This window comes from Dermacentor silvarum, chromosome 4, assembly GCF_013339745.2.
Source record: "Dermacentor silvarum isolate Dsil-2018 chromosome 4, BIME_Dsil_1.4, whole genome shotgun sequence".
Taxonomy (NCBI): Eukaryota; Metazoa; Arthropoda; class Arachnida; order Ixodida; family Ixodidae; genus Dermacentor; species Dermacentor silvarum.
This window is the reverse complement of record NC_051157.2, coordinates 217,172,964-217,239,541: the sequence shown is the minus strand read 5'-3', so window position 1 is coordinate 217,239,541 and position 66,578 is coordinate 217,172,964. Positions and strand designations below refer to the sequence as shown.

Genomic DNA, 66,578 nt, shown 5'->3' with positions numbered 1-66,578 from the left:
GAGGACTTTTATCAAACATAACGTGAAAGAAAAAAGAATCTGCAGCACTTCGCCTACATTTGAACTGTGGTCCTACAGATTCCCAGTCACAAGCGTTACCTCTCAGCCACTTCGCTTTCTTTCTTTATTGCCTCTCTGACGCTATACCATAGAGAATAACACAGAACTTAGACAGCGTGGTGACGCCTCTAGCTTCTATGATAGGATGACCTAACGCACTCCAGCTTGTCTAATAAGGAGCACCAATGTGTACTTAGCGGTGCCAGAAGTAAAATCTGAAAGGCAGGATAGGAGAGAGGAGTTGTGTCTCCCAACTTTACGACCGCAGCACACCACCTTCACGATAAATGTCGCGCTCTTATTGGTGGTAGGCTGCTCAGCACCTGAAAATGTTTACTCCAACCGATGCTGCATGAAACAGTGCAAGGCTTACTGCGCATATTATTGCGCCGATGCCAATTCCACACAAGAATGAACATTCGCATGAAGAACTGTGACTGGCTGAAGGGCTATAATTCACTGACAGTTTGGCAGATGATCTACTAAACGAAACCGAGCTGAAATAATTTTAAGAAAGCCAGCGGTAAAAAGCGACAGCCAGGAGACGAAATAAAAGAAATAGTTGCAGTGGCTTAGCTCGGCTATGCCAGGATATACGTAGCGTTAGCAAAGGTTCAGCTGAAGGTCCGAGTCGCACTGGCGCTTTCGCTGAGTTTCACAGTATATTCAGTCGATCGGCGAGCCTTGACATCATCGACGGCGTTTTGTTGTTGCTGCAGGGGTGGTCGGGCACGTCACTCAGCCTCCTGGCGACGCCGCTTTGCTAGACGTTCGTCCCTTTGCTCCAGTGTCTCCGCAGCACGTTTGGCCTTCTTCTGTTCGTTCCTCCTACGCTCAACCGCTAATTGCCAGGCAACTACTTCGGGATCCGATGAGTCAAGCTTCTCCGTTCTTCTGCGCTGTTGAGCAGCATTTGCGCTCTCCTTCTCCACGGCTATACCACACTGGCAAACGCCAGTCAGAAGCGCAGCGGCTCCAGCGCAGTGTCAGACGGCGACTGCACAGCGAGCGCGCGCCGGCGCCAGTGCGTCTACCACGGCTACGACGTCACTACTCTGGAATGCGCAGACCGGCGGCGGTGAGTCGCGCGCGGCGGCGGCGGAGTGCGCGAGAGGTGCCGGTTCCGGTGGCTCCGGTGCGCAAGCCGTGTGACATCACTGATCCTTGCGCATGCGCAGCACGGCTCTTGATGTGCCGCGCGAAACGGGCTTGGCTAGGCCAGTGTAGCTAACGCTACAAAAACAGACTGGAATTGTTTTACGTTATAGCGCCGGCGCACACACATGCGGACACACTTCGCATATATCTTAAAGCGCGCGCTTACCTCCGAGGTCGAGGCAGCGTTCTGCGCCGTGCCGACGGGCTTCTTCATGGACAACACGACTTGCGTCAGCCTTTCGAAAAGCACCTGCTCCCCAGTGATTGCCGCAGACCGCACTGAGCTCGACTCTTGAAGCGAGCCCTGCACCGAGCTACACCGAATGGCGCTAGCCGGAGGGGCGGCCAGGTCCAGGGGCCGGTCTACGTCCTCCTTGAACATGGTGGACAGCACGCGGTCCAGCAGGCACAGCAGCGTGGTCGACACCACGGCGCCCTGAGAAAAGCGACGCGCACACGAAACAGCACGAGCACAGGACCGCGAACAGCTTGCCGCGGCGCAGTCCGTAGCGCTCGGAGACGTTGAGCGCCAGCGACAGAGCCAAGTCGCTCCAGCAATCGACGACCACCACCAGAGAGAGCAGCAAGACCAGGGTCAGGGCGTCGACCTGCATGAGGCGGCGGCGGCGGCGGCGGCGGCAGAATTAAGACACTCGTAGTCTGTACTCGAGGCAGATCGAGAGCCCACGCTGACGGTGATGATGATGATGATTATTGTGGTTTATTGGCGCAAGGGCCAGATGTGGCCAAAGAGCGCCAAGACGATGGTAATGACTTGTTAGTGGTACATGAATAGTGAATTACATGAACATTAGATGTGGCATGGCTGTAAAGGGGCCTAAAAACAGTCGCTGTAAAGTGCGTAAAATCTATACGTAATAAGATTACGGCAATGACTAATTATGTGTACTATGGGCATTGATACGACTTGCAAGATATTAAAGATGCGAGGATTGGCCAGAAGCACAAGTGCCTAAACAGAGCCCTTGAAACACAAGGGCCTGGAGGCATGTGCTATAAAAAACTATCGCAGCAACATCCTCTGGAGAGAGGATGCGCTACGAACTTATTGGGCTAATAACATGTAGCACAACATCTTTCAAGAATGCAAGGACTGCTTTGGTGTTAAAGAGCGGTTCTTTACCGAGAAACATAGCGGGATGGAGAGGGACACAATAGCGATATGCTAGCGGGAAATGTTTTTCTTTCTCTTTCGGCTTCCCGACACTCCAGGAGGACGTGGAGGACGGTGAGCCTCTCGCCACTCTACCACAGGTTGGAGGATCATTTCCATTCAATAGGAAATTGTGAGTACCATATGTGTGTCCTATTCTGAGACGACAGAATAGGACATCAGTTCTTCGTGTTTTAGTTGTACAGGGACAGAACCCTAACTGTGGCTTAATCAAGTGGAGCTTATCATTTGCTTCGGTGTCCCACAAGCGTTGCCAGTGGCTTCGCAGTTTGTTTCGTATATAGAAAGGCTTCAGATCTGTAGCAGGGACAGCAGCGGGAAGACCAATACCTCGCGATGCTGTTGATTTGGCAATTTCGTCGGCAAGCACATTACCCTCGATTCCTCTATGGCCGGGAACCCAGCATATTATTACATGTCTATGAGATAGGTAAATGTTACACAAGAGTGAGTATAGCTCAATAAAAACAGGATTATTATGCTTTTGTAAAGATGTTAGCGCTTTTACAAGGCTTAACGAGTCTGTGAATATTATTGCTTTTTCTAGTTTTAATTTCTTTATATGTTTCACCGCAGACAGTACTGTGTAGGCTTCTGCTGTGAAGATACTTGTTAGAGGGTTCAATACGTCAGATTTAGAAAAAGTGGGGCCAACAGCCGCGTAAGATACACCAGCATGGGACTTGGATGCGTCGGTGTAGAATTCCGAACACGAGTACTTCGATTGAAGTTCGCGGAAATGCATTGCAATTTCGAGCTCGGGAGCGTGCGTTGTGACCTCTACAAAGGATAGATCACATTCTATCACCTGCCACTCCCAGGGCGGTGACAGCTTAGCTGGAGGCATTAGGCGATGTTCTAGAAGTGGGACATCCATCTCTTCGCTAAGTTCTCTTACACGCAGCGAGAAAGGCCGCCTCATAGAAGGTCGATTATAGAAAAGCGTGGCACACATGAAATAATTAAGGGTTGTAGAACAAGGATGTTCACGATCGGAGTGTACTTTGAGAAAATAGGTGAAGCTGATGTATGTTCTCTGGAGATGGAGTGACCACTCATCTGATTCTACGTATATACTTTCGACGGGGCTTGTTCTGAATGCGCCAGTGGCCAGGCGGATACCTAGATGATGGACAGGATCTAGCATTTTTAGCGTGCTCGGGGCGGCGGAGTGATATACTACGGCACCATAGTCCAAACGTGACCGAATGAGGCTCTTGTGAAGATTCAGTAAACACTTCCTGTCGCTGCCCCACGATGTGTGAGATAAATATTTTCAGTAAGTTCATTGGTTTAGGCATTTCGCCTTGAGATGTTTTATGTGGTTAATGAAAGTAAGCTACGAGTCAAGTATGATGCCTAAGAATTTGTGTTCTTTGTTTATAGGTATTTGTTGTCGATACATTTTGATAGTGGGATCTGCAACGAGACCTTTCTTCCTGGTGAAAAAAAAACACAAGAACTTTTGTAGGGGTTCACTTTGAACCCGTTTTCGTCTGCCCACTTGCACACTTTGTTCAGCCCCTAGTGTACCTGTCCCTCGCACACTGCGAGGTTACAGGACTTGAAGCCTATCTGTACATCGTCCACGTAGATGGAATAAAAAATAGCTGGTGGTAACGAAGCACGAAGCGTGTTCATTTTAACGATTAAGAGTGTGCAACTGAGCACGCCTCCTTGGGGTACACCAGTTTCCTGCACAAAAGGTCGTGATAGAACATTGCCAACTCTAACACGGAATGTGCGATTCAGCAGATAACTCTCAATCACATTTAACATATTACCCCGTATACCAAAGTGGGAGAGGTCTCTCAGTATGCCAAACCACCATGTGGTGTCATAGGCCTTTTCCATGTCTAAGAATACAGACAGAAAGAACGGTTTGTGAACAAAAGCTTCGCGTATCTGCGCCTCAATACGTATCAAATGGTCAGTGGTGGATCGACCCTCGCGAAAACCGCACTGGAATGGGTCAAGCAGTTTGTTTGATTCTAGGAAATGTAACAGGCGACGGTTTATAATTTTTTCGAAGACTTTGCAGAGACAGCTTGTTAGCGCTATGGGCCGATACTCGATACAGAGGATGGATCCTTCCCCTGCTTCAGGATAGGGATCACTATGGCCTCTTTCCAGGCAGAGGGGATCTCGCCGGAGGTCCATATAGAGTTATAGAGACAGACAAGGGTTTTCTTCGTTTCAGAGGGCAGGTTCTTCAACATTTCATATAATATGCGGTCAGAGCCTGGGGCAGATTGGTTGCAACAGGCGAGTGATGCATGAAGCTCTGCTAAAGAGAAAGGTAAGTTATATGGCTCGTTCCCGGTGCTCTTTCGGTCTAGTTTTTGTTTTTCTATTGCTGCTTTGTATTTTGTGAATTCTGGGGAATAATGCGATGAACTGGACGCATGTTCAAAATGTGCACCCAGGTGGTTCGCTTGGTCTTCCAAGCTGTCGCCATGTGTGTTTACCAAAGGGAGTGAATATGTTTGTCGTCCTCTCACCTTGTTATCCCTGTTCCAGACTTTGGCCTCATCTGTATACGAGTGTATACCTGATAAAAACTTCTGCCAACTCTCTCTCCTGGCCTGTCGGCGCGTTCTCCTGCCTTGTGACTTTATCTCCCTAAAATTGATAAGATTCTCCGCAGTAGGAGAATCGCGTAGCAACCCCCAAGCTTTGTTCTATTTCCTACGAACGTTCCTACATTCGTCGTTCCACCATGGGACACGGCGTTTGCATGCCGCACCACTTATTTCGGATATGCATTTAGAAGCGGCATCAATTATGAAGGAAGTAAAATATTCCACAGCAACATCAATTCCTAACGAAGACATGTTGGCCCAGGAGATACTACTAGTAAGAGTTCGAAATTTCTCCCAATCGGCTGTATCAATCTTCCATCGAGGGGCTTGAGGTGAAGGCTCAGTTTTGGTTGTTCGCAGTAGTATTGGTAAGTGATCGCTCCCGTAAGGATTTTTGGTAACTTCCCATTTAAGTTCAGATAATAGAAACGGGGAAGCTATGCTAAGATCAATAGAAGAAAAGGTTCTGCTTGCGAGACAGTAAAATGTAGGTTCCTTCTTGTTCAGGAGACACGCGCCAGAGGATAAAAGAAATTGTTCAACAAGACGACCTCGCGCATCGATACGAGAGTCGCCCCACAGACTGCTGTGCGCATTGAAGTCGCCAAGAACAAGATAGGGTTCTGGCAATTCATCTATAAAGGACTGAAATTCATGTTTATGTAAGTGGTAATGTGGGGGTATGTAAAGTGAGCAGATGGTGATGAGTTTGTTTAGAAGAACAAGTCAAACTGCCACTGCTTCAAGGGGCGTTAGTAGCTGCAAACGTTGACATGCTATGCTTTTGTGGATTACAATGGCAACACCGCCTGATGATGCGAGATCATCATCGCGATCTTTACGAAACGTAACACACTGTCGGAGAAAGTTTGTATGTTTCGATTTGAAGTGCGTTTCCTGTACACGCAGCCCTTTTGGATTGTGTTGGTAAAGAAGTTCTTGGACATCGTCGAGGTTCCTAAGAAGGCCTCTGACGTTGCATTGTATGATTTGTGTATCCATAATGAAAGTAAATTGGTGCTGTGTGTACTAAAAAAGGAAATGTTGCTTTAGATTACAGAGCCCTTTCCAGGCCCCGTAACTCGGGATTTGTCCTTTCTGAAGCGGTCGAGGGAGCCTCGCCGCTCCTTAGGCGCTTGGTGCGCCGTCGGGATGGGTGTAGTGTCCATTGCCTCTTGTGAGGCGCCGGACACGCGCTCTTGCGAGCGAGAAGTTTCGCGAGAAAGTCTCGCCGCGAAGGACGAGACATTTGCGCCCACCAGCCCGGAGGTCGATGGGGCTGCCTTTGGGCCTGAGCTGCGCCGGCTGTTGCCAGCGCTAGCAGGGGCCGGTGAGGGTGAGGCAGCCTTGACTGCACCCACCGTGGGAGCTGCTGGCGGGCCTGCGGGTTCACTACGCGTAGCGCAGGCTGCCACCAAGGACTGTTGCGGTGCCGGCAACCCTGAGGTAACCGGGCCTGTTTGCTGGTTGTGTGAAGTGGACTTAGCTCCTTCCACCCTGGGGGCAGGAGCCACAAGCGACAGCTCGCTGCGCGCGGGCTGGGCAGGTGGCAGTAGCCGCTGCGACGCTGCCCCTTGACGCGCCGCATCAGCATAAGTGGTTGTGTGGAATGGTGAGCACCGTTTGCGTGCTTCCCTGAATGATATGTTTTCACGGACTTTCAGTGTTAGAATTTCTTTTTATTGAGATAGCAATTATATGGACACTTCTACCAGATTTCTGCCGTCGCCGTCGTCATCGCCATCGCCGTGAGGTTCCATATTTATTTCAAGGGCGATAAAATCGTTGCCGCGCGCCGTATGCGCGAGCGAAAGCGCGCGGGGGACGCGCGCTATCACGGAGGGCGAGCCCCCCCCCCCCTCCCTTCCCCCACCCGCGCGCTATCACGGAGAGCGAACGCTCGGCGGAAAGCAAACGTGACGGTCGCGCGAAAGACCGTGGGGGTATGGGAGGGAGGGAGGGAGGGAGGGAGGGAGGCGGGGCGGCACTGTGCTCCGGCACCAAAGGCGTATCTTGCCACTCAATCTCCCACGCGAAAGCAACAAAGCGGGAAGAAGGGGGGAGGGGGGGGGGGACAGCTTCTCCTCTGCCAACAACTTCTCCTTTGCGCTTTGCCCGGGGATGCCGGTCGTCCGCACAGTTTCTTATCTCCACACGGCTCTGACCTTTGTATGCGCTGTGCATTCGCCGCTCAGTTTCCGTTGAAGCGATAGACCGCGCGAACCTGCGCTTGCTGCCAGCGTTTTGACAGTCGTAGGCTGCGGTCATTCAGTGTGATCTATTCATGTTTGCTTGTGCGCGCTGACACCACGATTGTTAATTCAGTTAGTAAGCCATTGTGCTCAAGTTTACGCAGCCGGTAAAACTACTATCCCTACTCCGAATAGCTCTCTACTAATTTGCTATCGCAATCGATGCTTCGCCTTTCGGGCGAAACTGCGACATTTTTTTTTATTTTTTCCAGCTTGGACAAGACCGCGAGTACGCTGGATGGTCACCATCGCAATTAACGCAGTGAGGTGTGGCCTCGCAATTGTATGAGGCATGGCCTTGTACTCCACACTTGGCACAGGTGAGTCGACCACGGCAGCTCTGCGAGCCATGGCCGAATCTGTGGCATTGGTAGCATCGCCTAGGATTTGGTATGTATGGTCTTACTGCTATCTCTGTGTAGCCTGTTTCAACGCTTTGTGGCAAGACGCTTAATTCAAAGGTAAGTATCAGGTGTTTCGTGGGAATTTCTTAGTTGTCCCGTCTCATAATGATGCGCTGCACATTCGTGACGTTTTGCTCCTTCCATCCTTCCAACAACTCGGTTTCAGATAGGTCGATGAGGTCTGTTTCAGATACTACCCCCCGTACTGTGTTCATGGACCGATGCGGTGAAACGGTAATTGGGACATCGCCAAAAGTAACAAGCTTGCCGAGTCTGTTGTGTTGCTCCTTATCACGCAGCTCAAGCAGAAGGTCCCCGCTTGGCATTTTGGTGACTTTGTAGCCAGGGCCTAGCGTGTTGGTCAAGGTTTTTGCAACTACAAATGGGGACTTGGTTCTCGCTAGTCTTTCAGTTCTTTCACTATGTACTACTTGATATCGTGGGAAAATATCTTTAGGCCGGGTGAACAAATTCAAAATCTCATCGGTGCGTCCTCTCTTCTGAGGGAGACGATCAAGAAGCCGAGGAAAAGCGGGCGTTCCCATAACAATTTGGTGTGCTTCGGCAGCAATGGCAGCCACCCACCACGGAGTCCAACGAGGGGACGCTGCAGCACTTCACATGTAAGGCTGCAGGCGCCAGCCGTACATTGCCGCTATAAGCTTATATATAAACCCAAGAGAGGGCACCTACACAAGGTTAACCCAAGCCGCCTATGAAAAGTGAGGAAGTAACAGAAGAGAAGAGGTGACAGGACAGTGAGGACAGAAAAATAGAGAAGAAAAAGATCGGAGAGGGGGATAGGAAAAGGCGACCAGCCGGCTTCCCCTGGGTGGGTCAGCCCAGGGGTGCCGTCTACGTGAAGCAGAGGCCAAAGAGGTGTGTTGTCTCCGCCGAGGGGTCATAAAGGTCCAAGCACTCAGCATTGACTCAACCCCCAGGATCCCCTTTTCCCCGGACACGGCTAAGCCGCGCACGGTACACGCGGGAGGGTCCAACCCTCATGTGCTCGGGTACGTGGTGTCGCAGCACACCAAACGCCTGCTTACGCAGACACCCCTGCGGGGGCTGACGGTGACAGATGAGTACAAACTGTAGTCCTGAATGTAACCAGAGAGAAAAGCGAGAGAGCGAGACAGATCAAAAGGAGCTGATCGCTGTTCTCTCTCGTTTCATAGCAAATCATTTGTGGGATCACCTTCAGAGGTTTTCTTCGCAGAGTCCAGCCGGGCAGCCTCAATCGCACGTTATAAAAGTGTATTGCGCGCCCGTTGCTGCTATTTGAACCGGGTTCTGCCAGCGCAGCACCCCGATATTCTGCCCACGAGGACAAGGTTGTATGCACACCGAGAGGGACTAACTAATTAATTAATAATTAATTAATTATTGTTCATTGCCTCAAGAGACAAATATGGTCAAAGAACACCATGCAAAATATCGAATAGAGAACCTATAACTAACTACCTTACTGTCAAAAAGTGGCGAAGAAACATTACCGGGTGGAGGCGGGGAATGTGTTGTCTGTGCCCTTCAGGAAAATATTGTCCTTGCGTTTGCACTTCCCGACACTCCAAAAAGATGTGAAAAACCGTCAGTGCCTCACCACAATTATCGCAGCCAGGAGGGTCCTCCCCACTCAACAGGTGTGTGCTATAAGTGGGGGCTATGCCAGGATGACAAAAAGAAACAACATCCGTTGGTCGTAGTTTTTTATATATAGGCTGCCAATTTTTTTAACGTGGAGTTTTTAAAGTATTTCGCTGTCCCACGTACCTTGCCAATAGCTCCGTAGTCTCTTCCATAGGAAAGACTTCAAATCTGTGGCGGGGACAGCTACGGAAGAGCTGCCAGCTTTCGTTGTTATAGTGTATACTGTTGACAAGAACATTACCATTGATGCCTCCTTTGCCCAGGCACCCAGCATATTATGACTTGTTTTGATGCATGAACTCAGCAGAGCAGCTAATAAAGGTTGCCAATTACACGATTACAGGGGTTTCAGTCCATCGATGCGTTCCACCGCCGACAGTACTGCATAGCCCTCTGCCGTAAAGATACTTGTTTGAGGATAAAGTACGCCGCGGATTCCCAGAAGGACGGACCAACTGCCGCATAAGACAAGCCAGCATGTGCCTTTGATGCGTCGGTGTAAAATTCAAAGCAAGAGTGCATTAACTTGAGCTCTAAACAGTGAATTCGAATGTGTGCAGCTGGAGCGTGTTTTGTGACCTCGATAAACGACGTGTCACATTCTACCAGCTGCCACCGCCACGGTGGTAGCACGTTCGCTGGAGTCGTTAGGTGGTGTTCAAGGAGCGAGACACCGATTTTCTCGTCAAGTTTACTCGCACGTGGTGAGGTCTCCCGTGTTGTTTGGAAACAGAACTAAAAACGATTTAGAACTTATCTGCACGTCATATACAAATGGGGTGATTAGTTTTAAGCATTCCATAAAAATAGCCTGCGGCAGATAGCATAATTCATGTCCTTAATTGAGCTGGATTATTCGAAGAGGCGGACATTACTAGCGCGAGAAATTGAAAGAAGTATTCAACTAATTCACAAAAATTTACTAATTAACTTGACTTCACTAATTCACTAATTTCTTCACTTCACAAATTCACTAAAATTCACTAATTAACTTGAAGATTACAGCCGCAATTTCTCGCCAACACAGGCTCAACAATCTTTGAACATCGAGCCATTACTTTCACGGTATCTCATCTAAGCCTTAAAACTTTTATATGCAATTATTAACTCCACTTGTGGTCTTTCTGATTGTAACTACAACACATTTACAAACGCAAGTTGTACCCGTAGCTCCCACGCCTTGAACATATCACCTATCTTTGCCCGTACTAGCACATTCAAATACAGTTTTTTTCCACGTACAATTGAGCTATGGAATTCTCTCCCCGGCGACATTCGTTCACTATCACTAAAGAATTTTATAGCTACCACCACTAAGCACATCGCTAACATGTAAAGCGCTTTCCTTTTTCATTTTTTTTGTGTATGTGTATGTTTGTTGTTGTGTAGCAATGTATAATGTTCCCACTACTGCTATAGCCCCATATAGGGCTGCAGTATATGTAAATAAAATTAATTGCTTTACAGTCATATTGCAATTTACGAATTGTAGCCGGTGAGTTTGCAAGATGTATCCACTTGCCATGAATCTCCATGATGACACGAATTGTAGCCGGTGAGTTTGCAAGATGTATCCATTTGCCATGAATCTCCATGATGACACCAGTTTCGAGATACTATTTCCCAAAGTGCGGGACGATATACATAGGCGTTCCAGTTACTTTTGTGCTTCAATGCACAAAAAAGCGCTTTCTTTAAAAAAAGCGAGTGTAACAACAGTGCATTTTTACGGCGAGTTTGATGGCGAATATTTACAAACCGGAGTCATTCTGGAAATACAATTCAAGTGGATACGTCTTGGAAACTGTCACGAATTTCAGCGCTCCAGAAACGGACAGAGACAGAAAGCTAATATGTAGAAGAACATTTATCTCAAACGGAAAAGATGGCATTGAATAAAAACAAACAGCAAACTATCCTAACACACTATAAACACTATACACACACGACACACTCCAAAAATTAGCTATACAGATAAATAAACAATCGCTCACTACACATTAGTCCTCCGCTTGACTAACCCACGCGAAGTCACAAAGGAATGTTCTGACCGTCGCCAGTCGTGTCAGACTCCGGCTCAGCGTGGCAAAAGACGTTGGCCTGCATGCTTGCGACGCAGCGTGGGCGTGGACCTCCGTCGAGAGCGATGAGGTTGCTTTCTTGCACCGAGACCCGCGTGGCACAGGTCGCGGTCTGGGCCAGTCAGCTGTTGTGCTGCTGACGTGGCGTTGGCGATTGATTTCGTGGCAAAGGCAACGTGGGGCTGGACCGGGGCCGCGGAACACAGCCACGGCGACTCTGTCGGGGCTGAGGAGCTGGAGTTGTCGCTGGCCAACTCGCGAACGTTCCCTGTCCGGTTCATGGTCCCTGAAGCTGCTGCCTCCCGTCTCCAGAGCACAGATGGAGATGCAACTGCTTGTCGACCACGTCAGCAATGCCAGCTCATCATCGCCTGTGTCTTCTTTTTCTTCATTTATTGTTTTTTTTTTCTGTCGCGTTACACGTGCTTCTCGCCTGTGGGTCCCTTCTCTGTTTTTTCGGCCAGCGTCTTCGTCTTTTTTCACGTTATCGTAAGTCTTGCCGGTGACTCATAATAGAAACTCACCGGCCAATCCGTAAATTGCAATATGTACCGTAAAGTAATGAAAAGTTAAGCGATTTTTAACATTATTCTGATATGTCATTCGATTACTCGTGCACGTAATGTTAGCCCCTCTGAATAATCCAGCTCAATAGGACTAGAATTACGTTATATCCAACAGATGATATTCAAAAATTCCGGTAAACTTAAAAACGTATATCGTGTAGAACATTGTGCTTAGAATAGCTATGCGTAGAGAGCTCATTTTCCCAAAGATAAGTGTACAGCTAAGGACACCGCGTTGCGGAACACCCATTTCCTGGGTAAAAGAACAACGTGGTCTGTTGTCGACCTACCTTGTCGGAATCCACATTGGCAAGGATCTCGTATTCCGTTGCTTTCCAGGAGACACATGAGAGGCCGGTTTATCATCTTTTTAAAAGCTTGCAGATGCAGCTAGTTAAAGCTTAATTAAGGACCTGTAACTGCCGAGTAAGGATGGGTCCTTGCCTTGTTTAAGTATGGGAATTACTCTAGCTTCTTTCCAAAGAGATTGAGTGTGCCCAGCAGCCCACATGACAATGAAAAAAGATAAAAGTGGTTTTTTTTTTTGTGCTTCAGGGTGCAGGTGCCTAATCATTACATACATGATACGGTCACCACCTGGTGTCGAGCTGCTGCAACAATTTAGAGGTGCCTGAAGTTCAGCTAGATTAAATGGTTGATTGCATGTCTCATATCGCGCACATTTGCACTCGAGTCGCTCTCGCTATGAATGTCCTTTGTTCCTCAGGAAATGTTCCCTGCAGTGTGATGTAAGGGAGATTTGTTTAAGGTATTCACCCACAAAATCTGTTTGATCTTCAAGCTATCACCTTGTGTATTTACCAAGGACAGATGGTGTGACTGCCCGGCCTCTAAGATCCCCCCTTTCCCCGGAAAGGGCTAAGCCGTCCCCCCCCCCCCCCCCCCATAAAAAAGGCACACAAACAGATACATCAGCACTGTATATATGGCAAATTACCCGCATGTTATAATCCCTGGAAGCGAGTAGAAAACGCTCCCCGTTCTCCGACACATGATTTCCAGGCAGCCATTGTATACTTAGCACCGAAAACATTGGAATGTTACTGTGTCTCAATTGTATGTGACATCATCATCGTAGTCGTCATCATCATCATCAGCCTATTTTTATGTCCACTGCAAAACGAACGCCTACGCCTCTCCCAGCGATCTCCAAATACCCCTGTCTTACGCTAGCTGATTCCAACTTGCGCTTGCAAATTTCCCCATTTCATCCCGCCACCTAACTTTCTGCTGTCCTAAACTGTGCTTCCCTTCCCTTAGCAACCATTCTGCAACTCCAATGGTCCAACGGTTATTTGCCTTACGCCTTACATGACCTGTTCAGGGGCCCTATAACATAAAGCTATTCTAAACTTTTTGTGTTCCATTTCTGCAATCGGCCATCCACGATTGTCGAAATTTTTTTTTCGGGCCACCTCCAGTTCACTCGTCAGCCATTCGAAGTCCGGAAAACCACGAAAGCTCCTCATCTGGTATCACGTGTACAGACTGAATATTCATGATTAGACCGAACAAATGAAAAATAATTTGTTTCATTTCTAAGCCTTTTTCGCCATCAGCCCTCCACAATAGATCAAAAGTGTTTGGGCAGCACCCACTTCACTTGTCCTTCGCTTTCTTTCCCATATAAAACCTTTCAGCAGAGAATTTCAGTTGGCAGTAAGCGCTCCTCGTTTTCCAGTGTCCCTCGTCTTGTTTCGCGCTATACACCACACAGTTTCACCTGTCTGTCACGCTACGTACCAATACCGCGAAAACTCACCTTGTCAAGTGACGTGTACGCATTACCGATGCCTTAGTAGGCCCAACAAAATTGATTTTTTTTTTTCGTAATAGCCGAAGACTGCTCCGTTCCGAAATGAATAGAACATGGCTGGCCGCTGATCGCTATGGCACTGGCTACTCGGTAATACAACGTTGTCGATACCTTTCAGCACTTACGCGACATCGCTCTGCCAAATTTTGTTCGATGAGGATTTGTTTTAGCTGAATTTTGTCGGGCTCTTGGGCCCTCCTGTGCAGCACGCGCGGTGGAAGCCTTTGAAACGCGCGCCACAGCAGCGCGCCGCATGGAATATGCGCACCGACATAGAATAAAGCATCGATCTAGTTGGCGTAAGAACTCGCGCGGGGGCTGCCGGGAAGGCGGCTGCCCGATAAGAAGGCAGCGGCGACTGCACTCGCGGCCTTTCTCGAGGGAGGGGGGTTGTTGGTGAGGCGCTGGTTGGGGGCGACTAGGCTAGGTTCTTGCCGAGCGTTCTGCGGAGCGAAGGAAAACGCTTTGCGTAGTGTCTGTGAAAACGAAGGCTTTGCATTCCACATTTGCGAATACCCGTGTTTGCCTGGCTGGTTCGGCGCTTGCTTTTGGCCTTGCGTGTTCTGTTATCGGTCGCCAGATTGCGGCGATTGATTCTCTGCTAACGCTGTTATTTGGTCGCCGCTTCGCTCAGGGGGCCCGCGAGCCGCGACCAGCAACGCGAAGGACCAGTGGCGGAAGGAACAGAACCAACTTTACGACGTAACGAAGCAATCAAACAATCACCGCAGTCTCGCGGCCGACAGTAGAAAGCTCAAGGCGAAGCACCTAGCAACGGAAGAGCGAGGCCAACAGGTGTACGGGCAAAGGAGCTATGTTTATGATGCTATGCTTGTATAATACGAATTAGGAAATAGTATGTCCTGCATGCCTTTAAAACCTTTAATGAGACCTGTTAAAAACATTTTGTACAAGACCTGCCGTGTTTTGCTATGTTCAACATGAGAACCTTCATCAACATAGCCCAGCTGCATGTTTGATGAAGTATAATAAAATTATAATAAGGGAGAACATCGCATTAAGGCAGTGGATAGATTGTTCATTTGCGTTCTAACAGACCATTTGTGGTCGATATCGCAGTTTGCTCTAGGAACAAAAGGGAAAAAAGCGTAAGTATGAAATGCGCGTGGCAGCAACACCTGAGGCATGCTCCTCTGACGTTGCAGGCTATGTGAGAAATTGTGGCGGGGCTATGGTTAGACAAAGTTATTTCTCTGCATTCAATTATATGTAATTCATCACGCCACCGTGTCGAAATGGTTACGAACTCGTGTAAAATAGCCTAGCAATTAATTCTTATGACAGTACTGAAGGATCATCTCGTTTGCTTCGCCTTCTTTTAAAACACGCTTGATGCGAATAAATTTCGAAACTTGCAGATACATCTACGAGCGCTTTTACTGACTAAACGTAAAGCGATATTTCTTAAAATGACGTCCACCTATAACTTAGAGGTCATAATTTAGTATAAGAAAAATGTCCCACGTTCTTAGCGTGATGTTTTACTGCTTACTATGAGTCTATTGTTTACTTCGTCTGGCTGTTGCCGGGACTCCACGTTATAACTGCCCGAGCTTCTTATAAGCACGGTCAGCTTAACGTTATTGAAGCTGGCGCACACTATGCCGTGACGCGTAATTGTCAAATCTTACGCATTAATAGCAAGACAATTCGGCTCGCGGTGGTCTTCCGCGGTTTCATCGCTTCTCATAGAAGGCACAAGCTGCAACTACGCTATCAAATAAATTAGTGGAAGTTAACATACGTAGCGCACGTTCAAAATATGTTACGTGGGAAATGGAGACTCACGGACAGATACTGGTGGGCGATCCGCTCCGGTTCCATGAGTCCCATCAGCGGCACGGTGATCATGTGCACGAGAGCCGCAACTGGCTTCGGGAGCGAGTTGAAGGCCCACAGCAGCAGCGGAAGCAGCAGGCAGTACAGGCAGCCACCGTACTGCACATTGTGGGACGTTGTCAATACGTGACGCATGGAAAATACAGAAAGCAAGGTGAGTGAAGATGTCTGTGCGCTTCGGAAAGCACGAGCGTTGCAGTGAGCACCTTTGTGCACGCTATGCATTTGCTTTTTTTGCATGTCGTTGCGCGATTGATTCTGCAAGAGCACGGACCTTGAAGGTATCCTCTAGCAAAGAGAAATAAGAAAAGCGCTCTAGAGCGCGGCTTACGCATGTGTAGTGCATGACGGCTAATGATATACTTGTTTACAACACCAAAGATGCTTACAACATTGCTTGCGTATGAAGCGCCGACAATTATAGCCTGATTGCCAGAAAACACTGTGGCAGATAAATGCAAGCACTCTAGCTTTGTGTTTTTTAAGTAATCGCTGTGGACTGTGGTGCAAATAGTAGTCCGGCTGACTTGACAATCTCAGGCCTTGAACTGGTCATTGGACTTGGTAAGTTGGTGCAACGCCTCCTATATAAAGTCTTTATAGGAGGCGTTGGTTGGTGCTATATTCAAAACCAACCTATGATTCAAGTAAGGCTTTATTATAAACTATGTTAGGCTGTAATTTCAATACAAGGTGTGAGGTTAATGAAAGAGGAAAAAGTTGGAACGCTTATAAAGTTAACGAAGACATTCAAGTTTTTTTTTTTTTTTTTAAGGTGGGGGGGGGGGGGGGGGGCGATGCGATCGTCGTGTCCCACGTCAAATTGAGAGGAATCAGCGTCAAGAGAAAAGCTAGAATAACAAACAAAAGAATATCGCTCCATGATTCCATACTCGAAGCAACCACTTACGGAGTCGCGCAACTGATTGACGTGGAATGACTGGTAATCTGACTGGTAAGTTTCCGTGAAACTTTATGCAGATGACTGTATTTTGTATGAAAAGATATCTTCTGTTGATGATCAGGTGCGTCTAAATAATGACCTGGCAAAGGTCGTTGCTTGGTGCGAACAATGGCAAATCTCTATTAATTTTGAAAAAACTGTTTTTATGAGAGTCACACATAAGAAAAAACCTCTTCAATTTGCATATAGTGTTGACGACATATCTCTATTAGAGGTAACAGAGTACAAATATTTGGGGCTATGGATAACCAATGAGCTTTCCTGGACGAAGCACATAGATACTGTTATTGCAAATTCTTTGCGTAAACTGTTTTTCTTGAGGCGTTCACTAAAATCATCTACGTCTAGTGTTCGTTTATTGGCGTACAATTCCTACATTCGTCCGTTGTTGGAATATGCCGTAATTATTTGGGACCCATTCACTTTAACCAATATTAAAAACTGGAACGTGTACAGCATAAGGTAGTTAGGTTTGTTTTTAATTCATATGGCCGTGCGTCTGTTAGTGAGCTCGTAAGACGCAGTGGATTACCCCCGGTGACTGTGCGCAACCGTATCTGCCGATTAAAGTTCCTCTTTCAACTTGTAAACGGCCATTATAACATTAACACTTCCAAGTTTTTCACTTACTCATCAGGCTACAACACAAGACGAAGGCACGCTTTATCAATAACTCCCTTGAACGCACGGAATAACGTTTTCAAATATTCTTTTTTTCCTAGGACAATAACAGACTGGAATAATCTTAATTCTGATATTGTTACGCAGAATTCCTTATCAATGTTTGAAAAATGCTTGCAAATATTATGAATTTATGTGAGTTATTTGCTTGTATATTCACTTGTATGTTTTTTTTGTGTTCTTCACCAGTGTTTGAAAAATGCCTGCATATTTGATGAATTTTGTATGTGTTTACATGCTTCCATATTTCTATGTACACCCACCCTGCTATGATCTGACTTCAGATCGCAGTATCTATAAATAAATAAATATAAATAAAAAAATCTGTTGGTTCGTGAGAAAAGCATGCGGTACAAACCGCATGCTTCTATTACGAACCTGCAGATCGCAAATCAGAACGAGTGTAAGCATAGAGTCATCTTGCTCGATTAGTTTCGTCTCTACAAGCGTTAAGGTATATATTGCAGTGAACTAGACATGTCTCGCAGGCCATCCTCTTCAAACCGAGCGTGGTGAGGCATAAGCGCATGCTGCCTACAAAGCCTTTTACACTCGTATACAGCTGTTAGCAATCCGTTAAAAAATAATATTCGAGAAGATTCGCGAGTACACGAGTTCTGTGCCCTTTTAAAAACAGGCTATGCCCTGAACATGATGTCTATGGCGTATTTCCGGCTCTGCAATCGCTTCCGGTGCATGCAATTAGCCAAAGCATGGCGTTCGAGATCTGCTTTTGATGCGCCGAGAGAGCACTCCATGAGGCGTGGATTTGGACACCAAAGCCTAGCAATTTCGGGCACAGCTGAAGCGTAACAGCTCAACTAGCTCTCTCCAGGGAGCGATTCTCTCCTCCGCACTCTAACAATAGCAATAACTCATTATATACTATGAAACAATTGCTTTACAGGTGAAACTTGGAATAGGTCGTGTACGCCATATAGCTTCTCATGGTCACAGTAAGTTTTGTGGGCGCACCTCTTAGTGGCGACCTGATGAAACGTACTTGCGACGTACTGTAGGCTTCAAGTAGTAGGCTATATACGAAGGCAATACGTCCGGCATCGGCGTGTCCATATTATGCTGAGAGCTGATAACCACACTAAACCAAATGCCGGAATGCTAGCGATATTAGGTGTGTCTTCAATCGGTGAAGACACACACGGGGCACATTTCCGCGCGGGTCATTGCTACACTTTTACATAGGCCGCGCCAGAATTGACGTCCAAATTACTTTTCTTCGGTTGCCGGTATATATCGAGGGCTGCCTGTGTAAGGGGTCTTTTGGTTGCGAACTAGGTAGTCTTTGGGAACCACGTGCATGGCACAGCTCTCCGTATCGTACCTTGGTTCCAAAAAACAGCAGAGGCAGCAAGTAGAGCGGCATCAGGATCCCCAGGTGCGACAGGCTGCGACATTCTTGGCGTTCTTCGGCAGTGTTGCTGCAGGATCGCAACGTATATCCCGACGACTGCTGGCGTGGCGACTCGGCAGGACCCGGTGCGCCTGCGCCTGCGATCGTATAATGGGAACACATTGCGTACTCGTAAGTGCGCCTTAATAGAGCTTTCGAAGAGACGAGGCACAAAGGCTTCACGCAAACCCTCTTACCTTCCTGCCTGCTTATAGGGCCCCTTGTCTCCACGTCCGACATTGGCTATAGGGACGAAGCGGCGTTGTAAGGCGGACAGGCTGACCAACCACGGCGAGCAATAAGCAATAGACCGGGTGTCACGGGAAGAATGAAGCGGGGACGCGGGTGCTTAGCGTGGAGCGCGCGCTTAGCTTCGTCTTCCTTCGAACGCGATGCACTGGCGTATACGCGCCAAACGATGCGCCATCATCGTCAAGACAGTGACGCACGGAGTAATGCGGTTCCTTTGACACTGCGTAGGCAAGTTTGGTCAAACTGATTGCGCGGTAGCAGTGGAGACTCCTCATTGGGTCATTAGCATTCGGGTGAGTATATCTGAAAGGCACCAAATTAATGCACCAAATGAAGCCCAGAGGAGAAATAGATAGGGGTGTACGAATATTCGAAACTTTCGAATGAGGAATTGAATAGTGTCTTGCGAGCCTCAAATAGCAAGGTGCTGCCGTTTGTGCTATCGTAGAAGTTTTCCCTTCTAATTGCTTTCTTGCCGTTCTTGCAGATATCCTGGTCTCTTTTGTTTCCATTCTATGCGTAAAATTTTCTATCTCTGTCTCGCGGACCGATGGATAATTACGCATTGTTACTTCGTGTTTGTTGTATTGTACGGTATGCTTCGCCATTACTGACTATGTATAGGCCACTGTGATCCCGTTTGGACGGAAGTAAAGCGCCGGTTCTCACGTAGTGCGCATTGTCATCGGCTAGGGACGAACGGAGAAAAGCGTTTCCTCTTCCGTCGTACCTAGGCGCAGTCCCCGAGTTTTTCTCTCGCAATTTGGACATATGCACAAGCGTCGGACAAAGGCGGCACAGCTCTGGCGTGCCTGCGCCCTTGACAAAACGAAAATATACGTGGCGAAATGCGGCGGGCGCGTGCCAAAATTGGTGCAAAACAAAATGTATCTGATCGAGTTGGCTTGGCTCGAGCATTGGCTTCTTCATGGCATTCGCCTGCGCCACACTTCGCTACCTCAACGCTAAAATCCGCAAAGGTAACCGAGAGAGATTCTTGAAAGGTTGGGTAAAGTGCAGCGCAGTAACCACTCACTGCAGAGCGGAGGAGCTACCTACGCTCGTGTGCTCTTTTGCATAAAGTTTATTATCTCTCTCTAAACAACGTGATGAATAGAAAGACAGACCCGTTTATGCAGAATGTTCCGAACTTTAGCCTGTAAAGAGTGCACCACCTCATATATTGTGTCACTGCGGTGAAGCTGTAACTCACGACATAATAATTCAGGAGACGCGTCTCCGGCGTGCTGCTTCTGCTTTTCGTGCCTTCGAGAGAGAGAGAGAGAAAGAGAGAGAGAGAGTCTACTTACACCTCTTACAGCAAGGCGCCACCGCGCACGGGCAGTAAACAAGTCCGTCCAGGTCAGGCATGTGCAGCCCGGAGGAGGGACCGCATACTAAATGTGGCACGGATGAAACGTACGCAAGAAGCACGGAGAACTGTTTGCAGCGGGGAGTGCATTGAGGTAATAAATAAATTCACGCTCACCGATAAACGTCTCGGCAGGCTGGGCCATACCTGAAAAAAAAAAAAAAAAGGCGTGCGCGCGTTCGCGTTACTTAGCTATACTCGCGGAGAACTTTCCCTGGCAATGAATTAGAAGCGACAGAGGCAGAGCGCCCACAGATAAAAGCGCTCTTGAAAAAAAAGAAAAAAAAAGTCGCGCGTGTTTTCATTTTTGTTATATTAAGCCTTTAGAGAGAAACATAAGAATTTTATGTATATGCAACAGCAAAATCAATGAATATAGACAACTCAGTATCACATTATTTCCTGAATTTCTCTTTGGCGATTGGCCAAATGCAAAACCGTCGCACTTGTAAGCTACGTTGAATGATTTTATGTTCCCGAAAACCAAAAGTGGCGCTCTCAAACTCTGCCGGTCTGCTTGGCCCACTAACACAGCCTACGTCGGCGAGGGATAGGATAGGAATAAACTTTATTTGTCCAACGGTTATGGCTGTTGGTGCCCGGGGCTAGGCTGCCAGGGGTCCATCGCCGGAGGAAAACCTTCCGAGATCCTCGGCAATGGCCCTGGCCCGCTGGACGGCCCACTCCTGGTCCTTGGGTGCCTCGCTGAGGAGGGCGGCTTGCCATCTCTCAGAGAGGCGCCCCGCTTCAGAGGGTCCTGCTATTGTCTTCTTCCTTCCTCTTGGTGCTTCTTGCTCATGGTGTTGGCATTCCCAAAGCACATGGGCTATATCAGCCCGTTCGTGCTCGTCGGCGAGGGCCATACAGATTCATTGCGAGAGGCGAGAGTCAGCACCAGTCGACGTCGCCAGTCTGGTGAGCGCCGAAGGCCATTTAGCAGCCTTGCGCTTCTCTGATTTGTGATGTTTCTCTACTCTATCTTGTAAATATTGCCTAAAATTTTCGTTTCTTCGCTTGCTCCAAGTCAACCTTCTCTTCATACGAGCAGCGGAAGGCAGGACGTGTGCGCTGGCTCCAGCTGGAGAGCCGATTAAACCCGTGGTGCATCCAGCTGGATACGTCGTTTTTGAAGCCCGGAACGCACTGCGCGTCACTCGCGAACCCCCTGCGCATGCGCCGCTGATACCGGGACAGCACGGTGACGGCCCCGCGGCGCCGGTGGCGTTAACGCACCTCAAGTGTTTGTACAGTTGCTGTCATAATAATAAATCGCGACATAAAACCTGCACACACAGTGTCGGCTAACACGCATCTCAGAAGCGCAAGGACCTCGTGTATTTCCTTTTGTTCGTATAAACGCGCAAAACTAAGTTGTATCATTTAGTTGAACGCAATGCCCAGTTCCTCTCAACAACATCAATGCCGTGGCGGGCGGACGAAATGTTGTATTGGTATGTTTTATACTCAAATAAATAAATAAATAAATAAATAAATAAATAAATAAATAAATAAATAAATAAATAAATAAATAAATAAATAAATAAATAAATAAATAAATCCTCGCAATGTGGAATCTAGCGCATGTTATTCAACAGCGTCGTTGATTTCCTTAAATTTCTATATTTGTTTTTCTTTTTTTGGGCGACCGGGCATACGCCACAGGGCATGTGCCTGTGTGATACAAGGGGTATAAGAACCTAAAGTGTACTTAAATACGTGCTGTCCTTTTTATGCGCATACAACTCATTATTCATCCCTCGGCAAACATCAAACAACGCATCTGTGCTCGTGACGTCGCTGCATCAATGTCTCGCAATGTTTATCTGCCTGAATCGGTGTTAGAATTACGGCATAACTTGCGAACGCGTAGTGCATCAAATATGAATACGTGTGATACGAAAGTTATGACCTTATGCGGTGCGCAAACATAAAGATCGCACGAGATTACACGTTGCATAGGATGAAAATAAAGGACGTTGTGCGCATCGCGTTTAGTTCTGTAGCATTCAACTATGCGTTTCACTTCGCGTTGATCCCACCATGGGCGTTGGGTTCCCACATTTTATACATGCTCACAAAGTGCTCATCTTGCGAAAGCTCTTTCGTTATCTTGAGCCCCGATTGTAATTCAGAAGCAGAACAATAATTTATCGGAATAGTATCCGAAATACAATGACTTTTCCGCACACGTTGTGCTATTATGCACATATTCCATAGCACTCCGTTTCATCATTGCCTTGTTTCTCTTGACGTTCACTGAAGTCATGTTTTTAATTGTCATTGTTTCCCTATAGCATCCTACTTAGACATTTCTGCTCAATTTCAGCTGGTATTCAATTTGCCTTCATTGAGAACTAACTTATTCACATTCTTTAGCATTTCTTCTGAAATACTAAACCCAAAAGTGCTTGCGAGTGTTTCATGGTAAAGCAAACAAAAAACTAGCACAACAAAAAAGTGAGCTGAGGCACTGAAGACAGCGATGTGATGTATTCCTCATTATTGGTCGATGCATTTGTAATCAGACTCATGTATGACGATTCCAGGGAGTGTGGTTTCTTTAACAGAATTCTACGAGTCAGGGAAGTCAGGGGAAATGATCGGCTCTGGAAAGCGAGCCTCAGCGCCAAACTAAAGTACCTAAAGCACCATGTTTCTCTGGTACTTTATCACTGCGTGACATTGACGAAGCTACGCGGTTTCATAAGCCGACTTGTCTTACCATGTGGTAAAATCTATCCTATTTGGAAATTGCACCACAACCAAAATGAAATTTTGGAATTTACATGCCAAAACCACTATTTGATTATGAGACAGCTGTAGGAGGGGTGGGAGATGCTCGGGATTAATTTTAACCCCGAGGGGTTCTTTAACGTGCATGTAAATACCAGCATACGAGCACTTTTGCATTTCGTCACCTTCGTCTTCCAACGCAAACATAGAAATACAGGGACTGGTAAAATGACACAATATATTACAGAAGCACCTGTGTTTATAAGGGTGAAGTGAACGTGTCCAACTTAAAACATTGTTTATCAAATTACAGTTGAATTAAAACTGAAAAACTTCTTGTGCGACGATTAGGTAATGCAAATATCGAAGACGAAAGAGGCAGATTGTTTTGTAGTATGTTTTTAATGATGCAGGCAATCTTGTAAACAGGTGCAGCAAAGAATGTCATTATGTCTAAGATGTGGAAAAGGGGAAGGAATCAATCGATAAATAAATGCTTTTACGTTTTGGGTTTTTTGTGACGCAATAAATAGGTTCATGTACGTAGGGTATGTTAGTCCCCTTCACTCCACATCAGGGGCGTAGCCGAGGGGGGGGGGGGGCTTCAGCCCCACCGGAAATTTTTTCGTGCTGGCATGCACCGCCGACCATAACTACCACCGAGGCCGGGAATAATTCTGGATTTTGTCTACAATGTCTTTTTCACACTCGAAAAGACATTTCGGCACGAACATTGCGAACTCGGGCTGGATTTCGTCTCAACGCCCTTGCACCTGGACTCACGTAACGCAAGGAGCCCCATCCGAGCACAAACTTTCAAGGGCTTTTCGATAGCGAGCGGGCGCGTTGCGGCATCTCGCAGCGGCCGCGGAATCTACGGAGCACATGGATTTCAATTACAAAACTTTATGGATATAAAGTTCTCATAAACTTTTGACACGAGAGGTGCACTGACATTTCCAGAGGCGTGCTTTAAAAGATTTTCAATTCTGGAACTTTATGGGGTTAATGTTCTTATAAACTTCGGCCAACATGCGCGCACTGGAGCCCTTGTGTCCAAGCCGTTCCAGAAATGGAAGCACGCGCTCGCAATCTTCATCACACACGAAAATACTAAATATCACCGTGACTGTCAGCTAGCAGCTGATAATTTATTCCAAACATTTTCAGGAAGCGTGCCCAATGTGATCGATCAGCTGGACCAGGGCAGAAAAAGTAAAATATGAGAAAACAGAAGAAAGTAAACGGCCTATTATTGAGTTTTTTTTGTTTTTTTTTTTGTTTGTTTGTTTGTTTTTTTTTTTTTTTTTTTTTTTTTTTTTTTTTTTTGAGGGCGACAAGGTCTGGCTCTCCGTGGCCACAGGGACAGTGCCCCTATAGATTTAAGCATAGCCCCCACTGAAAATACAGGTATTTTCAGAGCGCTTCTCCGCATGCGAGCTGATTGTGGCGATACATATCTGAAGAACCATTTGGAAAGTTGTCCCAGTAATGCCTCGTATTTAAGCCCAGATGCACAAAACCAAATTATAGAAATTTGAAGTGAAATTATCAAAGAAAGTCTAGATGCAAAAGCAGGCTGCTTCTCCATACTTCCTGATGAAACGACGGACATGGCTGGAATCTAACAGCGCACTGTTTGTGCAAAGTACCTAAACAAGGATGCCAACGACACCGAGGGAGTGTTTTAGGTTTTATCACCGGATTAGATGCCCATCTCTCATTGACTGCATCTCATTGACTGCAGGTTCTATAAAAATGTGTAAATACTGCTGCACTAGCTGCTGCCCTCCTTTAATTCTATTCACCCTTCCAGTGACCACTGCCAGCGCAGCGAGAATATTTTTTAATAAGAGTTTACTAAAAAAAAACTACTTGCGCTCTACAATGTCTGTGGAACGCATGGTTAGGCTGGCGCTTCTATACACCCACAGAGACGTCGACATCAACTTGTCCGAAGTCATTGAACGCTTCGCTCAACTTCCCCGCCGAGAGAAGTTTGTCCTTTAGATAGCGAAGCAGCAAAAATCAATGCTATAAAAAGCTCCGTTCCTTCAGGTACATAAGCTCTTAATTATAAGAACGTATGACTGTTCATTAACTCTTAAAACCGCAGAAATTTTCGCCGTTTATTCTACTTCTTCTTTCTGGGATTTTACGTGCCAAAACCAGTTCTGATTATGAGGCACACCGCAGTGGAGGGCTCCGGATTAGCCGTTTATTCTAGCAGTTAGCATCATGATAATTTTGATCATGATGCTAACTGCCGTTTATTCTAGCAGTTAGCATCATGATCAAAATTATGATGCGAATACGAAAATTACGAGGACATCAATAACAATTTTGACCGACCTTGCTCATTGAAAGCCCGGCCCACGTGGCGTTTGCCAAAAACACACTCGGATATTGGGTAGTCCAACTTGTTGTTGTTATTGTTGTTGGTGTTGTTGTTGTTGCCTCAAAACTAGCCGCATCATCTGTGGCTTTCGTTTGTCCTTTTCTTTCCTTTTTAGCTGCCTGCTTTTATTTCTTTTTTGAAACGAAGCAATACCCTCCTTTAATTTTGGGTGTAGGATAACGGATGGCACTGTGCAGGCAGTTAAATTACACATTTTCGGACTGATTTCAGCATTCTTCCTTTATTATTCTACCCATATGGCGCTGTCGCATGGCCCGAGTCCATATCACGATTTCTGCGATCATAGTTTTGTTCGTTACTGAATCATCTGTCTTTCTGTGCGCAAAGTTTACTATCTGTGACTGCGCAACATGTTTGTCTTGTCTGACGCATTATATACAGTGACGTTTGCTTAAATACGTAGATTTATTGGAGACATATAAGTATTTTTAAATATCTTGTTACGATGTTTTGAGTATACAAGCAGTGAACTTTGTTTCCAGCGACTCTTTTTTGCCCTTTAGCGAGTTGTATATTCGCATTTGTATATTCCATTCTATCTTCGCATTTCTAATGTATATTTTGCAGAACTCCTACTTTTTATTTGTACTCACTGTTGTGAGTATAATCTCGGTGTAATTACAATACACGACCGGTTACAGCTGCTCCTGCGCAATCTAATGCAACGAGGGACAGCGTCATTGAGGTTTTTTCCTGGCCGTTGCATATGTACAAAAATGTAAACAATGTTCTTGAATGGCAAAGATTCATCAAAATATTTGTCCTTAACTTATTCATTTCATGGCCTTTATGTTTTTCATATCAGCTGCACGCACTGCTTTGCTGGTTTCGAACTTGATATAGTTCTAAAGTTCGTGTGATATTTTCTTTACTTATTGAATAGACAAAAAAAAAACGCGGGAGCAGTGATATCAGTTATTTCTGCCACAATTTTTGGGGCAAACGAATATATTCTTTTATGAAAAAATACATTTTTTACTTGACAGCGCATAGCGTTCAATAATTCGTTTGCAGCATCTAATATACAATGGCATTGGCAATGCAGTTATTAAACATGCATTTGATCCGTCGACAAATTCTATAAGGAGGAGGCCGCGCTGCTACCTGAGCCCCCCCCCCCCCAACAATATTTCTGGCTACGCCACTGCTCCACATGGTAAGGAATGACTGAAAAACTGCCTTGTAAAATATCCTTAGTGGGCGTAATAAAAATAAACGTATAGCGTTTATTAAGGCCTACTACTACCTCATCGATATGACGGTTATAATTAAGGGCCGAGTCCAAAGCAACGCCAAGGTATCTGGGGTTGCTAACACCAAGCTAACGCGCATCTATTCTCAGAGTAATCTTGGTGGACTTCTTCTTGTGATGGTCCGGAATATTTACACTGTTTTATTCGAACACTAATGTCACAGCAAAAATTAGTTGGGCGTTAGCCATACTTTCCAACTCGCCAGTTCCATCAGCATACATAATTTTTTCACAGTCTTGCATTCATGTGACCTCAGTGCCTTACGACTTTGTTGCGATGCCCTGCAGAATAACTGAGAAGTGTGAGATTATTGAACGCGCCAACGACGTCGTACGCTGACCAATATTTTACTTCGCAGCCTTCCTTCCTACATTGCGCTCGACTATCACCGTCAGCAAGCTGCAGCAACTCCTACCAGTACTATGACGATCTTAAACGTAGCACAGCGCCCTCGCGCTACTAAAACACTTTTCAAGGATCGCTGTGGATTGCAGCGCAGTGAGCGCTTCTGTCGCGAGCCGGCGCTCCCGTCAACGTTCCCGAGTCGAGGTGCAGCGTTGAGTTAAGGAATGCTTCAGAATACGGGAGAATGCCTTCCCGAGCTAGTTGGGGATGAGGATATGGCGCAGTCATTGTGCACGGCACTCTATTGCGTCATACTTCGCGTGGAAAGAGCAGGAGGAGGAGGGCCGAACCACCTAAATTTGTTTACTGGCCAATCGTCGCGATCGGCCCAAATATTTAGACTACGTTGTCTCCGGTTCCGTTAAAACTTAGAACCACCTTATAGGAACAGCCTTTGTCTCATCACAACAGGTCACTTTGCCTTGTGGAATTGAAGCTATTAAAACTCTCGACCGGTTACTTACATTGAAATGTCCAGCGTCAGTCAGCCAGAAATATTAATGCCAGCGCCATTTTTGGTTGGTAGAAAGCTCCCTACATTGTGATGTCTCCGTTAGAACACCGTAGTTTCTCGGCAACGAAATCAACAAAGTTGGTACGTTCCTATACGTTCTCTACCAAATTTATTTTGAGAAATCTGGCAAAAATAATGTTTTTTCAATTAAGACTCCATCGCGAGGTATGTAGGAAGACTAGTTCATTGAGTGTTGTAGGTTTTGCCTCGGTCAAATTCAACCCGGGAGTAATTTGTCAAACAGGAGTTGTTTACAACAAGTTTACCCAGAAGTTTACAGCAAGTTTACAAGTTTACAACAACTTTACAAGAACTTTACCCACAGGTCATGAAACACGGATAGTACTAAGAAACATTCAGTACTAAAAAAAAAATCTTTCTAGTTTAGTTTTGTAGAGGACGTCCAGGCTTCCGTGTGAGTTCTCCAACAAATGTCCCAGTCGGCACGTGAGATGGACTTGCTCCAAGCGTGGCTAGGTCGGATTGTCATGGTTCATCGGGCTGTCCCCGCATGCAGCCGCAGCGGCAGCAGTCTCGCCAGTCGAGTTGCTTGATGGCAGGTCTGCACGAGCAAGCAACAATAAATTGTCATCGTCATAGCTTGAACAAGTTCACGGCAGGAGAGAGGCTTCTTCACGAGCGCTACATATGACTTTGTCAGCACCATTCACGCTCAATTAAAACAGCGAGACAGATGATTCCATAGAGCCTGTGCTTTTCTCTTCCTTTATGCAGGGCGTTTCAGCTAATTCGCGCCAAGCTTTAAAAAATGCTCTTGCGAGCTACAAGAATGCAACCAATTTAATATTGATCGCTGTCCTCTTGAGCAACTCAACGTATTCCTGACTATAAGCGTAGGTAAATAAATAAAAAAAATAATCAACAAACCTTTAAAGCATTGCTTTAAACGCAAAATGGTCAATGTAGAAGTTGTAGAGCCTATTGAGAAATATACAAGTAATTTGTGTCCACGACGATAGCTGCTGTGGTTCTAATTTTTCCAGGCTGCAAATAAAGCACGCGACATTTGAAAAAAGTACCACGTGACAACGCGCTTATTTATGCGCAGCGACATTAGTACTCCCAAACATGCTGTCAACGAAGAATTGACGTTGCATGCATGCCGGAGGCGTAAATAGGACTCAAGAAAAAAAAATAATAGGTGATGGCCAAACCCGTCATCTCCAATACATCGCCATCTACCGCCAAAACCTCCTCGCCCTTAACGAAGTTTCAAGAAATGCCGCGCGTTATTTATCGCACATCTCATCGCTTCAACCGATAACATATCCAGCAAAGCTGGAAGTAAAGGCCATTGTATTTTATCCATCTTCGTTGCTCAAGGCGTGTTCGTGTCTTCGGCCTGCGTGCCGTATCGATCTTAAATAGCATTGGTTGCATGTTTGAGGGCACTAATGTTGCTGCGCGCAAGCGCGTAACCACGTGGTACGTTTTCATAAATCGCGAGCTTTCTTTGCAACGTGGAAATATTAAAACCACAGCAGCTATAATCATCGTGGGAAGAAATTATTTGTATATTTCTCAATGTGCTCTACGACTTCGACATTGAAGATTCTGCGTTTAAATCAATGTCTTAAATGTTGGTTAATTAATTGTTAAATAATCAGTTAATATCATAGTAAAACATACTTTTAGTTGCTCAAGAGGACAGTGAACAATATTGAGTTGTTAATCATCGGACGAGTAACAATATATATTGTTACTCACCCGATGATTTTTTAAGGCTTGGCCCGAGTTAGCTGTAACACGCTGTAGTATTGTAGCTGTGTTCGAAATGAACGAAAATATGGTATTCATAGATATGTTTAGAAAAATAAAGACAGCCCGTGCCCTGTTGCGTCTGGGGTTGCTCTGTGACTCAAAACCCACACATGAGTCAAATTAAGACACCGCAAAGGAAATATTCACGAAGCCTTGGCGCGTACCGCAGAGAAGCTCTGAGGGTCGTGAAATTCTTCGATAATGTCTGGTTAACCTCCCTGTCTTTCCTTCACCTTTTTTTTCTCTTTTCTCCTCTCTCCGCCGATCGTACAATCACGAGCGAACGCAGAACGTTGGTGTCTCTGAGTTACAGAATGGATACCAAGAGAAGGGAAGTGCAGTCGAGGACGGCAGAAAAGTAGGTGGGGTGATGAAGTGAGGAAACTTGCAGGCGCAAGTTGGAATCAGCTAGCGCAAGACAGGGGTAATTGGAGATCGCACGGAGAGGCCTTCGTCCTGCAGTGGACACAAATAAAGGCTGATGATGATGAAGCTGATGATGATTCCAGAGCCGTGCATAAATGGTTTTCTGAGACAGTCATCTGACCGATTTGAAGAAAATTATATGCGCTTGGGAGAGAAAGCCAAATAATATCAACTTTATGAAGCAGAAGTTCAATTTAGGTCATTGAATTTTTGCAGATATTGACGAAAATTGGTAAGTTTCAAAAATATAAACGAACAAAGTTTATAAATTCTCAAATCTGCACCAAAAGCAGATATATCACAATTCTGAAAAACTGCATACGTTTCAGAATCTCAAGCTGGAAAATGATATACGAATTTACAGCTTGCGTGAAATCATTACATTCTCTAAGAGGGTCTAACGGAATTCCTGCCCACAAGGTATTCCTATATAGATTATTAAGCTCAATTTAGCTCATGGTGATATCGTTTTTTTATTAGAGTTATAGAGCTGTGAACTTGATACTAGACATCTTAGATCTTGCAATTTTCAAAACTTTATAATTATGTTATAAGTATTTATGACAATAATTTATGACTAAAATAATTTATGACAATCAAAAATTCACTTCTTACAGTTGCTCTACTTTACGTTTCCTTTTCGAAGAAACGAACCCAATCATAATCGGTGCCATTGTTGCACATAAAAATGATTTTCCCATTTCTGTATATTTAAAGAGGAGCTGCCGAGCTAAAGCTTCCTCTTAATCACTACTACATTATCAGCTACACCAACTCAGTCTAATCTACACTGCTGTTTTCGCGTCTCTTAATGTTCCGCCCATCCTTTTTCGTTCCATCGCTCGTCATGCCGTCTCATAGTGTTCTCTCAAGTTTATTTGTTAACCTCCAAGTTTCAGCACCGTAGATGAGCACCGATCGAATGATTTTATTGCATACATTTACTTCAGAAGCATATCCCTAAACTGCCCTTTATGGTTTGAGACGGCCGGCCACATAGCACCAACTCATTTCCTTCTCACCATCCGATTGTCTTGTAACTACTCAAATGAAACTAGTCTACTAACTCAAATGCTCGTTTGGCAGTACCAAATGGCCTCTTGCCTTCTTGTCGTAAAAAAAAAAAAATAGTAACGCGGAATTTGGTCAAATAAAAAAAAGGCACTGTTGCATGTTAGTCCAAACAGCTCAGTTGCAGAAAGTGTTCGCAGATTGGCAAGAGAAAAGAGTTCATTGTAAAAGCGGTATCTCTGCTGCCGTTTTCCACTTTTTTTTCCTGCTGTCCGCGGTTGTGCACTGTCACCTCGACAGTGGATCGATCAACATCGGCGCACTTGCGCTAGCAAGGCGCGGGTCTTGGACTCGTGTATGCTGTCGCGTGACAACTGTGGCCCGTATATAGCATGCGCTCGACGAATGGCGGAACCGAGATATAAATGCATATCTTTCCTTCCTTGTTTTCATTTTTAACGCAATCCCCGTGTCACAGAAAGTCCGGCGTCGGCGTCAGTGTCGGCGTAAGCATCGGCGTCCGTGACATCCGTGGCGGAGAAATTCATCCCGGATCACCCCGACCACACAGGCCCTCCGCGTGGCGCAAGGGGTTAATGAACGAAAATTGAATTTCTCAAAGTAAAATCCGTCAGAAAAATCTAAAGTACGGCTTAACTATACATCCTACAGACATGACAGCGTCGGACTGTAATTTGAACATACGAGAAAAAAGCCTGATAAGTAGCCAGGGATCTTTGAATGCTATCGCGTTCCACTCTTACAGGCGAAGCCTGAGCGTCCTCCAAATTTTTTTTTTCTTTTCGAGTGGTTAGCAAAAAAGGCTTCTGATAAAATGATGCGAATTGCGGCAACGAATGCGTATACTTTGTCATCGCACGTAGAATTCTTGCAAGTAGAGCATGACGGAGGTACATATGACACACAAAGAATTCACACAATTGCCTTCTCGAACCAGTGCTAACACGAACTTTAAGTCGCTATCGGGGGCAATCAAAACAGACGATTAACCCGTATCAACTCACCGGGATGTCTTGCCGTCATCGCAATGTCCTCCAGTGTGAGGTAGCTGCGGATTACCAACCAGCAATCGTGGCCGATGTCCGCGAGCTGCAGCCCGTCGTCACCGTCCTGCGGAGGGCACTCCACCCTCTGGGCCACCACTCGGGCCAGCCTCATGAACTCGTGCAGACTGAAGTTGCGCACCTGGGCCAGTGCGTGTTTGATCATCGCCTTGGCTTCGTCGCTCCTCACGGCTGCGCCCTCCCGCACCATGTCGAGGAGGCACGGATGGTCGTGGACCAGCTCGATGGCCCGAGCGCCCTCGCCGCTCCCTCGCTCGCCCATCACGAAACGAGCCGCTACCGAGATACGCCTGGCGTTTCGTCTTGTGACTCCCTGGAAGCGCAGTAAAGATTTTGCGTCATAAAAGGGCCCCGCAACGCTTTTCTTTCAAGCCAGGGTATTTGTTCAAAATATATTCCGAACATGTCGAAGAACGAAGAGCAAAATGGAATTTTGATAGTCAACGCAAACAAATTCAAGCTATTGGTCACATAAATTTCGAAGGGCAGGCAAAATGACAATCACTCTCAGCTCGAAATTTTGCAGCCCTAGGTGCCACGTTTCGCGCTACCATTAATCCATCGGGTGACGTCAACAGCGCAGCAGCGCATTAGCGGAAGTCGGCGCACCATTGTTGCCAAGTCTGCTCAGCCCGTCGATGCTGGTCTCAAGTGCGTTCTCACGGCCTCCGAAATCTGTCGGAGCACGGTCCGAATCTTGGAGATCGGGGCGTTGCTTTTACAAAGCTCGTTGAACGGAAATTAAGGAGAAAGAAATGAGCCCAGCGGCATTATTACGATAGCTTTTTTTTTTACAATATCAAGAAGTCTCTCTTACTGTGAAAAGAAGCTTTCGCAAGCTGGAAAATAATCAGGAACAAAAGATGGGTTAGGACGACGCCTTGGATTTCCTGTAACAGCTCGCTATTACAAAAGAGCGAAAGACAGAACTTAGTACGTTTTTTTATAACTTTCACTGTACCACAACGGCTCGAATACGGGAAAACAATTTGAAATCTGTGCCATCACACTGACATACCGCTGCTGGAGTTGGGAAAAAAATCAATAAATCGAACTTTGTCTGTCAGTTTATTCTCTTCTAGTAAACTACCCATTAACATAAAAATAAATAAATAGTGTTTTCAAATAATACTTCATCACCCTAACTGGTTCAGTGTTATCTTTCCGTTAAAGAACCTCAGATGGCCAGAAAGAATCAGTAGCCATCTGTACGGTAGTGCTTCGTAGCCTCCTGCGCTGCTCCGGTAGGGTGGCTAGCTCCGGGCGTTCAATCCGCCTTTTGCATTGCGCTGTGGCGCCACCTTAGCGGGCTCCGCGAGAAACAATACGTAGAGGCACGCTGCAAGAAGCAAGCTGCCATGGGTTTGTGCATTTGGCAGTCCTTGTAATTTTCGTTTTGTGTGAGTGGCCGCTTGATGGACAGGATGCCTAGGCCGGCAATGACTCTGGTGCGACTTACAACCGCAAGTCGTCGAAATACGATGACGGGATTTCGTGCAGCTACGCCGACAAAACCAGCCACCGTGCGATGTGCCTCTGAACGAATAAATTGCACCGTAACGCGATTGACACACCGCCTACGGTTGTAGTCCTGTTACTCATATTTATTCGTACCGAATATGAGTCCAAACATGCTTCGGAAGTTGAAATGCACGAACGTGAGCACTCGCCAGCCGCCCACATCAAATTTAAAGGGCAACTCCGGCGATTTTTTGACCATGTCGAGCTAATAAAATATTTAGCTTCCCGAGACCCTTCTGTGACGCACCTGATAGGAGAATTGTTCCGCAAATTCGAAAATAAATTTAAATAAGCAGAAAAGCGCACAAACGAAACCGAAACCTGAGCAAGCAGCCGAGCGAACCTCTGCGTGTGACGTCACGAATGTATCCCCGGCGGGGAAGGCGCGCAACGCATGCCGGTCTCGCCTGCGGGGCGAAGGAAACCGGCGAAGAGCAGACGCTCAGCTTATTCGTGACCGCGCCGGACTTTCGGGGACCTTCGGGTTACATTGCAAGCTGCACCACCTATTCGGATCTGTCAAACAGTGACAGTTATGATTCAGACGAATTCAGTAGCCACGAATCGCCGTCCTCCACCACTAGAGCCAGCAGCCATGCGCAACATATCGCGCTGCGACATGAAGACCAAGGGTAACCCTAACCACTGATATACGCGCTGCTTGCTATTTTAGGTGTTTTACCCCTCTCAGGGAACCGCTTCGCATGCTCACTGTAAAATGTGGAGCACGACTTTCTGCATTTGTATCCCACAAGAACGCCGCTGACAGTCCAAAGCACCGACCGGTGCATTTGTTTACATCTGCAGGTACAGCAACCACTCGTACGTCGTTCGCTTGAGATAGCCGCTCATCGGTGACATCAATTAATGTCAGAACATATCAAAACACGTAGATTTTGTGCATGTAAGCACCGTTACATCACTCTGGGTCGCGCTGATACGTGCGACCACATACCTTCGTAAACAGCGAGCGGGAGACCGTAGTAGGCAAGCGTTGTGCAGCCTGCTTATCATTCTTCGTATTCTCTTCATGCACACAATTAGTGTTCCGTAAAGTAGGCATAGATTAGGACATTGCACTTATGATCGTTCATTTAGAGAATGTATAGTTTTCTCGCAGAAACGCCGATGTCGTGAAGTATGACATCGTTGGCAGCTGAACGAGACGGTTGTTTACGCATGCTGTATCGAAGGGGCCTCCGCTTGCTGCCCATTTGGGATACGAGGCAAACAGTGCACCTCGTAAGCTAAATAATTAGTCAGCATAACAATAGGCAATAATACACCCATGGATTTGCGTAGTCACATTTCATTTAGGGAAGCGCCGGCGAGTGCATGCGACTGGCCGCATTCGAGAACGGCAACGTATACGGATGTTGATTGCGCGTCGTGTTGTCGCTTCTAGCTTTTTGTGTGTGCACTGTACGAAATGAGGAATGCTTTATTTCAAATCCGTATGGTCAAAACTATACAGAAGCAGCTTTCCTCATCCTAATAGCTTAATTAGCTTCAGTGGGTCTGGTCCGCCAGCAGCAGACGCACGAACTCGGCCACTGTGATAGGCTTAACCTCGGCTGAACGCGATCGGCATCGGCTCAAACTGTGTTTGCGGATGGCGAGGGCTGAAGTTCGTGCAGCCAACAACGCAACACCGCTTGCCACCCCGCATCACTTGCCCATCCACAGGGAATGCAACTTCTCGCGACAGCAACATCTCACGCCAAGCACTAGCTCACGATCGTCGACTCCTGCACGCTCTCGTCGCTGTCGTCTGCATGATCCCGGCATGCTCTGCGTGGACTATTCCTGACGTCATACACAATGTGGCCTATAACTGAGGAGGAGGTAAGGTAGGGTGCTCGAGGCAATAAATTAAATTCATTAGTAAAAAATCTGTGCAACTCACAAGCCTGCTTTTTTTAGGACATGGTGGAGGTATTCAGAGGAACAGACCTAGCGAATTTCATTGACATCCGTTGACATCGAAAAATCGCCGGAGTTGCCCTTTAAGCTGGGGTCGATTCCGCTCAGCGGAGGTTAGCCGTATCGTATATAGCAGCAGAGTTCATGCATTTGCCACCGTTAGACCTGCACTGAACGTACGCTAATAGGATGATAAAAACTGCTTTTATAGCTGAGTCTTGGCCACAGTGGCCATAGCTCTTTGAAGGAGCGACACTGCGCCCAGAGTATTTATGCAAAGCAAGAACGGCGCATTTCTTTACGTCGGCACGCGTACGGTGTTGTGCCATAGCACCTGCCATCATCGCCACCCGTCCCTCTGGGTCCTGCCGACTAGTCGCCAACGGGACGTGGCGACACAATGCGACGCGGGTGCCTCAGCAACCGCCCCGTCTTGATCCGGTCAACGAGTCGCCAAGGGGACGCGACGACACAATACGGCGCGGGGGGACCTCGGCAACTGCCCCGTCTGTGTCCTGCCGACGTGCAAGCAGCCCCGGCCATCATCGCCACCTCGGGGTCCTGTCGACGAGTCGCCAGGGTGACGCGACGACACAATGCGACGCGAGTGACGTCAGCAACCGTCCCCTCTTCCTCCTGTCGACGAGGAGCCGCCGCCAAGGGGATTTAAGGAGGAACTGGCCCATTGTTAAGCCAGAGAGTCGCCACCGGCCGCCCCGTCGGTCTGGTGCGCTCTTACCAGCTCTCACTGCTTTGACCAGCTATCCCCAGCTAATGGCAGATATTACCAGCTATTACCTGCTAGTCCTGCTATATCTGTACATATTTGTACATAGTGTATAAAGCTTTCGTCTCCTTTTCGCCTGCTTCAAGACTCAGTCTCTCGTCCCCGACCCCGAGTCGCAACAGTGGATGGCAGCTATGGGATTGGCGAACCAGTATCTGAACAGCGGATGGCAAGCTGCGAGATACGAGGACCGAAGACGCCTGCTACACCGTTCGATGGCAGCTACCAGATCGACCGGCGTCAACCACTTTGGCTGGGTGAGTGCCCGATGTTTGCTTTTCATGTCGCCAGACCTCTCTAGCACAGGCAGATGTTAGTAGAGTGTTTTGTTTTGGTAGACTATGATTTATTAATTTGCCTTCTTTAAATAGTGGATTTAGTTTAAAGTAGGGTAAATTTAGTGGGCAAGCAACACGAGGAACGAGATCGCGATGGAGGAATTCCAAGTTCAGGACCTCATTCAAATTTGCGAGGAGTTGGGCATTTCCGCCGGCTCCGAAAAAGCAAGGAAAGCGATTCTCGACGTGATGCGAGCGGAGGACGTGACGACCGAGGAAGCCGAAGAGGCTTGGGAGATGATTGTTGAGCGAAAGCTGGAGGCAAAGGAACGCGAGCGACGTGAGAGGCGCGAGCTTGAAGCGAAAGAGCACGTAAGTCCCGAGGAAAGGGCAAGACGAGAGAGCCGTCGACAGAATCAAACATGGATATGGCGCACAGCGCGATACCATCTTTGTAGTTTCAAGGCGGGCGATAGCATTGTTACTTTTCTTGCGGACTTTGAAAAGGTTTGCGAGAAAGAAGGTGTCAACCAGCACCTCTGGTCCGAGCGGTTGATCCTGTTGCTTCCTCGTAGACTCTCGTGTGTTCTGGAACGCCTGCTTGATGAGGAGAGGCGGGACTACGATGAGGCAAAGATGGCTCTGTTGAGGCATTTTGAAGCTATAAGTCAGGCCGACTGCGAAGGCCAAGGCGGTAGCGACAAGACCGAGCTTGTCGAAGACAGACCGCCTAGTGAAATGGTTACTAGCCCAGGAGACGATGTGGTGCCATTGGCGCACACGCTAGGTGACAGGCACGAACACGATGTTGTTTCGCCGTCTAGAGAGGCCGCTTTGGGAAAAGTGGCCGACAGTGGCTCTTTTGATTTAGAAGGCAGCGATACGCTCAGGCTAGTCAAGGAGAGACCGCAGGGCAAGCCGGCTAGCTCAGATGGCGTCGGATGCAGTTATGTTCTGTTAGAAGTGCAGACATCTAGCGACGACCACGAGGCTAGCTTGGTTTTGCCGCCCGGAGCTATGTCGTTGCGACGAGAAGGCAGGGCACCTGCGAGTACGAGTGCCGAGACCGCGAGCTTTGCGAGCCGCGCCGAGGGCAAACGACGAAGGCGCAAGCCGAGAAAGTCGGACTCGGGCGGCGATACGAGCCAGGTCAAATGCTCCAACTGCCAAGCCGTTAGGAAAAAGCGGAGCATGGTGAACCCGAAGCTTAGGCGGCTGCTGCGTTCTGTAATAGGCGTGACACGCGTCGGTAAAGGCAGGATTTCGCAGAAATTCAGACGCCGCAAATTCCGTCGGTTCTCAGCGATATCAATGAATTGTAAGCAGAACAACGTAGCGAAGCGTCGGGTATGCTCGAAAGTCTGCTTCAATGGCCGCTCCCTTCCTGGGGGAAGGAAAGGCGACGCCCTAGCGGACAAAGGGACCGCGCGCTCGCGGGTCCGTGGATGCGCCCCTCCCCGAGTGTTTAGAGGCAGCAGTTTGAAAGTCACGGCTACCGGCAAATCAGCCTTGTTCTGGTGTCGCGAGTGGACAACGCGTACGCTCAAGAATGGGCGACCCGCTCGAGCGCGTCTGAAAGGGTGTGCTTGCGAGCACCAAGTGATTGTGAACATGGTACTTTGAAAGCCGATTTTATTATTTGTCCTTTTAGTAATCATTTTGTTTGGTGTGTTTCTTTGCGTTAAAGTTGAGTCGCGTGTTGAGCGTAGGAAAGGGTGGATATGCCAAGAGCGCATTTTTTATTGCTTTGGTCCTTTCTTTTCGCGAGACACCGACATGTTTTAGTTTGTTGATCATTAATTTACTGAGGCCTGATTCCTGAACTCTCAGGTAGAGAAAACGTCAGTGTTTTCATTTGTTTGTTATTGTTCGTATATCTAGGTTAGGAAAAGCCTAAATTCTTAATTTCGATTATGACTTGGTTTTTGTATTGTACGCGTTAGTTGTAAGTGCCAGTATATAATTTTGATTCACCTTTGTTTTTATGTCGTTCGCGTGAGTTTCTTATTTTTTGTTAGAACCGCTTCTGTGCTTTAAAAATGTGGTACTCGTTTCGCCGAGTGCATTTAGACAACACTAAGCGGCGGGCTCTTTCGGTTGGCATTTACAGTCAGATGTCATTCCGCGCTTTTGTGAAGTGGCGCCCAAGCGCAAACATTAGCGGCGTTCAGCCTTTGCGTCACGGCCTTCGGGGGCAAAATTAAGTCATCTTCGGCAACCTTGATCTTTGCCAACCCGCCCGCATTACAGTTGAGAATCGCTTGCGACGCAATTCTGATTTGATTAAGACTCGCGCATTGACAATTAAAAAAAAAAGGAGGTCCGTATCTCGAATTTCTCTCTCAGATACGTGTCTCGTGTTGTTCGGGATTTTTTGTTGTTGTTGTTTTATTTTGTTTTGTTTTGTTTAGCGTAGCCAGATCTCGGAAAATGCTTTGTTCGATGATTTTGGTCTGGCGGTTTGGAGAGCATTCGGAGGGTGCTTGCTTTGGCCGGAGTGGTTTGGCGTTGTTGATTCTTGGTCGTTCCAGTGGACATTATCAGGACCGAGCAGCAGAAAAGACCACCGGCGGGAAAAGCGGCAGAGCCGATACCTCCAGACCATCCTAGACGTCGCCCAACCGGCGCATCCAATCTTCCGAGCTGCGTCGGACAGCTCGACCTCTGGATGCATTGTCTGGCGGCGGGGGTGCTGTTGTGCCATAGCACCTGCCATCATCGCCACCCGTCCCTCTGGGTCCTGCCGACTAGTCGCCAACGGGACGTGGCGACACAATGCGACGCGGGTGCCTCAGCAACCGCCCCGTCTTGATCCGGTCAACGAGTCGCCAAGGGGACGCGACGACACAATACGGCGCGGGGGGACCTCGGCAACTGCCCCGTCTGTGTCCTGCCGACGTGCAAGCAGCCCCGGCCATCATCGCCACCTCGGGGTCCTGTCGACGAGTCGCCAGGGGGACGCGACGACACAATGCGACGCGAGTGACGTCAGCAACCGTCCCCTCTTCCTCCTGTCGACGAGGAGCCGCCGCCAAGGGGATTTAAGGAGGAACTGGCCCATTGTTAAGCCAGAGAGTCGCCACCGGCCGCCCCGTCGGTCTGGTGCGCTCTTACCAGCTCTCACTGCTTTGACCAGCTATCCCCAGCTAATGGCAGATATTACCAGCTATTACCTGCTAGTCCTGCTATATCTGTACATATTTGTACATAGTGTATAAAGCTTTCGTCTCCTTTTCGCCTGCTTCAAGACTCAGTCTCTCGTCCCCGACCCCGAGTCGCAACAACGGCCACCGCTCGCTGTTCGCTTCAAGTGCACCGCTCACAGGAAATAATGAGAAAATGTTCAAAGCATATATGAACACTTCTCACGCACATATCCGAAGCGATAACACTGAGACGAGAAGGCTTGAACGTCCCGGGCACATCGAAAACGGCGACAACGACCACCTAGCCACACTGGCACGCGTAAATGCCGATGCCCGCCGTACTCGCGTGGCAACGAGCGGTGTTGTTGCTTACGATGCAGGAAAGGGCCATCACTTGTTGCCTGTTTAGCGTAAGAAGCAAACTGTGTTTTCGGTAACTACTAAATCTGTCAGCATAAAAATACACTCTCCGTAGTTGCACTTCGTTCATGGAAGCGCCGGCGACTGCGACCGACAGCCTTCGTTCAAGAATGGTGCCTGTACCGCGGTATTAGCACTGCGCCGTGTCACCGCTTCCCACTCTGTGTGTGCATCGTACTATGCTAAGAGTGGTTCACTTCAAGTGGGTAAGGTCAGTACCGAACTATACAAGCAGTGTCCTTCGTCGTACTTGCTTATCCGATATTTCAGGTCCGCCGGTAGCGGACGAACTCGTAGGCTGTGTTAGGCCTAAGGAAGCTGCCTGAACGAGATCGGCACCGCCTCAAACTTGATGTGGAGGGCTGTAAAGGGCTGGAAATCGTGCATATCAGCGTCGGAAGCACGTTTCGACTCAAGTCGAGCGTCAATAAGTAGATACACGAGCGCATTTGTGGCGATATTCACGTTGTCTGTGCGATGTACTCACTCGGCGGTCGCTCACACGGCGATCAGCACACTGGTTTTGTCGGCGTCTTCGGCACGAAAGCTTATCCCACTACGATCACTCGCTGTCATCGGTCGCTTCCTCGTCATATACTGGTATGACAATATAGGTCTCCCACAGGCACCGTATCACAACTACAGCCGGCCGAGCGTTGGCGCTGGCGTGAGGTCGACTTCTGACCGACATCGGTGTCGTGTCGGCATATATTGTGATGTGCCGGACGTTAACCGAATATCGCTGCGAACAGCTGAAGTTTCTACCGAAACACAGCACAAATACCACGTCGTCGACCGGCACAGCGCCGACAATAAAGAGTTCTCGTGCTCGACGGCTATGCTGCATACGCGTGCGTCGTCAGCTGCACGAACCACCGACGCCATACAAAACGTTTTCGGCGCTCGCCGCTAGGGTACAGCGCATGCGCACTCGGGACATGCAAACTGCCGATTGTATAATTTACTCTAGAAAAAGAAGCAGTAGTAAAAAAAAAAGCATAGCTGCAAGACCACAGCCGGACAGAACGGCTGGTATGTGGTCCTGCCGCCAGAAAGACGGTGCTCGACCACCTCGCCTAACTTGACACTCTTGCATGGCCCATAACTTATTCTGTTTTAGTTTTGATTCGACGCATCACCTATTTTACACAAATTGCCAAAAGTCACTAACGTAGAAAAACAAGGAAGCACCAAATTTACATTGCAGCTCAAATTTTTCTCTGGAAACACATTAAATTCTTTGAAATTAACTTAACATTTTGGAGTTTTTCGGGTGGGGCTACTAGGATTTAGGCATGGCAACTATGATGAACAATGCAAGCAGCGGTTCTAGATCGAGTTGCACCGTCCTCGACCAGCTATGTATACAGTACCAGAGTGGAAGGGCGACCAGTTCATCCAATGACTGAAGAAGTCAATTCTTTTTCTTTTTTTTTTTTTTTGCATGCTGCCTGCACAAACCCTACGTTTATAAGGTATGCTTTAAAAAAAAAGTAATATATGGGAGCATATAGGCCTGATTCGCTATAGAGTTTTGAACACACAATGCTTAGACCTGGTTACGAGTGGTGAAATTGGCTCGGCACTACGTTTGCAGCTTTCACTATTGAATTACGCTGTCACCGGGCTGTACACGGGGCTCGGTTGCTTTATTTACGTATTCAAGTTTTATTTCTTAGGTAGTTTATGGTAGCGAAGCGGCGTAGATAATAAAGTGAATGCTCATATAGAGCAGTAGAAGCTGGCGCAGAACACGTCGCTGAGGGAACGAGCGAGAAAAAAAAATCTACTGGAAGTTGTACAGTCAGTGAATTACAGCATGAAGATAGGAAAATGTAAAAAGTGGTGTTTTAACATCCATTGCCACATTATACGTTGCTGTAAATAAATGGCAAACAAACGAAACAATCGACGATGTGCAAAAGTCTTTAAACAAGCTTTATCACACAGCTGACTTCAAACCAATATGGCCGCATTCCCGCTAGCACAGCTGATAAAGTTGAAACACTTGTTTTGCAAGCTTGGACGGTGTGTGGGATTGGATGGCGGCAGGAATGATATCACCATCCCGCATGCCGAGACTTTCGTGACACATCTAGACCGAGGTCCACCATCTCGGTTACGTCAAAGGAGGTGTGTGGTGAAGCGCCCTTGAAGCTTTTGCATATCGTCTATTGGGGTCGTGTAATCAATATTCTTGTCTGTGGACGCAAAGGCTACAGGCACTCAATTTACTGATGGTGACTGTCGGGAACTGTGCATTTGCCGCATTTAATTATTATTTATTATTATTATTAAATTATGGGGTTTTACGTGCCAAAACCAGTTCTGATTATGAGGCACGCCGTAGTGGGGGACTCCGGAAATTTGGACCACCTGGGGTTCTTTAACGTGCACCTAAATCTAAGTACACGGGTGTTTTCGCATTTCGCCCCCATCGAAATGCGGCCGCCGTGGCCGGGATTCGATCCCGCGACCTCGTGCTCAGCAGCCCAACACCATAGCCACTGAGCAACCACGGCGGGTTGCATTTGCCGCATAAGCACGCCAGTGGCCGGAATAGAAAAGTTTGGAATAGCTTTACGTTATAGCGCCCCACTTTTCGTACGTGCTGACGCTGGCTGCCGTTAGACGTCCGGCCACTGCATTTGCCGCATAAGCACGCCAGTGGCCGGACGTCTAACGGCAGCCAGCGTCAGCACGTACGAAAAGTGGGGCGCTATAACGTAAAGCTATTCCAAACTTTTCTATTCCAATTCTGCAATCAGCCCACCACGATTGGTCAAAAAATTTTCGGGCCACTCCCAACTTCTCCTGTCTGTCACGAGACGTCACGAAAACCGCGATAGCTCCCCCTCTATAACGTGTACACACTGATTATGCATAATTAAACTGCATAAAAGAAAATAATTCTTCCCGATTCGGTGCCTTTTCACCATTAGCCCTCTGCTATTGGTCCAATGTTCTTGGGCTGCGCCCACTTCGCCTGTCTGCCACGCGACCTCACAAAACCGCGAAAACTCACTGTGTCAAAGTGACGTGTACGCGAAAAAAATGCATTAATATGCCGAACAAAACTGATTTTTTTTTTTTCTGAATAACCAGAGACTGCCCCGTCCCGAAAGGAATAGAAGATGCATTGCCTGCCCGCCGATCGCTCAGGCCCTCGCTGCTCGCACCTGCCGGTGAATGCATGTATTTATCTGCGCATGATAAACCTTTTTGCGTGACAGTAAAACGTTATCGAGCCCTTTCGGCACGGATACGACATTGCTCTGCCAACTCTTCCTTGCTCAGGATCCGTTTTAGCGGCATTCTTATCCTTCCCTTGCACGCCGCCGCGATTTTAGACCAGCCACCGCAAGCTAAGTAAGGCGAAGCGGACCAATCGGAGAAGCCGGCACCACCCTCTTCATGCGGTTATCTATTTTCACTGTGCTGGCTCGGCCCCATCGAAACCCTCTCCACTAGAGCGTGTTCCTCGCCTCTTGTCAGCCAATTAGATAGCAGACACCTCTCAGTGCAGGCAATGTTATTCGTTTTGAAAGCGAACAAAGGTGACCTCCTAAACGAGGAGAGTGTTTGATTGGGTTGTTCAGACAACGCTGCGGGTCACCGCCCCATGCTTGCGCGGGTAGTTACGTAAAATTTACGTCAGGAGATTGGAAATAAAAAAAAAACAGTTTGGAATATTTACGTTATAGCGCCCCTGGTGAGACACAGTCACGGTGCTATAGCGCTAGCAGATTATATATTAGGTATTTTGTTTTGATTAGTTGATTAAACCTCTTTTCAGGGGCCACGGCTCTGATTTTATGCGCGTTAAGCGAACATACACACATTGCAACAGCCTGCTGTTGCAGGTTGACATCGTGTGACTTGAGCGCTACATAGCCGAAAGTGGCAGTGTGGGCGAAACTGCGTCTTCGACCTCTTGTGCGCAGAGGATACGCGTTCGGCACGGGACTTTGCTTCCTTTGCGATGGAAGCCGTGCTACAAAGCCTTGTACGAAGTTCTCCGAAAACCCCACTGCAGCACAACTCATACGAGCAGGTATATAACGCAACTCTTTGCATTCCCCAGCAGAGCTTCGCATTTTGCACTATACTCGAAACCGAAAAATAGCGGCACGGAGGGCGCTGTTAACCGGCGCTTCCTAAGCGTTTCCTAGCGTTTCCGCAGTACATGTCGCCTGAGAAGCGTATTATACCAATACCTGCTACCTTAAACGGTCATCCTGTAATAAGTTTTCTAGGAAAGGCACAGTGAATTCCGAAACCCTGGCTAAAGTTTTGTACAATGTACAGTTTTGTCAAAAGCACTGCGGCCGAAACAGAAAAAAAAAATAACTGCTGAAAATTATAACGAAAGGGCATCCTCAGTTATCGCTTTAAAATTTCGCATCAATATATGCATAGATTGCAAGGTATAGAACGCTGAAACCGAGGTTACCATTTGCCTCGCCATCCTCTTTTTTTAGCGTTCACACGGGTCCCGCCCAAGCTCTGCCACGAAATATATGGGGAAGAATAGAAAATATATAGGCTATGCAGTACCTTTATATCGGCCAGCACGTTGCAAGCGTAGGCGTTCGGCGAATACAACTTGCCCCTAATGGCGCTGCGTTCACCGAGGAGTCGGTCGAAGAGACAGCAAGAAACGCACCGCCACTTTGTGCGGAACTCGACGAGTCGTCGACTCTTGCGAGCCGCATCCGCCAGCAGGTCCAAGTCGTCCTTGCACAGCTGCAGTCCTCTGACAATCACTCTGCAGAGCTTGGTGTTGGATGCTAACGCCGACGCTAGCCTCCTCGGCATGCTGCGGACCTGCTCCGGCGTCATAAGCAGCGTCTGCCTGATCAGCGTGATCTCAACGTCCTCGAGTTCTGACGGTGCCGAGACGTACGCGCACAAAGCAGCGAATGCCGTTTCGCTGAAGAAGTCGCAGCGAATTCGGAGTGTCCTCACGTGTCCGAGGAGACTGAAAACTTCGCTGAGCGCCCGGCCGTGCAGTGTGCGCGGACTCTCGGGGAGCGTGAAGTGGACAATGTCGACGGTTACGCCGGTGATCTCGTTGCACCGCCTGAAAGCGTCCCCGTCCGTCAGTGTCACGTGGTAGTCCGCGACGCAGACACGATCCTGCAGGCCGCGTTCTCGGATCATTCGGCAGAAGTCCTCGGGGTTGGTTCTTGTGGGCAGGTGAATGACCACCACCGACCGCAGGGTGTCGCTGTTGGCGACCGCTCCGAAAAAAGCGCCGCACTCCACTTCGTCGAAGCTTGCACAGTCGATGCGGAGCTGGCGAAGTGAGGTGTTCTGTCGCAAAGCTGCGTGCCACGATTCGACATTTTGCGCCGCATGCTGGTCGGCGATACCGGCGGGGTTGCGGACTCGCGACAACATCGTAGAGCAGCGGTCGCATATTGTTGAAGGCAGCCTGAGGCAGCGTAGGGTGACGTTCCGAGTCAACACTTTCATGAATGGTGCGATCCTCCCTGCGCTGAAGAACAGATGCACGTGTTGCCCCGTACGAGTTTACAACATAACGCATCTATGTAGCATACAGAAAAAAAAAAAAAAAAAAACTCGCATCGTACTACGCGTACGCTTGACAGGCTGAAGTTGATAGGTTTAACGCTGTGAAAGTTGAGGGGGTAGCATGTGAGCGAAACCAAAAGAACGAATATATGCTATCGAGAACGAAATGTGCTGGCTGGTGCATCTTGTAGATACAGTGCGCAAAGAGACACAAGCGTACATAAAGCGCTCACATGCAATTAAATGCTTTATTCGACGATTGGTTTTTATGTACAATAAATCCGCACGGATTTTGTATCACCTTACAATGCTGCGTGAGGTATTATCTTTCCTGTTTTTTGCTATTTCCATTAAAAAAAGCATGGGCAGGGACACGAGCAATGCACATCACAGTGCTAATAAACTGCGTGTGTTACAACCTTTACAAATTCCATTTTCTTGAGACAACGGAATGTGCCGTTGGGCGCAGCCCACCTCGAAATCTAGAAGTGGGAAAACCAGTAACAAATTTAAACATCACTATTAATTCATTCAGTACCCAGTTACGTACCGAATCACGTGTATGTGCCCAGTTATGTACATGTACTCACTTTCTTATTTGCACAAAAATTGAATAAATACTCAACTTCAACTTCCGTACCGAGCGATAATTCTACGCTCGAGAATAAAATAACGTACGTTATGTTCTGATGGTAAAGCAACAGTGAGGAACCAGAGTCCCAGAACTGTGAGTCACGAACCTAACTCTCCACTGGCCGAACAGCTGTGCTCAGAAAAAAAATGTCGCAGTTTCACCTGAAAGGCGAAGCATCAATTGCGATAGCAAACTTGTAGAGAGCTTTACGGAGTAATGATATTAGCTTTATCAGCTGTATAAACTTGGACATGCAGCAGCATCGGCAACACGCAGAACTGTTGTCGATGCCATCGGCGTTTTGCCCGCGTTAGCTCAAAATGCGTGCGGCGTTGGTGACTGTTGCCGGAGCCTCTGATATAAATAGGCACTTGGTGCCGCAGCTAAACGTCGCCTCCCTTCCCTCCCCCACGGCCTCTCGCGCGTATGAAGAAGGCGCGTTTGCTCTACATACATGGTGATTGTAAAGGAGAAAAGAGACGCCTACTTCTGCAGCCCTTAAGCGAGCACGGCGCAGAACGCGCGTTTGTTCTCCGCCGTGCGTTCACTCCCCGTGAAAGACGCGCCCCTCGCGCCCTTTCACTCGCACATACAGCGTTCGGCGCGCGGCGACGATTTCATCTCCAAATGACGTCATACGGAACCTCACGGCGACGGCGACGGCAGAAATCTGCTTTTGAGTGTCCATATAATTGCTATCGCAATAAAACAAGCACCGCTGAAAGCACAACGATATATCGCCAAGCACAGCCGTCATGCGTCAGAAACAAAAGTCGCAGTTTCGCCCGAAAGGCGAAGCATCAATTGCGATAGCAAATTAGTAGAGATCTATACGTAGTAAGGATAGTAGTTTTATCGACTGTATGAACTTGGACACATTCGCTTATAACTGAATTATCAAGCATGGTGTCAGCGCGCACAAGCAAACATGAATATATCACACTCGATGACCTCAGAAACCGCTGTCAAAACGCTGGCGTGAGCAAGCGCGCTTGCAGCAGCGAGCGAAGGTTCGTGTGGTCTATCGCTTCAACAGAAACTGAGCGGCCAAAGCACAGCACATACAAAGGTAGGAGCTGCGTGCAGATCGCTTTATAGATATGGTGCGCACGACCGCTCGCAGCAGCACAAGTGTGCAGTTAGAGGGCAGTTTATAGTCCGACGTAACGTGAGCGCGCGCGCACGCTACGTCACGTTGGCGAAAACGACCCCCTCTATAGTCGGGCGCACTGGTGCAGCCAACGTAACCGGCGGCTTCGGCGCGCCCCGACGTGCCCGGCGCCGAATTGGCTCCTGACCCCTTCGCGCGTTGGTCGCGTCGACTGCGCAGACCCACAACGCATTTCGCGCGAAGAAATAAAGGCGCCCACGCCGCTTCGCCGACGGTCGCGAACAGCCGTTCAAAGCGCGCGCGGGCTTGGGATCGTTCTGCGCATGCTCCGAAGATAACAGCCACCGGCGCGCGAGTCGGAGGAGATAGCAGACAGCTTTAGTTACACGTACGTGGAGACTTCACGTACGCAAACGTGAACAGTCTACGTACCTTACATGCACGCCATCTGAAACGCCTTTAGCTACACGTACGCGACGCACCACGTAGCTATACATCTATCGGGAAATATGAACAATTCAATTCAAGATGAGTATTTCAGCGAAGCCAGTGATGTGCATTGATGCGTGCCGGTCATCGTCTCCGCAATGCCCGGAAGTGTGTTGTGCAAGCGTTATCTGCTGTCATCGTTGACTGGACTGGACAAACTTTATTTGGGTCCTGCAGGACGCGCTTAGGGCGTAGTGGGCGTCTCCCATGTAGGGACCGACAGGGAATACCTGGCGGCCACTTCGTGGGCCTGCTGGACGGCCCATTGCTGGTCGGCGAGAAGCGAGCTTCTGAGGGACTTCTCCCACTTGTCCGAGGTAGAGTCGGGATGAGCGTTTCTACACTCCCAGAGCATGTGTGCGAGTGTCGCCGTGTATCCGCACGAGGGGCACATGTCGCTGGGGTACGCGTCAGGATAGAGAACGTGGAGTTTGGCGGGGTTTGGGTACGTGTCTGTTTGTAATAAGCGTAGGGTTAGCGCTTGCGGTCTGTTAAGTTTGGGGTGTGGGGGCGGAAAGATGCGGCGTCCAAGGTAGAAGTGTTTGGTGATTTCATTATACGTAATGGGTGCATCCCGGTTGGTCTCTATGTCGGCGAGGTGGGGTTGCCCTGGGACGGCGCGGTCAGTAAGCGCACGCGCTGCGTCGTCGGCTATCTCGTTGAGGTTTGGCGGGGCACCCGGCACCCGTCCGAGATGGGCGGGGAACCAGATGACATGGAATGAAATAGATGACCAGTCATCCTGTCGCCGTGTGTCCATGCAAGCCACCTGCGCGCGCTCAGCACGCTATCGCTTGTTCGTAATCTCGCGAAACCCCCGCGCGAAGCTCTCTACGTGCGCAAGAAACGCACGTAAAAAATCGAATCTCACGTACGTCCGTGAGACCAGCGCGCGGCCGCTACGTTCTGCGCATGCGCACTGCTTACACGTAGAAGTTCTACGTACGCAAAGCCTCTACGTACGTGTAACTAAAACTGTCTAGCGTTTCGGCTGGCGCAGCGTAACCGGCGTAGCGTGACCGGCCGCAAACGACGCTGGCCCACACGCCGGAAACGTCGAACTATAAACGGGCCTTTACTGGCAGAGTAGAAGCCGCAACATCTCCCTCCCACGCTTCCTTCCCACTTTCCTCCTTCGCGCGAGATTGACTCGCCAGATCCCCTTGCGCCGGGTCGCTAAATGCGCAGCTAGTTCCGGAGCACAACCGCCCCCCCCCCCTCCCTCCCTCCCTCGCTTCCATCCCCCCACGGCCTTTCGCGCGACGGAGACGTCGCGTTTGTTCTCCGCCGTGCGTTCGCTCTCCGTTCGCACATACAGCATACGGCGCGCGGCGACAATTTATCGCCCTTGGACTTTATACGGAACCTCACAGCGACAACGACGGCGGCGACGACGACGACGGCGGCAGAAATCCACTTGGAGTGTCTAGATTATTGCTGTCTCAATATTATAAATACGTAATGACAGTGTGCGCCGACGCGCGGTGCGGTTACGCTCCGGTGGAAAGTGGACATTCCTATAACTTCTCTTGTACACTATAGTGTCACGTAGTAGTGACGGTGAAGAAAACAGTCGCAAAACTGTGAATGACGAAACGGACTTTATTGGGCGAACCTGTGCCCACAAAAGCAAGTTGCACTCGAAGCAATGTTGCCAGGTCCGACGAGACGGCGTAGCCAAAAGCTAGAGAAATTGTAGCCCAAATGTAGCCAAACAGAAAAACAAGTGCAAAATATTTCGAAGCTAAATATAGCCACTTATATTTGCAATTTTCTTTGTGTATACATTCTCACATTCGACGATGGCAAGCCTTTTTTGCACAACCCGTTGTAACAAAATGTCCGTGCCGCCGTGATGGTCGGCCCTTTACATCAACAACAGCGACATCATGCTTGCACAAAACACTTTTTGGTTGGCCCCTAAAGCTCTCCAGCGAATCGCTGCAGAGGGCGAAATCAGTCCTTTTATTTTATGACAGATAGTACTAAGAGATTATTTTAGTTATTTACAGTAATATTAACTACGAACTCTGCTTTTTAGCTGTCGTGAACACAAAATAATGTTCAGCGTTATCAATTTCTCATGCTAATCTCTGCCTACGGCGTAGAAGTTCGGCTGTCCAGCGATCTGCGACGGCGACGTGCTCATTAGCTTCTTTTTTGATGAGCTAAAATAAGTCTTTCGCGCTATGATATCTCGCGTTATTTGTCGCATCGCCCTATCTTGTTTTCTCGTTTTTTGTGTTTTTATTTTTCAATTAGCTGGGCCGGATTAGCTGGGACACAAACTACCTATATAGTGTCGATTTACATCAACCTGGCCACCATCTTAGGTCTCTAGCACGCCAACAACAAACGTTAATAAAAGGGACAGGCAACAGATGCCACTGACTGTCTGAATCGGTGTAAGCGGAGCTTTAAAAGATTACTGCGCAAACCGGCACACAAGTGTAAGAAGTGCGCAGTCGTTTTCGGCGACAAGCACGTCCCGAACGTAACTCGCTCGAAATGGTAAAAGCCGTAACGACACACATAGAGCAAAGGTAAACAACAAATTGATAACAGTGGTAATGCGGTGAAAACTGGTTACTGTCAAAAAGCAAACCATGTTGATGTCTAATAAAGTTTTAAAATAGGGGCCCCTAAAGTTTGGGGCCCCAAAGAGATTTGCGGGTGTTAGCGTTGGGGCATGCAGGAATGAAGAGTTTTGGAATAGGCGTTTTGCGTTTGCCGATAGCGTGTTGCATTTGCAGCGTCACTACGGCGTCAAAGAAAAGCTGTTATAAATATTAAAATAAAATATAACATTTTATGATAAGAAAAGTATTTTAGACTTTCATGTTTTCTCCTTTAATTACAATTTAGCACTCATTCTATTAGCAGCATGCAACTTGTTGCGCTTAGTTTTGAGTAACCAACTTTATGCACCTTCACCCAGCCAAGTCAATCCGTGATAGGCCTACGAGCCATGAAATCGACAATTGAATTCGGAATCAGCGGCGTATAATGAATCAATCTTCATTACACATGTTAGTTGAGAGAAAGCGATAACCGCAATCACTTCTTCTAGCTTACGAACTTCACGCATTACCACAAATAGATCCCAGTTTTGTGCTAGGTTAGAGCCGTCGCTTCGATGGGCGCCGCCACGTTTGTTGACGAAAGCTTTTGGGGCAGCTTTTGGCTCCCACTAAATCGATGAAATAGCGTGCCCGACGCAAATCCCAAACACAGTTTCGCGCACGTGCACACGCACAGCCACGCGGCCGGCTCAGCCAGCTAAAGCACAGCCGTCGAGATTTGCTTCTACCCGATCAGAGCCACCTCTGGAGCGTGGATTAGGGCGCCACTTATAGCCCAAACACAGCCAAGTCGCAGATTTTCAGTAGCCCAAATATAGCCACATAGCCAACTCGTCCAAGTCGACGGCAAAAAAATTTTCCCGTAGCCCAGTTTGGCTATATATATAGCCAAACCTGGCAACACTCATTCGAAGGTAAACGATAGCGGCGAACAGTCGGCGATCGTCGAAAATCTGATCAGCGGCGAAACGCGTCGGCTTTTATACACGACTCATCGAAGGTTCCAGATTAATCCCTGGTACCCGCGTGTCTTCCAGGAAGTTCTAGACAATTCGCGTCGTTCACACAATCAGATTGCATGAGCGTCGGTGACAAGAGACAACGGATAGAAGCATCGATAACGTTCGAGAAACTTCCGATAGATGCAGGCGCGTCCTGTGCCTAGCGATAACGTTTAACAGCCGGTGAAAGGATAAACATGCATACGTGTCAATAGTATATAGTGTAACGCCACGGTATATCCTGCGCTATACCGGCGTAAGACTGATGACATTCGATGCGCTCTGATGACGAATGCGCTCGCACGCCGGATAAGCTCGACCAGAATGCACCGTGCGCTAGCTTGACCTGCCGGCAGCATGGCCGGCCGGAGGGAGCAGTGGCACAGCAGTGGCGAAGAGATGGTGAGAAGCATTTCAAATCGCAGCATATATAGCTTGGTGGCCGTGTAGAAAATGTGCTGAGCTTGCGAAAACGTTGCCACAAGTCATAAAGTAATAGTGGTAGATTTTAAATCGAGACTTTCTTTGCCTACCATCCCATGGTTTGTGGACTGTGCCTCCGTGACTGGCCGCTCGAGGCACTGCGCTGGCAGAATACATAAAGCCCCTATATTATATATAGGGGCTTTAAGAATACACGCAAAGTGCCTCGAGCGGCCAGTCGCGCGGCAGTTTTGAGTGTATTCGCGGGCTTCTTTCACTCTCGGAAAAACACTTCTGTGTAGCACGTATTGCGCAACAGAAAGCTGCATCGGGAATTTTTAATGTTGCTCTACAGTTTTCTCATTGACACCTTTTATCTAATTGTAATGGAGAAGTTTATTAATTAATTAGGACTAATTATGTAATTAGGTGAAATACAAAGATACTCCGAGTACCTCCAAGTGACGGCAGGTAACAATACTTTGCTTACGACCAGCTACGTGGCATTTGCATACTCTTTAAGGTTTGGTGCATGATAGTTGGGACACCCTGTATACAGTAATTCTATATCGTCCCCCGGAGCCGCACCTCCTACGAGTTATGAAGTTGGCGTGGATAAATCGCTCTTTGCGCAGCGCACTAGATCTGATGCAAGTACTGCAAGCCCCATGCACTGTCACAGTGCATCCTTTTCCTTGCCTCAATTGTTATCTGCTGCCTAGTGTTATCAAATATCAGTGAAACACAGGCATCTATGGCGTTAGTTCCAACATAACTATGGAGGCACTTGTTACACATCCTGAAGGGCTAAACCTCACTTTTTACCCGTGGCTTTAGAAGCACTTGAAGTATACTTACAAGCCGGCGCAACTCATCCACAGGTCTGCGTTCAGTTCCTCCAGCGTGGTCATATTGCAGAACGCTTCAGCGAGAGTCTGCAACACCATCCCCGGGTCATCGAAAAGGTCTAGCGCCTTGAGCGTCAGTTTCCTGAGCGTGGCGTCCTTCTTGGTTAGGTACCGGGCGAACAGCTCACCGGACTCGTCGGAGCCGGCGCTAAATACGCGTCGTCCGACAGTGAGTTCGGTGACGGTGCGGTTCGAAGTAAGCGCCCAAACCAGTCCGTTCACTCTCTCTGTGCTCAACGTGATGACGGACACGTCTAGGCTCCTGAGGTGCTGCATGCTTCGCTCTAGCAGTGGGCCTTTCAGCTGCGTGATACTTCGAGAATGCGCTTGTAGACCGCAGCCGACGGACGCGAAAGCAAGCTCTTCCAGGTTCATCAACGCGTCCACCGCCTCGAGGACACCTACGTCGGTCTGGTCGATTCGCTCCAGTACCAGGCACACGGTCACGCTTTTCACCGAGACACTGCTTCGAAGAGCGGCGAGCAGGGACGACGGTTGCGGCGTGCTGCCGTTGATCTCGACAGCCGTGATGCATCGGTGCTCGGAAAGCAGGTACTCGGCGCAACGCAGCGCCGCCTCCTTGCGTGGGTCGTCCGGTGTGCCGAGCAGGGCGCACGTGGACGAGGGCGCCCGAACGATTGCCAGACGAACGCCTCCGGGGCGTCGATCATCTAGAACCAGCTCGTGATAAGCGCCGAGGAGCACTTGGGTTGTACGACGTAGATGCATTAGTAGCTGGCAGACAGAGTCTCCGTTCTTGGTGCAGGGGACGCGTACGCGATCGAGGTACTTTTTTGGAACATCGCTGGGACGCGCAGTCCCGGCATCCCCTGCACCCGGAGCGGACGATGCGTCCGACATGGCTTGCGCTTCTTGTTGTTGGCGAACGAAGTGCCGGAACGCCCGAGATATAGTCCTTCGGAGGTCAAGTGTATGGCCTGCATAAGGAAGGAGAAACGACACGCATCAACGTTATTGAGTATCTAATTCGCTGTATGTACATGGTGTTCCTAATCTCCGATCGTACTATATGCCTCAGGAAAAAAGAAATGTCACAGTTTCACCCGAAAGGCGAAGCATCAATTGCGATAGCAAATTAGTAGAGAGCTATAACTAGTAGCGATAGTAGTTTTATTTACTTGACACATTCGCTTACTAACTGAATTAACAAGCGTGGTGTCAGCGCGCACAAGCAAACACGAATAGATCAAACTCGATGACCGCAGACAACCACTGTCAAAACGCTGGCGTGGAGAAGCGCGGCCGCCGCAGCGAGCGACGGTTCGTGCGGTCTATCGCTTCAACGGAAGCTGAGCGGCGAATGCACAGCGCATACAAAGGTCAGAGCCATGTGGAGATCGCTTGCAAGATACGGTGCGCGCGACAACACCGACAGCCCGTACCGGCGCAAAGTACAAGAACGCATTTGTCGGCAGAGCAGAAACCGCCCCCCCCCCCCCCCTCCCTCCCCGCGCTGCCTTCCCGCTTTGCTCCTTTCGCGTGGGAGATTGCGTCGCCAGTTACCCTTGCGCCCGGTTGCAAGACAAGCATTTGGTGCCGCAGCAAAGCGTCGCCCCATCCCCTCCCTCCCATACCACCACGGCCTTTCGCGCGACGGAAGTCGCGTTTGCTCTCCGGCGTGCGTTCGCTCTCCGTGATAGCGCGCGTCCCACGCGTGCCTTCACTCGCACATACTGCGCGAGGCGACAATTTTATAGCCCTTGGATTTTGTACGGAACCTCACGGCGACGCCGACGTCAGATATCCGCTTGAAGTGTCCATATAAGTGCTACCGCAATAAAAAGAATTCGCCCTCACCGTGACACGTTAAGCGTTATATCTCAGGTTCATCGTCTTCGGTTTAAACATAATAACATGGAAAAATATACGATATACGAAAAATCGTATCTCACAACGAGGTTACGAAATTCCGCTACTCACAACGAGATTACGAAATTCTTCTACATGTATCATCGCCCTTGGCCTTTACACGAAACATCACGGCGACGCCAAAAATGCGCATGGAGTGTTGTTTCTCGTCGGATTGTAATCCGGACTTGCCGGTATCGAACCAGCGACCGTAGAGCTTGGCAGCACAACATTATCATAGCCACAGCATTGCTTGACTATACCGCGGCGGGTATCATCAATTAAACATATAATCGAGTATTTTTCTACCACTGTGTTACCAACCAATGGATAGGTTTCAGGTATAGCAAGTTGTGCCCGGCTAAAGCGACCTTATTCGCCAGCATGTTTCCTTTCATCTTTTTATTCTACTTTCGTTGATTTTCTCTTTTTGTAGATGCTTTAGTCGCTGGAGTTGAACGCTAAAGAAAGAACAAAGATACCGCCTTCCGTCGGGAGTGCAATCCGTGGGTATGTACGCATGGGCACCTGTCGAAGCGACGGAGGTAGAATGGTAATCCTATGAGTCATTATTATATACGTTACTATTCGTCAAGGAAGATTTCTCAATGTTTTGTCTAATAATAAAGCTCAAACAGCTATTTGCGTGCTGTTTTAGTAGGAAATTAATCCTTGTGACAGACGTAACGGTGCTAGCCAGGCGCGTCTTCAAGGTGTGCTGGCTCTCCGAGAAAGATGCCAATCCGAAGTCACAATATACCGGCATTCCCATGCATACAACAGCGCAGCAGCGCCAGAATATAGTGAGAAACTCTATGCTGTTGCGTCCCGCATCGGCAGGGCGCATTCTTTTGTTCTTCCCCTAAGGCAGCCCCTTTCATCAGCGTCGCCCAGATGGCGACAGTGCCCGACCGCCACCTTCCTCGGAAGCGGCGACCAGCGCGAAAGCCGCTCTCCTGACCCTGACCAGATGATCGTCACGGAGAGCAAGAAACCAGCTCGGCGACTTTCGTGGAAGCAGCGTGAACCCCCGGTTTCCAGAGTGACTCGTCCTTGCTTCGAAGGATGGATATCAGAGGCGTATATAGTTATGTGAACAGTTCGACCCCTCTGATTGGCCGCACCAAGGTCATCACCCTTGTGTAGGTAACTGGGGAAGACGGCTGTTTTATAAGCGGACACCTTGTGTGCAGTGAGGGTGTCCTGACGTGGTCTAATGTTTGCTCGGACATGCAGTGAGCTGAGACATTCAAAATGATCCTACATGGAGTGGGCTTCCATATCTGGAGCCACTGTAAATATGTAGAACAAGCCCTCTTGCTCTCGCTCCTACTCCCGGATGTACTCATCCCTGTGGCTGGAAGGATCACCGGCCTAAACGCTACCCCGATTCCCAACAATGCGTTCAGTTTAATATATATTGCGCGTGGCTACACGGCAGCGTTTCCCTTGCTTAGGCGTCTCGATGGAGTCGATGCGCTCTCACCGCCGCGGCATAGAGTTTCGCACAGTAATTCCACACTAGCACTAGAGGGAACTCTGGCACTAGTGTATACGGGATCTGCAACGGGGGCGGTTCAGCCAGCACTGGAATTATGGGAAGTACACGGATTTGCCTAAACGTCGTCCTTCTGGGTTCAAGCGGCTTCGTAAGACTTTGCAAACTCCTCATTTTCAACAAAACACTGCGTTATAAATAATTAAATAGATCGTTAATAAAATTGTCCGACGGCAGGATTCGAACACAGGACCTCTAGCCCAGAAGGCCGACACTGAAACCTGTATGCCACGGACGCATGCAACGACAAACGGCATAGAACGCCCTGATGGAGTTATCGCGGGCAAGCCAGTGCATTGAGACGCTTGGCGCGTTTAGATTTGGCCACCTCGCCAAGCTGAACTATTGTAACTAGTAGCGATTGTGCGGTTCGCAGCGTCTTCGATCTGCACTTCGAAAAGAATATATTGCTCGTATATTACGACAATGTTGGTACATGAAGCGCAATAAACAAAGTCACAAGAACGTCTGAATCGACAAGCACGAAGATCAGACAAATCCACGTACTTCCTATAATGCCATGGAGGAAGGAAAATATAGGAGGGAGCATACCGCAGCGCGATTGTCGCCGGCCTGTGGTGGCCCAACACGTGATGAAAACGTCATGGCACGGAGGATACGTCAGAGTGCGCGGTAGGTTTTAGTACTCCCGGTTGATTTCTTTTTTCAGTACCCATTCGAAACCATTTGAAACTCTTGAAATAAACACAAAGAAAAACAAGGAAAAAGAACAAAGCAAGGAAAAATCTTTTTCCTTCCTGCATGTGAGCAGCTGCCGGCCGAGCGCGCACCGAATAAAAGCTACCGGTGACTAAACGTCTCGGCAAATCTCGATTCTCCGTGACTTCGACGCAAAGGGTCACGTGTTGGGCCACCACTGCTGGCTACACGAAACGTTCGTTTGCCAAGGCTGGCTGCGTAACGTAATGCTCCCTCCTGTATTTTTCTTCCTCCATGTATCGTACCCATCATGATTCCCATGGTGACGGAACAATTGCCGCGCCATAGTCCCCTCTAGTAATTATTGTAGGAAACTTTATGCATCGAGGCACTCTTTTCTCAAGCATCGCGCCCGCACGGTGTTTTCTCGTTAAAGAACCCCACCCAGGTGGTCAAAATTAATCCGGAGCCCTCGACTATGGCGTGCCTCATAATCAGAACTGGTTTTGGCACCTAAAACCGCAGAAAGAAGAAAAAGAAAAGAAGTGTTTTTCTTTGAACCCCCGTCCTTTTACTTCGAAACACGCCTATGTAGGCACGTCATACGAGTGCGCATGAACCAGTACCTGGCTTGAATTTTACAGATATGAACTAAATAACAGACACCTCGTACTGTGTTAACGACTGTAGAACACTACCATGCAATGTCTCTGATGCGCGCGCAAGGCGAGAAAGGTACAAGCCATCAGTTCACGAATGCGTAAAAGAAATGTAGTAAGAGCTAGAAGAAACAAAGGGAAACTCACCTCCGCTTTTGAGAATTACGTGGAAAGGTGATTACTTGGCGAGTACACTTGGTGCGACTCGAGACCGAGGACCGAAATGTGTTGACAGACGTGGCGACGCACGGAACGAATGATGACGATGATGATGATGAGTGTTTCGGGTGGTGAATTGGGCTCGTGCCACTACAATGAATGGTTTGAGGCAAGGCAACCTCCTTGGTTTGAGGCATGCACCACCGTGATTTGAGGCATGTTTGAGGGATTGAGAGAGAAAGAGTGGCGTTGAGGGAAGTGGAAACGGGACGCCTCTCTCCTTCCCTCAGTGCCAAGATGACGCCTGACAAGGTTGGCCGTGTCTGAGCTTTCCAGTGACAGGTGCACAAGGGCGCTACGCCGAGCAGGTAACTAGCGCATTTGACCCCAACTCGGTCACTATCATCATTATCAGGCTTTTCTACTTCTTCGTTTTCCTCCTTATTGGTGCACTGCTGATTGAGGCCCAGAGGGCATCGAGTGTGCTCTGCCGTCGAGTAGATTTTTCAAGGGGGATTAGATCCCGTGTTTATACAGCCTGAAAATATTATCTCTGTTCTCCGATCCTTCATAAAAGTGGGCTGTTGCGCCCCGAAGAGTGCGATGGAAGGCAACATTGCCAATTTAGCCACTATCTTCTTGGCCTGTTCGACGCCTCCGAGCACAAGGCACATATGGTAATTTTTTTTTAAGTTTTCCTGCTGATAAGCAGCCTTGACCAAACTTTTATCTTTTCGTGGGAGCAGACGTTTCCGCTCCACTCGCAGTTTTTTCCCAGTGGCTATTTAGGCATAATTTAGGTGGCTAATTAGGCATAACAGAGTTTAGCTAGGTTCCAAACAATATACAGAACACGAATACAGTACTCTATCTCAGTAGTTACTTGCAGCAATGTGGAAGCTACACGAATTCTTAACCAATAGGAAAGCCGAATGGCCCTCGAGGTGTGCTCATCCGCGCTGCGTCGTCTGCTCAGCGTCTGCTTGCCATACTGTTGGTACATGCTCCATGGTTTGTGGATTGACGCAAACAAATTTTTTTACGCCATAACCATAAGCTTCGTTTGCACGCATGCGACAGCGGGGTTTCACTTCACCTGTACGTTTTCCCTGCGTTTATCTTGCAGCCTCCGAACGTTCTCATAAATTTTCACCTGCGTGCGTACAGCGTCTCTTCGGCGTCGATACTTGGCGTTTGCTCGCTACCGTCGTCACGTACCATGCTAGAACAGGGTAATAAATTAATGATGCCGTGAACAATTAGGCCTTTATATTATGGCGTTCCGCATCGTCAACGCATAGCCAGTGCTAATGGTGTGGCGCCATCTGCTAACTATGGATCAAACCAGTTTTACGGCTCGGCGCCGTGTCTGTCTTGGCAGCGCAAAAACAAACAAGCGATGTCAATAATTACGACAAAGCATTGCTGATGCTTTGACCTGAGCTTGAGATGAGACTTAGCGATGTCGGACTTTATCACTTATTTCTTGCCGAAGGGCCGGAGTGCCAGTAAAAAGCGCGAATTCGGATCGAAGCGGGTGGTCGACGCTGTGTGGGCGCTGCCATGTTGTTATAGGTGATCACGGTTATATAGGTGGCTATTACGGTCACCGGCGGTAACTGCCACAGTAATTCTCGGCATACGACGTGCATACTCAAAGGTCATACCATGTTACGTATCGCTGTACCGTATCATATAGCGAGCAAAAATAAAAATATCTAGTGCAGCCAATAATCTGCCAGTTACACCCGGAACTATATATACCGCTGCGCAAGGATATCGTCTGTGTACGCCTCGTGCCTTCGGCAATGCTGCAAGGCACTCGTGAGGTGTAGTAAAGTCGAGTTTTCGCTTACGACGAAGCCTATACTTTCAAAACACGTGTAACGGTTCGTAGACGTTCTTCGTGGCTTTGAACAAACCTCATTTGCTTATTGATGCGAGAGCATCAAATGGCCCATTGAGCGAAAAGGCCGGCGTCTGTAGCAGCGAAACGTCGCCTAAATTCCCATTGGCTGCGACGTCACGCCACGAGCGCGCCTCAACGCAGCAGAGGCGCAGAGCGGGTGAAACGGTAACACCTGCTGCGTCCTTAGCGCGCCAGGTGTTGCGTGAGAGGCGAGGTTATCGCCATGCACCATGTCGCCCTCGCTCTCGGAGCGAGAAGTGGTTATGTATGAGAAAAGGAAGGGTTGGCGCTATCTTCTGCCACTCTTGAGGGAGCACGGCTCAGCGCCAAACTCTCGGAAGCCGGCGCGCGGTCCACATCTCTCTCTCTCTCTTTCTCTCATCCCCTCTGGCCTTGGTGGCGCTGAGCCGTGCTCCCTCAAGGGCTGCAGAAGATAGCGTCAACCTTTCCCTTTCCTCAAGAACCACTTATCATCCGCTGCTGTTTCCTCGGTCTCATTGCATAGGGCGTCGGTGGCATGCGGCGTTGGCCCCGCAGGCTGCTGCTGCTTGCTGGCTCGGGCAGCACGTACCGGTATGGTACATTACTTGCCGTGCAAATTTGGAAGGACCGCTCATAGCCGTTCAATTGGACGTTAAATGCTTTTGCGTTCACAACTCATAAGAGGTGTTTCGGTGTCCTGGGATTCTTGAACGCCCTGTATATACTTGGCGCTTACTTGGAATTCCTGGAATGCTTCCCAAGAACGTGCGTGACTGTGACGTGAATATATGACCCCGAGTCGTGCGAGACGCCACAAAAGACGTAGCTCGCGTCGCGTCGCCCAAAAGCAAGTGGGTAGACCGTTCGGCGGAAACGGGAGAACGGTCGAGTGGAAATGGTGGAGGTATATTCTCGGGCCTTCTTTCTACAGCATTTCGTGGCTCCTGCGCGTTTCTTTTGTGGCTTCGGAGGTTCCAAGGAGGTTAAAAAAACTTTTTGTAACCGGTGGACGTCCGGTGATTAAATGAGGGCCAGTAACCATGTACATCTTGTTCACGCCGGATCTCGAAGACAGCGAGATAACGTAATGTCAAGAAACAATTACAATTGTGCTGTAAAAATAATTTTGATATAATTATTCGGGCCATGTGCGGGAATTCGGACCGTGTGCTGCAAATTATAGATTAGATGCTGCTGGTGTTTTCGGGCTATAAATTGCAGCGTAAATTACAGTTATCAACTTTACGCAACCCTCCCTGAACGCGCCATGTGAAACACACGAAATGCTGCCAAAATAATTGATAACGTTCCGTTGGATCAGTCAGTGAACAATGACACGGAGAAATGCGCTGCGTGGTACAAACAGAAGCACGCGGGAAAAAATTAGCGGTAGGCTATGAGACCATTGTTAAATTCATAATATTTTCTTTCGATCTTGTTCCATAAACCGCGTTGTGCTTACCAACTTTATGGCCCCCGCTTTTATTTTGATTCAAAATCTCGGCGGCAAATTATTTGTTCCCTTTAGGTTCCTGTTTTAGCTGCCTAACAGCACATTTTTAGTGCCTGAAAATCCGGTCTCTATTCCCGGCGACAACTTTCTGTGGCAGCGCAGCGAAAGCTATGGAGCCGAAGCACACTTTTTTTTTTTAACTGCTCATATGCAAGTAGTCCGCGAATGTAAGCAACTGGAAGCTGCGTACCGTAAAATAAAAGCATGCCACTCATTCCTTATTATTTTTTTTTTTTGCTCAACATTGATTTCAGAACAAACAAAAAAGATTACTTAAAAAACGAATTACCGTTTCTTGCTGTTTCTAGTTTTCTGGCTTTCCGTGTCCACGTCTGGTTTTCCTGCTCCGGTATACCGCCAGCACATAGCTATGGCCAGCAAAGCGCCAGCACTACATGGCGTATTAACACAAGAGCAGAAGCTCCGCACGTGTGAGTGCATGCGCGTAGCCTTGGCTGTGCTGCCACAGAAAGCTGTCGTCAGGTATAGTTACAAGTCTCCACCTTTGAAAGCACAATATTTATTTTTGCGAACAAGACACTGTATATATAGACGCCATGAACGCGTGCAACATTTTGGCGTTGCAGCGTGGAATATAGTCCCCAACGTTGACTAGCGAAAGTTGACTTGGAGAAGGTGTCGAGCAGAAATTTATGAGAAAAGCTAACGCCACGTTCGCACTGGTACGGATCTCAACACTGAAAGATGAAACAGAAGTCATGCTTTCAAGGTCAAAGCGAGACAAGCGCACAACTTCGTGTTAATAGGCGAGTGAGTGAGACGGCTGTGGTAGGCTTCTATGTCAGCGGCCGATGTGTTTCTAACTGGGGTCATCGAGCGTAGCACAACGCCAGGAATGAAGCGCCGTCACTCGTTGGTTGCTGCCTCCGAAAAGCTGCCGTCGGTGGCCTTGCGGTCCACTGCGGGGAAACATGGCTCTCTGTCATTGAAAGGCTGCGAAGGCTTCAAAGCTTCAAAGTTACAAGGAAACCAACGAAACCTGCTGTTTTAGCTTACTAGCCCATTGTCGCATTATGTACGTGTCGGAAATTATCGTTACATTATCTGCTGCCTTATTTTTATGATTGGTAAGTTGTTTATCAGCAATGAACGTGACTACAAAAACCTATTTTTATAACGAAATACTGTAGTATCAGTTGCGTTGTGTAACTATGTCCGACTTATCTCGTAAAGTACTTTTTACGTATACCCCTTTGTTATTTCTATTATTGCAGCTTCTATTTTGCCAAATTGTGCTACGTTCCATTAATGTTGATTCAGTCCAAGCCGAACTTAAGCCCAATCAGTGCCCATTTTGCCCGGTCTGTAGGGAAGATGGACCCGACCTCGGCCTATAAATGGCTGAATCATCAAACCTGCGCGCACGTGAGATTGGCCTGCAAGCGAACTTTGTTGTTGCTCAGGTCAATCACGCTATCACACATTAAAGCACAGCTGCAGAAAGATTTCGCACCGATTATAAAGCGTAGTTTAAGATCGTGCAGATATACGTAGACCAGCCTCCGCGAAAAATTTTACGCTTGAAATACGAGAGGATGTGCCACGATAAGCTCAGAAAAAAATATGAGTTTTTGAAGACAAGTAATTTTTACAGTGCATGAAAGGGAAAATTTTCATCCACCCGATTGCATAACGAAGCTGCAAATTACTTTCAAGATTGGCGGCGCGCGCGGTAGGGTGCCTGAATGCGTTCCTCCTCCTCTGCGAAGCAGAGGGGAACGCATCGAGGCACCGTTGGAAACAACTCATAGACAAGCACTATAGGCCACCGCAGCCTGCATTGCGCTAAAGTATTTCCGAGGCAATGTGCATGGCCTCCGATTTCCCGCACGTACAGTGCGAGCGCGATCTTCGAGGCCACGTGCTGAGACTTGGTTCATAGCTGCTAACCACCAGCTGCCCTTGTTGCTTCCCTGGCGAAGACAAGTATAAGTCCACTTGTCAAAGCGTTCTCTCAGCGACATTTCGTGGTCTACCGCTGTTAATCAATTCAAGCCTCCATCTTTCTGCAAACGTCTCTATCGTTTTGGATATCTACAAGATCAAACAAGCCGTGTCTTGTGACTGAACACCGTTTTATGCGGAACAAGCGTTCCGCTTTCTCTGCAAGCTAGGTCTACCATGGTGGCGGAGGGACGCGTTCGTCGATAAAATCTGCAGCGCGTTTACTGTCATAATTTGCCTCGCTTGTTCACGAAAACATCGACGTCCCCACCAAAAAACGTCGACGTCCCCACCATCTGCCACACACACGCGTAACGGGCGAAAACCTGCGACGCCAACGACCTGACAGAATAACCCCCTTTATTATTATTTTTTTGTCTACCCTCCCGATACCGGCCACCGTATGCCTTGCGGGGCGGTTTGCCACTGGCGCCGCTCGAAGGCAGGCAGCTGCTAGCGTGGCCAGTCAGATTCAAAAGACGTGCACGCGCACCTCCCACCCCACCGCATGCACCCCCCCCCCCCCCACCCCCTTCGCATATACACCGATTCCCACAGTGCGTGTGATCTACACGATTCTTTCAAATAGGATTCAATAGTTCATTTGAACACGTGGAACTAGATTAACCCCCGCAATCAGACATGCATCTTAAGTCCATGCTTGACTTGATCTAAGTGACGCCTGGCGTGAACGTGCCCATGGAGACTCATTGCTTTTCCTCCGGCGCGTTCATGGCAAGCGTCATCTAAATCAAGTCAAACATGGGCTTCAACTTAAGATGCATTTCAGAATACGGAGGCAAGAGTGAAGAGAAGGCTGTGCAGGGGCTCTGACCTTCCGCCATCGCCTGCTGCGACCGGTCCTTGGCCCACGCGGTGTTGGAATCGAGGCTGGAACGCAGCGCTTCGACCGAGCCTGCACGAGTGTCGGGCGTCCCTGCCCCGACGCTGGTGGCGCTGTTGGCGGGCGCTCGGGTTCCCTCCTGGTCGAGGGCGGACAGCTGCTCCATCGCATCGGGATCCAGGCTCAGCACTTGGCGCAGGTACTCGTCGACGACACCGGCCTCTTCGCCGTCGCCTTCCTCCGACGGCGCCACGGCCGCGCTGCCTTCGGTGGGGTCTTCCTGGCTGATGGAGACGTTGCTGCTCTTGCTCGACATGCTCATGTTCTTGATTTCAAGCGATGAATCCCACCCACTAGGGGGCATCGGCCGAGAAGAAGAAGAAAACTTTATTCTAATTATGACAACGACTCTAGCCACAGTGAAAACATTTTTGCGGAGTCCATGCTGATAAGGAACGAAAGAGTTGTCGGATTCGAGGTAGGTAAGTATATGGCTAGCTATTTTATGTTCGACAATGTTGCACTCTATTGGCCATTTTATTTCAACCTACCCGGTTCTTGACCACTCTGGGTAATCTCCGAGAGTGGGTAAGTGCCAGTGATGATGATGATGATGATGATGATGATGATGATGATGATCCTTTATCAGGGCTCGCACTCCACTGAGGGGGATAGGCCAAGAATCGGGCGGCAGTAGGTATAGCTAAAAAAAATTTTCCCCGAGGATCTACATCTAGCTGTCGCCCCCTTTTGTGGGTATACGGCGCTCGATGCATGGTGGTGAATTGGTCAAGAAGGATGTCCTCGTAAGTCATTAAGGTGGATTTAGCTTATTTCTAAACAATGACGAAAAAAATAATGCGGCGCAGATGGAAGGCGCAACGCCTTGGAAGATAAGCTGAAGTGATTTTTCATTATTCGCATTTTTTTAAGTGCTCTTTAGATCACTGCTCTTTACCTTCAGACTGGTTAATAGCAAGTGGCCGTAAGTGCAGTGGTTAATAGCAAGTGGCTCCCTACGTGGAAATTTGGTGACAAATAAGGTGCTGCCAATTAACGACCCATTTCTTTAAATGCCTCCCGCATTTTCAAGCGAAGCTTGTATTGCCTCACAAGTGTATGTGCCGTTGTAGGCGTGACCGCAAGATACTCTATATAAAAATTGCTCATCGGGCTGCGGATTCCAACCACCGACCTCGACCACCACGCTAACCGATCCAGCCACCGTTGTTTTTTTTTTCGTGGTATTTATTACATTAACATGTAATCCAATAAAACACCAATTTTGCATTGTCATATAATTGTCATTGTCGGCCACTGTCGGCTCATCATACGCGCCCTTAAAAGCAGGGTTTTATATGCATAGGTGGTAGGCACGCGCTCATGCTCGGCACGCGCTCGTGCCACTGCTCCCATGTTCGTCGTCGTCGTCTGTTTCCACAGCTGCCTGCGTTGCCACTAATCATTCCAGCGTTTTCACTTCTCTTATGTCGTTGTAATGGAGAGGCCGCGTCTACGGGGGTATGAGCCATTCAATGTCTTATGTAACGGACAGATTTAATTTAGAAGAAATTTCATGGAAATCCATCCAGAATGAACGCGCTCGGAAAAAACCTCGTCGTCGACGTGCCGATGCTAGCGTCAGGGCATATGCGAAACCCAGGCGAAACGACCTCGAAGAGCCGTGGACCCCGAGTTGAGGGCGCGCGATGTTGAGGCCAAACGTCAGCGAAGAGCCGCCGACCCTGAGTTGCTGGAACGCGATGCTGAGGCCACATATCAGCGTCGTCTAGCCCTCCAGGAAACCGACAACGGCGGTGCGCGCATCGGCAAGCTAGCGCCAATTTCCCCGGTGCGACGGCCAGGTTTCAACGCGAGTTTCTCAGCCGGAACTTCGGAGCCAGCTGCAGTGACCAGTTGTGGTTCGAGCACAACGTGGTACTCGTCAGTGCAATTCGTTGGGAGGAACACCGAAGAGCCACACGACCAAGCTTTGCTTACTCCCATTTCCTCAACACGGGAAGGGCTAGGAATTTTTAACTATATCGCGTGAGAACACTATAATATGGTCGTATGCGTCGCCCTGAAGCGAAGATCGCATTAGACGACTCTTGCACAGGAGAGTGATTGGTGCACTTGAGAGCACTTCTGCCGGTCTCGCTGATTATTGCCGCTTGAATGCACTAAGATGACGCGCGATGGACGCTCGCGCGATATAGCTAAATATGCGGGAGGCTGTACATGCTTTAAGGTGCTCGAACATATAACAGCTACTTAACTACCTCGAATCTGACAACTCTCTGTTCCTTAGCAGCACGGGCTCCGCAAATATGTTTCCACAATAGCACAATTGATATCTGTCATGAATTTTGCTCCGCGCTCGACAAGTCAACTTCGGACAGACGCCATTTTTTATCTGTCTACAACATTCGATCGTGCTCCGCCATAATTTGCTGGTTGCCAGGCTGAGGGAAGTCAGGATTCCTGACACGCTCGTTCATTGGGCTCAGGCATACGTGAATTTGTTGTACGCCATTTGTTGAAATAGAGGGAATACGGTCTAATAAAATTATCGGCGTTATCAGGAGTTCTGCAAGGCTGCGTGTTGGGACCATATACTCTTTTTTATTTATATAGTTGACATTGCTGTAGCTACGGATGATTGCGTAACGGTGAAGTTGTTCGCTGATGACTGTGTTCTCCACTTTGTTGTTAACAACAGTGCGTCGCAAGTGCTATTGAATAA

At 48.2% G+C, this 66,578-nt stretch overlaps 2 protein-coding genes across 2 annotated transcripts; both read right to left on the bottom strand.

The window, feature by feature from the left end:
- Window positions 1-27,981: 27,981 nt before the first annotated feature.
- LOC119449240 (uncharacterized) lies at window positions 27,982-57,697 on the bottom strand. Its single transcript, XM_049666363.1, has 5 exons — window positions 57,608-57,697; window positions 52,665-53,652; window positions 44,586-45,528; window positions 31,894-32,266; window positions 27,982-28,211 (listed from the first exon to the last, which is right to left on the bottom strand). The coding sequence occupies exons 2-5, from the start codon at window positions 53,573-53,575 to the stop codon at window positions 28,123-28,125; spliced, it is 2,316 nt and encodes a 771-aa protein (XP_049522320.1). The 5' UTR covers window positions 53,576-53,652; window positions 57,608-57,697; the 3' UTR covers window positions 27,982-28,122.
- Window positions 57,698-61,632: 3,935 nt separating this feature from the next.
- LOC119450954 (uncharacterized) lies at window positions 61,633-64,198 on the bottom strand. Its single transcript, XM_037714408.2, has 2 exons — window positions 63,824-64,198; window positions 61,633-61,943 (listed from the first exon to the last, which is right to left on the bottom strand). The coding sequence occupies exons 1-2, from the start codon at window positions 64,194-64,196 to the stop codon at window positions 61,891-61,893; spliced, it is 426 nt and encodes a 141-aa protein (XP_037570336.1). The 5' UTR covers window positions 64,197-64,198; the 3' UTR covers window positions 61,633-61,890.
- Window positions 64,199-66,578: the final 2,380 nt, after the last annotated feature.

Coding starts and splice junctions, on each gene's coding strand:
- LOC119449240 (XM_049666363.1), bottom strand. CDS start 53,575: ATGTCGGACGCATCGTCCGCTCCGGGTGCAGGGGATGCCGGGACTGCG. Junction 32,267..44,585: donor ACGTGCTGGCCGATATAAAG/GTACTGCATAGC, acceptor CTGCGCTTCCAG/GGAGTCACAAGACGAAACGC. Junction 28,212..31,893: donor GATGACGGCAAGACATCCCG/GTGAGTTGATAC, acceptor TTGCTCGTGCAG/ACCTGCCATCAAGCAACTCG.
- LOC119450954 (XM_037714408.2), bottom strand. CDS start 64,196: ATGCCCCCTAGTGGGTGGGATTCATCGCTTGAAATCAAGAACATGAGC. Junction 61,944..63,823: donor GCAGCAGGCGATGGCGGAAG/GTCAGAGCCCCT, acceptor GTTTCCCCGCAG/TGGACCGCAAGGCCACCGAC.